Genomic DNA, 72089 nt, shown 5'->3' on the forward strand with positions numbered 1-72089 from the left:
TTTTTTGGTCGCGGGTTTGGAGTGTTGTTTACAAGCGGGTGTTTTTTTGTATTTGCCTTCCCCTTTCTGGTTTTCCCCATTCCCCCTTTTTCTATATCAAACTTATTGTGAACTTCCTCTTTTTTTATAGTCTTTTTTAGTAGGTTTATTTTTGTGTATTGCGTGGTCATTTTTCATGCTTTTTCTGGTCACCTGTTGTTAATTTCTCTTGTCACGTGTTATTATTTTTTAAAAATTCCGTTAGTTAGTCTTAACTTGTACCTTAGCTTTGAAGGCCTATCGGCCAAAGAACAGCGTATCTTTTTGACTTAATAAATAAATATTTTTAAGGTTCCCCAAACGTTGTTGGTCTTTTAAACCTCTTCAACCGTTTTCATTGTATACCTTTAGACCATCGGTGGTTCTCGTTTTCTTGCAAGAGGTAGTATAGGTGGTTGGGGTGAGGGAGACTGGGAGGATTTGCTCTTTATCTCCGCCAGGTAGCGTAGATTCTAATTTTGATTTATCCCGTGCCTGTCTTGTGCTGAATACGTGCGCCCTTATGCCCAATTCCAACTTAAGGCGGACTTGATAATCTTCCGCCGCAACCAACCAGCCCACAGTCTACAATCGGAAAATCCAATTCTTAAGACAAAATCAACAAAAAATGATTTTTGATTTGATATAAACAACTGGTAGAAAAGATGAATTTGATCACTGAACAAAATTTTTAAATGACAGATTCTGAAGAATCAGCCTCAGATGTAAATGCCTAAAAAAATCAGTACGTAGTTGCTACCGGATACGGGATAAACCTTTTTTTTCTTAAAATTCATTTTTCCGGTTATGACATTTTAAGAAGCGACTGATATGAAATTTAGTATCTTTTCATAGCAAATTTGGAAAACATTGCTTAAATGGAAAATATTTCAAAAAATTAAGAGCTGAAGGCCAAAATTACAATGTTTTGCAAAATTCATGACCAGACTTCTTATATCGAGAAAATAAAGAAAATAATAAGTAAAATGAAAAATATGAAAACAGAAATGATCAACTACCGTTATCATTATAAATAGATTCAATTCGTTCCTGGATACAGGGTCTTTATTTTGGAAAACCTTTTTTTTTTAAAGTCCCACGATATGGTGTCGGCTAGAGTCTGAGACACCAACACCACAAAAATACGTAACAGACAGAAGCGGCACCAACGTTTAAAGTGCTGAAGGGATCGCCAAAATCCCGACAGAAGGCGGAAGTATCCCGGGCGGGAGCTACCTTCCGGAAAAGCGGAGAATGAAAATAGAGAGGTCAGGGTGTTTCCAAAGGAAGGGGGTAAGCCAACCCCCAGAAAAGCGTTCCGAAATTCTAGGCGGGAAACCGCTGAACCGGGGCAGAATATATCAAAATTAGCCAAATCTCCCTCTATCCAGCAGAGCGGACAAAGGGAAGAGGAGCGTACACCGAAACTACACAATACCGCGGGAACCTGGAAACGATCAACACGAGCCAACGACAGAAGGCGTTCCTGAGGCCTGCCCAGATGACAGTTCCAGACCAAAGAACGGGCCGGAAAGTCCTGCAAGGATAAGAAAAACGAGCATCAGCCCAAACGCTCCGCCACATCCGGAGCAGCGCTATTTTGGAAAACTAAAAAGCCGGCCATAGATATACTAAGCATAATAGATTCAGAAACAAAAACAAAGATTTATAATGAATTCGTTACAGATTCCCTCCCCCGCTTCAAACTTTTTAAGATCTTTTTATCAAAACGGTTGAGGTCGGCTTCGTGATATTTGTCGAAAATCTTAACGATTTTTTCGTCCGATTACTATAAATGGAAAACCTTATTCAAGTGGAAGGATTTCTTCCCTTCGACCAATTAGTAATTTTCTTACCTACCGTTTCCGAAATGGGAATGGTATTTCTTTTCCTTAACTAACCCTCTTTGTCCCCTTCTTTCAAATTGAAGTCATTGAACTCTTGATTTCTATGGTATCTCTCTTGATGTACAAAAGATAAAATTATAAATTTTTCTTAAAAAAAAGTTTTTCTATTAAAATTAAATGTTTTCCCTTGGATTAAGGGAATAATTATTTTGCATCAAATGTTAAGTGTAAGTTTGAATGAAAATGGATTATTTGGGAATCTGCACAACACTTCTGTTGTATTTGACATCTTTACCATTTACTTATTCGCAATTGAACCTCGAAACTAATGTCCTCACTCTTAACTTTACGATTAAAAGTTTGTTTTTTAGATAAATGTCTTGTTAAGCTGAAGCTCGGAAATTACTTTCAAAATACGTTTAATTGAAAGATAAAATTTCGTTACTGGAAATATTTCTTATCTCATACTTCATGCTTTCCAAACCTTCATGGGAGTTGATTAGATTTTATTTCTTAAAAATCTGAATATGATGCATTAGGGTTTTTCCAATTAAGAGTTGCCGGAAGGTTTTTTAAAATGAAACAAAAAAAAATTATTTTTAGAATATTTTCTTATTTATTACAATTAGCACAATTTGTCTCGTGCTGTGAAACTCGATGGTTGTTGCTTTTAGTAAATTTATCATTTCAAAAAACTACATTAAGGATAAATTGTAAAAGGCTTTTACTTAAATCAATTTAAAAAAAGAAATCTTCATAACTGTCCGGAAGTGCTAATTATAGTAGGAATCACCGGTATGGCACTGAACTGCAATGAATTTCAGTCAAAATTCAGTTAAAAAACTGCAATTTAACTGCATTTAATTTCTAGGCTGCAATAAAAAAGTTTAAATGTAATAAGAGCTTGCTAAGCTACATATGCAGTTTACTGAATGTAACAACATAAAATCGGTTATATTACGTAAATGTGCCTGGAAAAAACATCTCTTCGAAGCAGATTGTCTAAAATAGTATCCTTATTATTAGTTGTAATATGACTAAAGGTTTGATGTACTTGCAGTCCGTATATAAATTATTCTCAGAAGGTTAAAAACATTCTTAAAAATCTTCAATCGCAGACTATTGACTACCTTTAATTTTTTCTGTAATTTAGGTGAAAATTGAATACATTTGCAGTCATTTCACTGCAAGTGGTTTTATACGTCTTAAAATATTTTCGATACATTTCAAAATTTAAATAATGTTAATTCAAATTTAATACTTTCAATTAGCTGCTTTTCGGACTACTTTGCTATCATGCTTTTATAAGAAACATAATAAACATAAGCAAAATTAGAAATGATTGTTACTTATGTAAACATTCATTTCTAATTAGCTATTATTGTCCAATGGTTGTCTTCGTAACCTACGAAAAAAGATTTGATTTTAAATATAAAATAATTTATTTATTTAAGAATCATATCATGGTTTTATTGGATGTGGAGCAAAATCAATAAATGCGGATTTTGTTTGTGGAAACCCAATCTGTACGTTAACTTGTAAGAAACCTGGTGAAATATTTATTGGGAAAATTCCTACACGCGCTTTTCACTTCTACGGCGAAAAATTGGACTTCAATTGCGTATGTAAGTTTTTTTGCCTTTGTGATGAAAAACGATTGCAAAGTCAGCTCACTTATTTGAATTGAAGGTTTGTATAACTGATATCGTTGGTAACGAACTGTATTACTTTCATTTGCGATAAAGTTAAATTTCTTTGAATTCCAGAGAACGGACATCACACAAAATGAAGTTGTAAGTGACAACTATAAAGAGTATCTAATCTTTATAAATTTGAACAAGAAAAACGAGTGAACCGTTTTAGAGCCAGATATAATCCTAAAATGGGCCTTGATTAAACTGATTCGAGCTACTACTGAGTCGAGTGCGGGGTAAATGATCAACCGACCCGAACTTTAAGGGGATCAGATTTAAACAAGCTGATTCCGAAAAGAGTCCTAATTGATTTAATCGCATTTCGAGGCTAAATAAAAAGTCCCGTAACTTAAGTAAAAATTTTCGCCAAAATTCGGAAAAATTGCTTGCAGGTGGAATTTTTGCATGCATTTTCATTAAGTCATTATTATTAAAGTGTCAAAAGTCCCCATCATTATTTAAAAGCGCAATTTCTTATCGCGGGAAATAAGCACACAAAAATGGGTTTTGGCTAATATCTCCGTTTTTATGGTATTTATTAAAATAATAATATTAATTATCTGCTAGGCTTATACTCAAGGCACCACCTTTGTGACTTTTAATGCCTTTAATTAGGTGGCAGGGTTACAATGCGTAGGAGGATTTTGGTAAGTCCTTCTTACTTGTACCGTTAGCCTCTAAAAGTTTTAATGGCTAGGAGAAACCAAAGAGTCACGGCCAAATATTAACTTTCCATAATAGAAATCAGGGTAAAAAGAAGGTTTTTGAACCTTGAAACGATGAAACTTGGCTTATTAAGACTGTACAGCAGTCCTGCTTGAAGATGATAGAGTAAGCATGAGTCTATCTTAGAAAAACCTTGTGCCGGGATGTTTTTATTTATTTTCGCGATCCAAAATGAATTCAACAGGCACTGCATCTCCAAGACATGGTTTATTTCGCATCCTCCGCTGTAGCCAATTAGAAACGCCCCGTTGGAAGATTTTTGTATCAAAATACAAATATAAATAAAATCTTATAAGGGAACAATTACCTAAAGTTATAGTTTGATTAAAAAACAAAACCCGTATAATTGTATTCTAAACGCGAATATCAACCTTTTATAGCAAAAGTCAAAATTTTAGCCCGTGATTCCAACAGTAGACCTTTTGGGGCTCATCAGTACTGTGTAGGAACTCTGGCTATACTCGGAAATCAGCCGATATCAGTAAAACTAATAAACATTCAGATTACAATATATATGAGCAGTCCATTGCAATTTATAGTGAAATTCTTCACCAATTATTGCATGGCGGTCGCTATTCAGCAGACATCTTTTACGCTCGGGCAACCGTTGAATTCCAACGTTAAGATAATTGTAAAAAAAGTAAAAATTTTAGCCAGAAATATGTTTATTAGATAAATATTCAATCTTATTGGCTAAATATCTGATTTAAATATATGACAGCTTTTTAAAACGAGAACGTAACAATGGTCAGATATTTAATTCGTACAATTAATTTATAAGCATGTAAAATGGTCCGATTCAAGTGCTTAATAATTACTTTCTTTAATAAATTTGCTTGTCTGTTTGTGTCGCACTCGCTATAGGCCTCCGCATCCTTTGCCTTAGAGCGTACACACTAGGGGCAATCGGTCTCCAAAACCTTTGCCTTAGAGCGTTCACACTTTGGGCAATTGGTCTCAAAGTTGAAACAATCAAAACGAAGTATTTATGAAAGAAGCTATACTAGTAGAACAAGGAACTAAAAATAACTATGTATTTTAATTTCATTGAATTAAATTGGTTTGTTAAAAAGGTTATCTATCACTTTATTATAAGGTTATGAAAAAAAGTTTATACAAACTAAAATAACTTTTGACGAAAACTTGTTCATGTCATTTATCCGTTGAATCTATGTAGTATTTCCTTCCATGCTTCAGATACAATTAAATATTTCCCTCATTTTCATGGATGACCAGGAGGAAAGCGTGTAAAGAGGGGAAATTATTAGTATATTTTTTGTTAATGATTTCTTACTTAAAATGACTGAAATATCATTTCAAGAAAATATTAAGATCCCTCTCCAGAAAAGGATTATTCAAAAATTATTAAATTAAATGTTTAGTTTAAATATTTTTTTTAAAACATTAATCATATTTAATAGATAATAATATCCAACAAGCATTTTGAGCTAAAATATTTTGAGCTCTCTTTAAATGCACTCATAATCTTAATCATTTATAGCTAAATATAGAGGAAGCTCTGTTCTTCTTCTTTCAAGCGATAGGAATTTTTCGCTCATGCTGCCTTTAAACGCTCCGACCCGTTCAAAAGTGAGCGGAATGCGCTTTTCTTTAAATTGAGCTGCCATTTTCAAAAAAATTGTCTTTACAAAGCCTTTATTTTAGTAGATTGCTGCACCAAAAAGCACCTAAAGTAATGACTGTTAGAGCCACATTATCTTTCATTGGAGCCTCAGTTTAATTTTAGGTTTGAATACGGTTGCCTAAACGAGTAAATCCAGCAAAACTGAAAAATACCGAATGAAAATTATACATACATGTATTTTTCAGTTCTGGTAAAATTGACCTGTTTTTGGAAAACTGAATATGTTTACAATTTTTCTAATTAGCAATATAAAATTATTTCAATGGAAAATTCCTGTTTGCAGCTTCAGAATGTTCATTGCTATCAAAATTAAATTGCAAAAAAAAACTATTACAGTTTTCTACCTGTAAGGTTAAAGTAAAAAGGGCTTGTGTTCTTAGAGGTGGGGAAAATCCTAAACGCCATTGCTTTTGTGCACCACAAAGTAAGTAAACATTTTTCACAGCTCAATCACTAATCGTTTCCAAATGAGGTTATTATGAAAGGTATTTATAGAAATTTGAGTTAGTTTTAAAATAAATTTACCAAAATACGTGTTTTTAGTATCTTAAGATGGAAATATCAAGACTGACTTGGGGCTCCATTTTATATTCGAAAGCTCAGGGTGAAGGCCTTAACACTGTCCTTAATCGATTAAATAATTTATAACGATAACCTCCCTGCACTCCTTGTGGTTTAGGGTTTTAAGATATGTCCCTGTAAAATCGTTTGGCCATTTGCGTAACTGGTCCGCATTGTTTTATCTTTCGTACTCGTTGGGGTCCGTCTGTAAAATCGTTTGGCCATTTGCGTAACTGGTCCGCATTGTTTTATCGTTCGTACTCGTTGGGGTCCGTCTGTAATCACCGCAATTGTTTCGTTATGGTTGGTATCAGCTCTTTATTACGGAATTATTTAAGCAATTGCCGTAACCGCTGCAATCGTGTTTTAATTGAACTTATTGTTCCACCACCACTAGAATCTATCCGTTACCGTGGTGGTCGTAACTTTATCGTTCTAGCTAGAAATTACCGTAATCCCAGTAGTCTCCGTAATCACAGTACTAGTTTTCGTATTCATTTTTCTTTACCGTTATCGTTTACATACTTAATCAGTGTACATAAAAGTAGGTTCCCTTTAAATAAAACGTTTTTACGGAATTGAATATGTACTTGGTAGACTAAACTAAAAAATACATTTAGAGTATTCCAAAACGTTTAAAATATCATAAACCAAATAAAACCTTGTTTTATAGTCAAACAAAAACCCTTTCAACAGTGAATCAATACAAGTGATTTTACAGTGGATGTAGTTAGACTGAAATATTATTTTTTATACACTCACCTTAATCCGCCTAATAACTTGATACAGGTCAAGCGGACCACACGAGAAGCTCATAAACTGATCGATTTCTGTATTCTTAACCAACGATTTGCTGATATGAAACGCAAAGTGTCTGCTAAGCAAACGTAAATTCTTCAGTTTAAGAGCTTAACACGTTTGCCGCTACTAGGTCTAAGTAAAATGAAGGTCAAATGATAGTTTCACTTTCCCAAAAGGATACTCTCCATTTACGCAATATTTTATACTTTCTGGCTTAAGAATTGTGTGAGCCTCCTGAGTTGGATAACGGAAAAGTGGAGTGTGAACCACATGATGAATTAGAATACATTAAGGAGTGCAATTTTACTTGCGATCCCCATTTCGTATTAAAAGGAGTGCCAACTATGTATTGTACCGAAAGAGGTGATTGGAATGAAGATATGCCCAAATGCGTGCATGGTAAGTAGAAACAATTGAGCAAGAAACGTTCATTACTATTAGGGTAATTTTTCGATCCTATTATTTTACTTTGGCTCGCTTGTCTATTGCGGTTACTTCTAAAAACAAAACAAAAAAACTGACAAAAAATTATTTTTTGAAACAGTAGATTGCCCTAGAGAAGAAATGGAACATTGCTCCATTAAAATAAAATGTAAGAGTTTGGAAGAGACAATCTGCAAAGTATCTGGCTGTAAATTCATGTGTAGATGTCGCGAACCTTGTAAGTAATGTGAATCGATTTATCTAAATTATTTCGTTTATTCATCTGATAAACTATTCAAGTTCTGGTTTTATACGAACGTTCTGATATTGAGACCCTAACCGTACATCCAGGAAGTGAAAAAAATTAAATTGTAACGTTCTGATATGCGATAGTAATGGTCTGTTATTAAAACCAACATTTGTATTGTACTGAGTTAACGGCCGAATACTTATGTTTCGGTATTAGGCTATAACTGTTGGGAACAGTTTATTTGGTTTCAAAACTCAGTGTTATTCAAGATTATTCCCCGCCACTCTAATAATTTATTTTGAGGAATCAATTAGGACTCGTACTTAATAGGTGGAAGGAGTTTATCGATTTTAAGTAATATTTTATTTCAACTTGAAATTGTAAAATATTAACAATTTAATATTATGCCTAGAACTGAAACAATTATTTTATGATATTTTACCTAGGGACTAGTGTTCTAACAGTTAAATTTAAATCAGCATTCTCTGATATTAGATGTGAAAACCTTTATGCATGTTCATGTTATCTCAAGAAGCCCGAAAGCAAATGTTAACACAATAAAGTAAAGAATTCAGATCATAAAATATTATGTTCGTGTAATAGTAAAATAAGAAAAGCAGCCGAAAAGAATAACCGCCCGTCTGACAGCCCACTTCGCGGATGCCTAATTTGCACTTCCGGCTAATGACTCCAGAAGTTGCGCACAATGGGGACACGACAGACAGCGACCGTAACAGCGTGCGATGAGCTTTATTAGAGATAGAGAAACACATTCTTTGGCCCCAGCACCCAATGTTTGGGGGGTAACGAAAATCGTGGCCGTTATTAACGGGGAAAGTGAAGAAGAAATTTAACGATAGGCGGTCGCTTTACGATGAAAACGAGGTTAAAAGTGTACTTCAACGGTTTTCGGTAAATTCAGCTGGAAATCAGAGGCCCTACCTCATAAATCAAAATTCTAATTTTTGCATTGTGGTTTCGTTTCATTGTAGTCAAAAATACCAGAATCAAATGCGGATTACCATCAATAGAAAATGGAAATATTGAATGTGTTGGCCGGGGTTGCGTCGCCACTTGCAAAGATAATTACTATTTGGAAGGACAACGAATAATTAAATGTAAAAAAAAATATGGCATGGTAGCTTCGGGAAATGTAAAGGTAAGTCTAAATATATAAGTGACTGGTGCATACACGTGATCAGGAGACAACGAGATAACTCTTTAAAAACAAGTAACTTATTTAATTATTATATCACGACAAACTTTTGATTTCTTATCCTTTAAGTCGACTTTGACCTTAATCGAACTTTTCAGGTGTAATTTTGTCCAATTTTGCTGATATTGTTCAGGCTTTTTATTGCTTAAATCAAAATTACAAATAAAATGGTAACATGTTCTTCATTCTTAGTAAATTAAGTATCTAAACCCATTCCGTTTCCTTGATTTCGTGGACTTAAAAAAATGTTTCTGCAACGCTTACTGCAACAATATTAAGGTGATTTATCTTCGAATATTTTAAGTAGGGGTTCGAACCTCATAGAATTAGATCTATTTTGTTGGTTCAAATATTTTCAATAATTATTATTGTAAATTTCATTTTCGTTGGTCAAATGTAATTTTTGCATAGCCATTTTCAAGGACTTTTGCTACGACAATATATATTTATTCAGTTGAAACATTTCTCGAAGTGTGTTTTATTTTTTAAGAAATAACCCAATTTTAGCTATAGTTTATTTTTCCTGATAAGGGGACGTTAATTCGCTAAATTTTAACGAACTCTTCCTAAACTGGTTTTCATTTTAACATTATTTTAACGTTCTCCTCAAGTATTTAATAATTCCTTTAAATGCGGTTTTAGAAGGATCATTTTCAATTTATGACATTCCTTCCTAGCGATTTTTTTGGCTAAATAGAAACATTAACCAAATTAATCATTTGGTTTAAAATCATTTAAAAATATCCCATTTATTTTTACCCTTTTAAATCTGTGTTATCCAATAAAATAATTGAGGGATTTAATACTACGGGATACCTAGATATGATTCGATGGGCTCCAATTGTGAGTTATGAAATATGGTACTCAAATTTGTAGAACGTCTTTCTGAAGTATTGGTGATTTTAAATTAAGATTGAATTTTACGACGTAACTTTAATAAAGATGTCTATGCAGTTTAGAAGATAAATTTCATCTAAACCATCGAGGCAATTATTATATAATTTTATAAAAATGAAAGAATTTATGATGGCTTGGCTGCCTTGGCGCGGAAGCAGGTGACTTTGGTGGCGTACCATTATTTCCGCGTGAACATTTTCAGTGCGACGATTAACGCATTATTAGATTCGTAAAAGGCAAGGCTTTTAAAGTTTTCTTTGATTTAAATGTTTTAGCCTACTACCGTTTTGTAGTTACATTAACATGTTGTTAAAATATATTTAAATTTAACTTTGAGTGTCCTACAGAATCTGTTCGATGATACGGGGCTGAATTGTTTTGAATTTTTAATTAAAGCTAAAACCTATAATTGCACACCACCGCCAAATCAAAAAGGAAGATATATGAGGTGTGTCCGACGTACCATGAACAAGAAATGGCTTTGCCACTTTAGATGCGAGTACCCATATTTCGAAGTTGATGGACGACGTAACACAACTTGTCTTGAAAATGGAGAATGGTCAGATAATCTCGGATTGGATTGTAGACGTAAGTAGAGAGTCTTTCAACTTTAACTTCCTATATTGCCTATGATTGTTAAAATTCTTTAAAATTAAGACGGACCAAAATTTATCTAATACAAGTTGGCAACCATGCCAAAATAAACCTCTCCTTGGTAGAGTTTGCCCTTGGGCGTATTAACTACTGGACACGGTGGTCAACGATATTTCGCCACATACAAAGAATCCTATAAAAAAACGTAATCCCTGTGCTATCCCAACCAGTAGAATATATTTAATAATAATAATAAATATAACAAAAAACCAAATTTAGACCCTAAACGTTATTAAATTAACAAAGCAACAAAATGATAAATATAAAATACAAAATTTAAATTTATTAGATTGTCACGAAACGTAAAATTTACATGCGATACACTATTTTAAAGTCAAAAACCCACCCATTGTATTATAGGTCTTAAACAATCGAATTTATATGAAAAAAAGTTAAAGCAAAAGCCAAAACTTTAAGTGAAAGCACTAATAACAAGTTGGCAAGCCAAAATATACCTCTCCTCGGAAGAATTGTCCTAAGTGGTATTATTTCTCGAGATAACCCTTAAATATATATCTCCGCAATTCAGAGTTATTTGTTAAAAATGTTATCCCACTTCTATCCCGCCCGGTATAAAATTTTAATTTTAATTAAAATAATTGAGACGAAACGACCAATTTTAATTTATTCAGAATATCATGAGTTAAGTAGTTACAACAGCGAGTTAGACGTACTATAACAATGCACAATTGAATGAAACCCTTTTTACAGTACAAGTTTATCAGTTGAATATAATACGAAGCTATTTTAATGAGATAAATATCTACAGAGGGTATTATAACGACCGTTCGCTTTTTGGTTTATAATTTTAACGGAATAGGGTCGATTTTAATTAAACGATAATTTATAGAAATTATGTAAAAAGAATATTCCCTAAGGCCGCGCGATAAATTAACGATAATAAATTCCCGTCGCCGTTATATCGAAAATGTATTTGATTCGGGATTGCCAGAATTGTAATGTTGTGGGCGAGTGACTAGAAAATAAAATGGCAACCAGAATTATGCAAAATTATAAATGTTTATTTTTATTCAGAAAAGTCTATGGAACGTTTTAGATTTAACTTTCATCAATTACCCAACAATATATATCCCTTCTACGTAATTGTACAGAACTGGTACTCAAGTGTCAAAGACTAGATTTGTCTTAGTTCATTGTGATTGAAAAATAAACCAAAACACACTTACACTTAAGAAAATATCATAAATTATACTGAATAATTTTAACTAAATTCAAACTACCTAACTATAAACTCTGTCTTAATTAACAGCTGAGAGCTTTTCGCTACTTATGACTTCAAATCTACTTAATTAGCCTCACAGGATGAGTTGATAATTTCAAGGGTATAATTATGTTATTCCAATTCAAAAAATAATAACAATCAATTTTATCTTACAGTTTTTCTTGGCAGCTGACTTGAGTTAGTTCACAATTACTTTAACACTTTCAGTCTTTAACACGCACTGTTCATACACTTAAGTCCATTCACTCACGTTCCAAACGCGAAACACAATTTAACTCTTTTCTTGACCGAAGACCGAACATACTAATTAAAACCGCAAAGTTACCTCATAACTTTTGACCGACACCAGGACCCTGTCCTGTAGTAGTTCGTCTGACAGCCAAGAACCAAGAAAGACTATATCTTCTATATTTACGGCAACGGCATTATATACTTTTAGTTTGTGTTTTTTTTTGACCTGTCGAGATTTGACTAAAGTTAGAAAAATTGAAGATATTATATTTTTTACCCGGTTTGATTGATAGTTCTCTACACGGTGGCGCTATATTATTACTTTGATATAGTTTCCGCGGGAGTTTTGAATAATTATCCTTTTTCTAAGCGTTATTAAAAGGTAACAATGAACTACTTTTTGTGTTTTAACGAAATTTTGTTAAGAATTTAGCAAAAATTTAAAACAAAACAAAAAACCGTACCAAAGAATAAACAAACAAACTTCAATAAACAATATATACAGATATTGTATTTATCCGTTTAGTAAAAAAACCCGCCTTATCATAATGCTTCCATTACTTTAATATTTTCCCTAAGGAAGTCAATGGCTCGGCGGTGAACTATCCGAATTGTTACAATGCGACCCGAGTTCAATTCCTGATCACGATCAAATTTTACATTAAAATACTAAACTATTTAATTAAATATAAGATTAATATAATATATAAATATTTAATTAAATAAAAGATTAATATAATTTATAAATATTTAATTAATTATTAGATTAATTAATATTATTTATAAATATTTCATTAAATACAAGATTAATATAATTTTTAAATATTTAATTAAATATAAGATTAATAAAATTAAAAACTTTAGCGTGAAGAACTTCATGCTTATGGTAAGAAATTTAAGGAAAAAATAACACTTTCATTGTTAGCATGAATAAATGTTTAATTAAAAATATAAAATCTAGTTTCAACGGAAACGTAGTAGGATTGCATTTCTTAGCGAAGCTTAGTTGACTTTACAGTGTGTTTTGGGAGACTATGTCATAAATTATAGGGCGTATTCATTGGGTCCTACTGAACTGAAAATGTCCAATGAACATGCGTCCTGAACCGTTTCGTTTCAATGTTATCAGCCCTCGAAAATAAGCCGCCAAAACACAAAACATCCTTTAAGGGAACTAGATTTTATATTTTTAATTAAACCTTTATTCATGCTAACAATGAAAGTGTTATTTTATCCTTAAATTTCTTAAAATTAATATAATTTATAAATATTTTATTAAATATAAGATTAATATAATTTATAAATATTTTATTAAATATAAGATTAATATAATTTATAAATATTTTATTAAATATAAGATTAATATAATTTATAAATATTTTATTAAATATAAGATTAATATAATTTATAAATATTTTATTAAATATAAGATTTATATAATTTATAAATATTTTATTAAATATAAGATTTATATAATTTATAAATATTTTATTAAATATAAGATTTATATAATTTATAAATATTTTATTAAATATAAGATTAATATAATTTATAAATATTTTATTAAATATAAGATTAATATAATTTATAAATATTTTATTAAATATAAGATTAATATAATTTATAAATATTTTATTAAATATAAGATTAATATAATTTATAAATGTTTTATTAAATATAAGATTAATATAATTTATAAATATTTTATTAAATATAAGATTAATATAATTTATAAATATTTTATTAAATATAAGATTAATATAATTTATAAATATTTTATTAAATATAAGATTAATATAATTTATAAATATTTTATTAAATATAAGATTAATATAATTTATAAATATTTTATTAAATATAAGATTAATATAATTTATAAATGTTTTATTAAATATAAGATTAATAAAATTTATAAATATTTTATTAAATATAAGATTAATAAAATTTATAAATATTTTATTAAATATAAGATTAATATAATTTATAAATATTTTATTAAATATAAGATTAATATAATTTATAAATATTTTATTAAATATAAGATTAATATAATTTATAAATATTTTATTAAATATAAGATTAATATAATTTATAAATATTATATTAAATATAAGATTAATATAATTTATAAATATTTTATTAAATATAAGATTAATATAAATTATAGATATTTTATTAAATATAAGATTAAAATAATTTATAAATATTTTATTAAATATAAGATTAATATAATTTATAAATATTTTATTAAATATAAGATTAATATAATTTATAAATATTTTATTAAATATAAGATTAATATAATTTATAAATATTTTATTAAATATAAGATTAATATAAATTATAGATATTTTATTAAATATAAGATTAATATAATTTATAAATATTTTCTTCAATATAAGATTAATATAATTTATAAATATTTTCTTCAATATAAGATTAATATAATTTATAAATATTTTATTCAATATAAGATTAATATAATTTATAAATATTTAAAATGATGTAGAATAAATTATAGTACCTAAGGTTATAAATTTTTAAAGGACATTCGCCAAACCTGTTTTTTAGAAAAACACCGTAAATTAACAAGCGTTGGTGGCTGAGTGGTTAGAGTACATCTCTTACACGAGGCAGACCCAGGTTCGGTTCCCGGCGGCGCAAATAAATCGCATATTGATATTTAGAAGAATGCCGTGTACAGTTGGTGGAAACAATGCCATTGGACGCTGAGAGGTTTCATAACACTTAGCACTCGGTCCGTCCCAAAGTCATTAATTAATTCATAGCAGAACAAACTCCACATCCACAACATTCACAACACGAAGTCAACATTGACAGTAAACTCCACACCCACAACATTCACAACAGGAAATGAACATTCACAACCTACACATAAACATTACAATAACGAAAAAATCCAAAAAAACTGAATTAAAACTGTCGCGACGGTGAAAGTTGACGAAAAAAATACAATCCAAACCAAACCCAACCGCTAATCAATCCGTTAACGCTCACCGTCACACTGTGGTTTTGCCAACCCTTCGAGAAACTGCGAACGCAGTGAGCCAAGGAACTTCGTACCTTTGCAACGAAAATTCGAATGCGTTCGCAGGCCTGAACGACAGACAGACACGGTGATTGCATGAACCCTCCTACGGGACTTTTTCCCCTCGGAGAGGTAAAAACAGCGTGGGCTCATGACGCCAAATCCATTGAAGCCAATAAAAATCATTGCAAATAAAAAATCGTTGACATGAATTATCCCCCACATTATCAACACTTTAGATAGACAAAATATCCAAGAAAAATAACCAATAGGAAAATATATAATAATATCTTAACCAAGTAACAAATTAATTAAAATACTTAGGAATCAAGATAAAGGCAATCTAAATACCCACAGTCGTAAACATTGTAAAAGCATAAATATGCAATAAAAATATATAATAATAATAATCCAATTAAACAACAAGGTAATTCAAATACTAGAAACCCAGAAAATGTCAATCCATTTACCCACGGTTTTGAAAATTGTAATAGAAAAAACCAAAAACACCTCAACGTTTACAATTCCCGGCTTATAACGCACCCAAAAAAATCTTAACTGAATAGTGAAGGCTAAACAACAGCGCATATCTCAAAATAAATAAAACCTGTTGCATAATGACGTTTGTCTATATTTTAGACTAGTGTATTTTTAGATTGTAAATATTGTTTTTTAACCGCATATAAATACGGCCGGTAGAATATGAATCGGCAGTCATTTACTCTCTGTCATTTCAACCTGTAACTTCAATAGATCTAATAAAACCTCCTCAAAAGTTATTACGTATGAAATTCTTTAGTTAACGGTAGCTAACTAAACATGGTGTCAGAATCAACCCACTAGTTCCTGTCAGGTGTGCCTTCTCCTTCTCGACGCCGTCTCTTCCTCATTGGGCTCCTCGTCCCTTCGACGATCAGTATTACCATGCAAGCTCCAGCCACTCCGGTGTCAGCAACGTTCCAGATCCACCCACCAGAGCCGTTGACGTGCCCTGGAGATAGGACGCAGTGGAGTCGTCGCTTTGAGAGATTCCGCTTGGCATCCGGACTTAGTAAGGGTTCCGGACCCGAACAAGTCAATGCCCTGGTGTATTTCATGGGACCTCAGGCGGAAACCATCTTTGAGTCTTTTAAACTGACCGGGGAAGAAGAAGGCGACTTCAATGTGGTCATGCTCCGCTTTGAAAGTCATTACGTAGTAAAGAAAAATCGAACATACGAACGTGCCAAATTCAACTCGAATACTCAACAAGAGGGTTAATGCATGGAGTATTTCATTACTGCCCTTCACACGCTGTCGAAACATTGCGAGTACGGAAACCTCCACGAAGAAATGATCTGTGATCGGATAGTCGTGGGAATTCGGGACAAACGTCTGTCCGAAAAAACTACAGTTGGAAAAGAACCTTACGCTGGAGAAAGCCATCACAATGACCAAACAGAATGAGCAAGTCAAAAAACAGCAAAGGGAAATCCATCCAGAAACCGAAAGGGTCACAGTTGATCGCCTCCAGACACGAAAGCCCAAACGAGCATCTGGGACGCGATCCTACGCAGGGAAGAGAAAACCTGGGCGAAAAACCTCAAACCAGTGGCCAAACGAACCAGCAGGCCAAGGCGGATGCCAAAGATGCGGATCGTCCACAATTCATCCTCGGGATAAATGCCCAGCAGCAGAAGCGGTCTGTTACAACTGCCAAAAGAAAGGCCACTATAGCAAGAAGTGCCGAAATACTGCCGTAGATGAGATCACGGAGGCGCAAATCAAACCAGAGGCATTCTTGGGCACAATTCACAGCGGCAGCATGAAAAAATGGATCGCTAGGATTCGGGTCGACGGTCAACTTGTGAACTTCAAGATCGACACCGGAGCCGAAGTCAGCGCTATATCAAACCAAACGATTCAGTCCCGACTGATACAAGAATCAAACAAACGATTATTTGGACCAGGTCGAAAAGAGATAAAATGTCTGGGAATGATCAAAGCACGACTAGAGTACCAAGGCTGCAAGAGGAACGAAACTCTCTACGTCATACCGGACCTAGAAACTCCACTCTTGAGCCTAGAAGCAAGCCAAGCGCTACAAATCATAACGAGAATTGACGCCGTTGTAGAAGACTCGGGGAACTCAGCCGTTGCCAACGACACAGGGCAACCGAAAGAAATCCTTAGAGACTTTCCAACTCTCTTTACTGGTCTGGGCAAAACCGAGAAGCCGTACACCATACGTCTTCAGGAAAATCCCAAACCGTATGCCCTACCATCAGCACGGAGAGTTGCTTTACCACTGATGCAGCAGGTGAAAGACGAGATCGACCGTATGCTGGAGAACAAGGTAATTACAGCGATCGAAGAACCGACAGATTGGTGCGCCCCGATGGTCGTCATAAGAAAATCATCCACACAAGTTCGGATATGCGTCGATCTCACAGAGTTGAATAAATATGTCAAGAGAGAACGTTTCCAGTTACCAGCGGTAGATCACATCCTTGGACAACTAACCAGTGCCAAAGTATTTTCGAAACTGGATGCCGTCAGTGGATACTGGCAAATACCCCTGGATACAGAATCAGCACGCCTCACCACCTTCATAACGCAGTTCGGAAGGTTCTTCTTCAACCCCCTCCCGTTCGGATTAAGCTCCGCTTCGGAACATTTTCAACGACGAATAAGAGATTGCCTCGATGGAATAACGGGCGTAACAAATCTACAGGATGACATTTTGATCTGGGGGAAGAACCAAAGCTAGCACGACCATCGGTTACGTGAAGTTCTCGAACGACTGACGGAAGCCGGGATCACACTACATGAATACAAATGTCAGTTTTCAGTCACCAACGTCAAATTCTAGGGCCACATCATAGACGCAGAAGGAATTAAACCAGATCTCGAGAAAGTAGCAGCGATCAAGAAGTTCCCGAAACCCGAAACACCCAAAGACCTAAAACGGCTATTGGGTATGATCAACTACCTCGGAAAATTCATTCCTTACATGTCCGCCATGATGCAACCCTTGAATTCACTGTGTAGCACGAAGAACGAATGGTGTTGGGGACCTGTTCAAGATGATGCCTTCGAGAAAGTCCAAAAGATTCTTAGCAAGGCACCAATACTCGCCGTTTATGACCCGTCACTACCAACCATCATCGCAGCAGACGCATCATCATTTGGTATCGGAGCGGAGCTAAAGCAAAGACAGCTAGATGGTCAAGTCCGCCCAGTGGCTTTTGGCTCAAAGACACTCTCAGAAGCCGAAAAACGATATGCCCAAATTGAGAAAGAGGCGCTGGCATTGGCTTGGGCGTCTAAACGTTTTCGAGACTATGTGACCGGAATACAGATCGAACTAGAAACGGACCATAAGCCACTGGTCGCAATCCTTCAGACTAAACACTTGGACGATATGTCACCAAGATTGCAAAGACTCCGTATACGGATGATGCGTTTGGACTATACAGTCAAGTACATTCCTGGCAAAGACCTCATTGTGGCGGATACACTTTCACGTAGTCCACTTCCGGACATTGGAAGTCCCGAGCTGAAACAAGAAATATCAGCCCACGTCCACTTGGTCACGACGAGTTTTCTATCCTCTGACGTAAGACTTGCAGAAATTTGGAAAGTTCAGTCCGAAGACAACACCTGTAAAAAATTGAACCACTACATTTCAGAAGGCTGGCCAGCGAAGAATCGCGTAGATGAGTCCTGTGGTCAATTCTATCCCCATCGAAACGAACTTACTGTTCAAGACGGACTCATAATGTATGAATCCAGGATCTACATACCGAAGGTTCTCCACGAGGAAATCCTGTCCAAAATCCATGAAGGACACCAAGGGATTACCAAATGTCGAGAACGAGCCAAATCAACCGTATGGTGGCCCGGTCTGTCAAAAGCCATCGAAGAGAAAGTCAAATGCTGCTTTGCATGTATCAAAGAGTCATCCAATCCACACGAACCACTGCAACCCTCCGAATTCCCGGATCGACCATGGCAAATAGTCGCAATGAACCTCTTCTACCTGGAAAAGCAGTGGTATATTTTGGTCACTGATTACTACTCACGTTTCTTTGAGGTACGACCATTGACAGATCTCAAGTCGAGTGCCGTCATCAAATCGATCTTTGCAACTCATGGCATTCCCGAAACAGTCCGCAGCGACAACGGTCCGCAATTCCAGCGGATACGGTCATCAGAATTCCGCGCTTTCGCAAAAGATTATGGATTTAAAATCACGACATCCAGCCCACGTTACCCACAAAGCAACGGATTCGTTGAGGCTGCGGTCAAAGTCGGAAAGAAACAAATGAAGAAATCCGAAGACCCGTACCCCGCATTACTCTCGTATCGAACGACGCCGCTCACAAACGGATATAGTCCATCTGAACTCTTGATGGGCAGAAAACTTCGATCCACTGTTCCAATCACACCTACGCAACTAGAACCCTCTGCTCCACCTAGAGAAATCGTCGCTGATCAAGAGAAAAATCGCGGACGGAGAATAAAGGAAAACTACGACCGACGACACAAGGTGAAAACGCTACGACCATTGAACAAGGGACAAACAGTATGGATAATCGACCTGCGACGCCAAGGCATGATCGTAGAACCAGCTAAAGAGCCTCAATCATATCATATCCTAACACCAAACGGCACTGTTCGTCGCAACAGGTTTCACCTAGTTCCTATCCCAGAAGGTTCAACCGGAGAAGCGAACGACGTCGAATCAAGCCAACGAAGTTCGCCAGTCAAAACATATAATACCTCGTACACGGCAAATCGAGCAGTTGTCGTCACCAGAGTACGAACTCTCCAAGGGAGATCCAATCAAAGACCAGACGACAACCCCTCCAGATCAGTTCCTCCAGATGATTCGAATCGTAACGAATTTCCGGCAGAAGACGCTGATCGACCTACAGTTCCCACGCCACCCGAAACCACTACTAGTTCGTCAACCGCATCCTCGACATCGAGCGTAAGGAACGATTCGTCTCCGAAGAAATTTCACTCGAGATCCGGACGCGAAATCAGGAAACCAATCCGATATAGTTCTAGTATTGTGTAACGGAACTAAGGGAAGGATGTTGCATAATGACGTTTGTCTATATTTTAGACTAGTGTATTTTTAGATTGTAAATATTGTTTTTTAACCGCATATAAATACGGCCGGTAGAATATGAATCGGCAGTCATTTACTCTCGGTCGTTTCAACCTGTAACTTCAATAGAGCTAATAAAACCTACTCAAAAGTTATTACGTATGAAATTCTTTTGTTAACGGTAGCTAACTAAACAAAACCAACTTAACCACATAAATGAAAATGATTCACACATTTAAAGCCGATAAGAAAACACGTAAAGTAAATTACGAAGCTACGAGTAAAGTAAGCAAAACGAAAAAAGCGCGTTGTATACCACTTGAAATTGTATTCATAAATGACCCTTAAGGGTTCGAAAGTACCGATGGACAAAAAACTAACTTAGTGGACCACCTACGGGTTCTACCCTTTAACCCACTTATCTCTGCTGATTGCGCTTATACAAGATTTGACCTTTAGAATTTCATACGTAAAAAATGTTAGACTTTAAAAACTATTAATATACTCTTCCGCTTAAGCTGAGCTTATAAAAATTCCTACTACGATGTCAAAATGTTCGTTTTAGATTTAAATTCTACGAAGAAAATCGGTACAGCCTAAGGCATTAAAGTTGATAGTCGGACTGGTAAAAAAAATACTTTTCACTCTTCTCACCGTATTTTTCAAGCACAAGATTCATTATTAGGAAAACTAACAACCTTTATTACTATTGTCGATTTCAACGGAAACGTAATAGGATTGAATTTCTTAGCGTAGCTTAGTTGACTATACAGTGTGTTTTAGGAGACTATGTCATAAATTATAGGGCGTATTCATTGGGTCCTACTGAACTGAAAATGTCCAATGAACATGGGTCCTGAACCGTTTCGTTTCAAAGTTATCAGCCCCTGAAAATAAGCCGCCAATACACAAAAACATCCTTTAAAAAGAAGTCTTTAATCTGCCTTGGTCCCAAATGTTTTCAGTTATTACCCATTTCTTTTTATGGGATTAGATAAATTAGTTTCGATAATCATTTTTTCGTTAGAAGAAGGCTACGACCCTCCTACGCATTGTAACAAGGCCTATAAATTAATGCCTTGGGTATTAGCCTAGCTGATTATTATTATTATTACTAGATAATTTAATAAAAGTTAAGGTCTTTGAAAATGTCAACGCAGTTACAAATAAAGATGTTAATTAAAATTGGACCTTTTTAATAATTTGATATTCAAGGTACAATTATAAAAAGTAATTAAATTAAATCAACTGTTCAAAATGACCACCGTGGGCTATGACACAGTTATGAGCCCATCGTCCCAAAGATTTTTGAACCCGTTCGAAGATGCCGAGTGTGTGACGAATAGTGCCATATGCGTCATTTATTTTTTGTCGTAGGTCGTCAATGTCGCGGACTTCAGTTTTGTACACGAGTTCCTTGAGTTGTCTCCAAAGAAAAAAATCGCGGAATAATTTAAATCCGGGCAGCATGAGGCTTTATTAGACTCCACTGGTGATTGATTATTTTGTCACGGGATAAATTTGCCTCGTCAGCTGATAAGACAAATTTCGGATACACGGGATCTTCAGCAACTCTATGCACAAGCCATTGTCAAAAGGCAGTTCACCTTGGTTAGTCCCCGTCGTTAAGTGTTTGAACCTTTGGAATATGGTAAGGGCGTAAAGGATTTGCCACACCATAGAGTGGTGATCTCCCAATCGCCTCCCAACGTCCCGGGTACTCGTTCTGGGATCGTCGTCGAAAATAGTAAGTACCTATAAACAATACACATTTGTCAGGTATTCCATGGCGTACAATCAATTGTTACATTGAAAAAGTTGCAAAAAGCTAATTTTAAAAATCTAGCTGACAACTTACTCTATTATTTTAGAAGTTGTCAAAAATGATATTAGTTATTTCCGGGTAAGATTTATATTTGTCACAACAACCGATGGTTGCATCTAAAAGAGCATCGAAAAATATTTAGAATGATTTTGGTTCCATATTTTTATCTTTAATCCATTTCGAAAAAAATATAAATGAAGCGCAAAAATGTCTTGATCCTTTTTTTTGGAAAAGAGTTAATTTAAAAAATATCAATAAATGTGAACTCTTCATTGAAAAATGTTTGATAAACTTAAATGAATTACAAATTGATAAACCAAAGTAGTACCTCTCCTCGTACCAATGCCAGTCAATCAATAGACAAATTATATCGGGCTCTAGTTAAGAACATGAGTCGCCTACTTGATTTGGTTTTATTTAAGCTTTTTCGAAAACATCTGAAATAGAACCGGGCTCGATATCCGTCTGGCATTAGTGTAACCAAGATTAGCTATATTTTCCGCTTATATTAAATTTGGTCTTATGCCTAAAAATGTCGTAGTTACATGATAGGTGGCAAAGGCTTGGTTGTAAAACACAAGCCTATCAATCCATGACCGAATTCAATTCTCGTTCGATCCATCGCGATCTTATTCAGGAATTTTAAATTACTTCTTCGATTATATTAAAGTCATTCGTATATCTATAAATATCTTAGCACCGTACGAGGTGGCGGTAGCTTTGCTTTAAAACATAAGAATATCAACCTGAGGAATCGTGTTCTCAGACGATCGATCGCGATCTTTTCTGTAAGATTTATTTTCCGATTAAATTACATGCGCTGCTAATTCCTGAAAGAATTAAAAACTGGTGGAGTGGCGTTTACTCAGTTGTAAACCAATTTCCTACCTTGTGATAGAACAGGGTTCAATTCACCCCAGCAGGAATGTATTTCACCCAACATTAAATCGGCTCGTATTTCTAAATTTATCTATAGAGTTATAAGCGTCAGTTTTTACCTCCCCGGGGGGGCAAAGTCCCCTAGGAGGGGTTATACAACCAGCGTGTCCGTCTGTGGGTGTGTGTGTGTGTGTGGCCTGCGAACGCGTTCGCATTTTCGGGGCAAAGGGTAATCACTGCGTACGCAGTTTCTTGGCTCACTGCGTACGCAATTTCTCGAAGGGTTGGAAAAACCACAGTGTGACGGTGAGCGTTAACGGATTCATTTGCGGTTGGGTTTGGTTTGGTTGGTCTTTTTTCGTCACGCTCACCGTCGCGACAGTTTCAATTGGATATTTCGTTATTATAATGTTGAGTTCGTGTTTGTAAATGTTGAGTTCGTGTTGTGATGGTAGTGGGTGTTGAGTTTGTTGTGAATGTTGAGTTCGTGTTGTGAATGTTGTCGGTGTGGAGTTTGTTCTGTTATGAAGGTTGTGCATGTTGGGTCTGTTGTGTTTGTATGGGCGTTTTCTCTCCAACTTCTTCTTAATGACTTTGGGACGGAGTGCTGAGTGTTATGCAACCTCTCAACGTCCAATAGCAGGGTTTCCACCAGTTGTACACGGTATTCGTCTTAGTATCAATTTGCGATTTTTTGGCGCCGGCCGGGAATCTAACCCGGGTCTGCCTCGTGCAGAAGATGTACTCTAACCACTCAGCCACCAACGCTTGTTAATTTACGGTGTTTTTCTAAAAAACAGCTTTGGCGAATGTACTTTACAAAGTTATAATGTTAGGTACTATAATTTATTCTACATCATTTTAAATATTTATAAATTAAATTAATCTTATATTTAATTAAATATTTATCAATTATATTAATCTTTATAAACAATCAGAGTGCCCTAATTGTTTATTGTTTATTAGTTTTATTGATATCGGCAGATTTCCAAGGATAGCCAGAGTTCCTACACAGTATTGATGAGCCCCAAAAGGGCGAAACCGGTCTACTGTTGGAATCTCTGGCTGAAATTTTGACTTTTGATATATTAATCTTATATTTAATTAAATATTTATCAATTATATTAATCTTATATTTAATTAAATATTTATAGATTATATTAATCTTATATTTAATTAAATATTTATAGATTATATTAATCTTATATTTAATTAAATATTTATAGATTATATTAATCTTATATTTAATTGAATATTTTAGTATTTTAATGTAAAATTTGATCGTGATCAGGAATTGAACTCGGGTCGCATTGTAACAATGCGGATAGTTCACCGCCGAGCCATTGACTTCCTTAGGGAACATGTTAAAATAAAGGAACAATTATGATAAGGCTGTTTTTTTTACTAAACGGATTAATACAATATCTGTATATGTTGTTTATTGAACTTTGTTTGTTTATTCTTTGGTACGGTTTTTTGTTTTGTTTTAAATTTTTGTTAAATTATTTACAAAATTTCGTTAAAACAAAAAAAGTAGTTCATTGTTACCTTTTAATATCGCTTAGAATAAGGATAATTATTCAAGACTCCCGCGAAAACTATATGAAAGTAATCATAAAGCGCCACCGTGTGGAGAACTATCTATCAAACCGGGTAAAAAAATATAATTTCTTCAATTTTTTGAACTTTAGTCAAATCTCGACTGGTAAAAAAAAACAAAAAATAACAGTATATAAGGCCGTTGCCGTCAATATAGAAGATTTAGTCTTTCTTAGTTCTTGGCTGTCAGACGAACTACTGCAGGACGGGGTCCTGGTGTCGGTTAAAAGTTATGAGGTAACTTTGCGGTTTTAGTTAGTATGTTTGGTCTTCGGTCAAGAAAAGAGATAAATTGTGTTTCGCGTTTGGAACGTGAGTGAATGGACTTCAGTGTATGAACAGTGCGTGTTTAAGACTGAAAAAAAATTGATTGTTATTATTTTTTGAATTGGAATAACCTAATTATACCCTTGAAATTATCAATTCAACCTGTGAGGCTAATAAAGTAGATTGGAAGTAATTAGTAGCTCTCAGCTCTCAGCTGTTAATTAAGACAGTTTATAGTTAATTAGTTTGAATTTAGTTAAAATTACTCAGTTTAATTTATGATATTTACTTAAGTGTAAGTGTGTTTTGGTTTATTTTTCAATCACGATGAACTAAGACAAATCTAGTCTTAGACACTTGAGTACAATTACGTAGAAGGGTTGGGTTATTGATGAAAGTTAAATCTAGAACGTTCCATATACTGTTCTGAATAAAAAATAAACATTTATAATTTTGCATAATTCTGTTTGCCATTTTATTTTCTAGTCACTCGCCCACAACATTACAGTTCTGGCAATCCCGAATCAAATAAATTTTCGATATAACGGCGACGGCAAATTATTCTCGTGCGGCCTTAGGGAATATTCTTTTAACAAAATTTCGATAAACTGTCGTTTAATTAAAATTGGCCCCATTCCGTGAAAATTATAAACCAAAAAGCGAACGGTCGTTATAATACCCTCTGTAGATATTTCTTTCATTAAAATTTGCTTCGTATTATATTTAACCGATAAACTTGTTCTGTAAAAAGGGTTTAATTCAATTGTGCATTGTCTAACTCACTGTTGTAACTACTTAACTTGTGATATTCTGAATAAATTAAAATTGGTCGTTTCGTCTCAATTATTTTAATTATAATTAAAATTTTGGCGTGATAGAACTGGGATAACATTTTTAACAAACAACTCTAAATTGCGGAGATATATCTATAAGGTTTATCTCGAGAAATTAATACCACTAGGGACAATTCTTCCGAGGAGAGGTATATTTTGGCTTGCCAACTTGTTCAATGTTTGAAAACGCACCTGTCAGGCAAGTGACTCACGTTCAAATCCCAACCGATGCCGTTAACAATTGGTGAAATCCATGCCATTAAAATGTTGAGACTTATTTCGTAACCCTTAGCACTCGGTTCGTCTTTAACATTGAAACACTGTACCCATCCACAACAAAAACACCCTCAACACATTGCAATCCACATTATCTACCTCCCAGACGCCTTTGATTACAGGTCTACGAAAATAGTCCCAGCTCTTGAGTTTATCCAGAAAAACGTCTGAAAGTCCACAAAAGGGTAACGACAGTTATGACAGATGGTTCACCGTTACGTCACCGACTGTCAATCAGGGGAAAATATTAACTTACCATAATAGAAATCTACGTACAATTAAGGATTTTTAACCCTGTTATGATGAAGTTTGGTTTGAGAAGACTGTAAAACAACCCTGCTTGTATTGAAAGAGCAAGCATGGGCTTAAAATGAGGTGTTCTTTTACTTAGACACAGTCCAGTACCACGATGTTTTTATTCCTGTTCTCGATCCAAAATGGATTCAGGAGGCGCAGCTTCTCCAAGACAGCGCTTATTTTGTATCATCCACTGTAGCCAATTAGAAACGCACCGTAGGAAGTATCTTGTATCAAAATTCAATTTAAAAACAAGTCCATTTAATGAGTAATTAACTTAATTAATAATTTTATTAAATAAAAAACAGCATTAAATATACTTAAATGCAAATATCCAGCTTTTATTGCTTCAAATACAAGGCACCACCTTAGGACCAGGTCATCCACCGACTTAACATGCCTTTAATTTTGGTGGTCGGGTTACACTGCGTAGCATGGTAAGGCCAAGCCCTTCATTTCACGCGAGCCAACCGCTCCCTTCACTTACAATTACCGTTAACCTCCCCACGGCTTTATGGGAAGGGGTAACTTAAATACTCAAACTCAACGCAGTAGGTGTGGTTCCGAGTTTCCACCTGTTGTCACAAGCTGGAATCGAACCCGGCTTTTTTTGCTAGGTGGCGAAAAACCTAATTACTCTGCCACTCCTGAAAATCGTGCATGCGTCTTGTTATCAAAAGCGTCTTCTTATATGCTATACGTATCTAGTTTTCGACAACAGAGGGCGTATAGATAGTTACTGATTTTACAAACACGCTAGCTACAATCTAAGTTAGAATAGTTTCTCCAAAATTTATACTTTGGACGTACACACGTCCTGCTTTACCATATAATATTTTGTCAATTTCCTACTACGGTTTCAAGTTTTAAATTAAAGCCAAGGGTTTTAAAATATATAAAAATCTTATAAATATGTACATCATTTAACGAAAATGTGACGAAAATGGACTACAATTATATTATAAGTGTTTATGTTTTTCTTAGTTTGGTTAGAAAGCAGTTTAAAACGCCGAATTATTTTCTTAACAAAATAACACCGATTTTGTTCTTTAAAAAAACCAGATTTTACAACTTTGTAATATCTTAATCTATAATCTGTCCACAAAGAACCTTTCTACTATCAGACACTTACATAAGGAATATCCTTTAAGGTACTCAACAAAACTTAGGTTGTCGTTTAAAATTTGATTTTATAATGAACATGATTGGGTCACCCATTAATTAGGTTATAGTAAATTTTATAAGGTTAAGTGGTTTTTATTAGTAAAGAACCCTATAAAGTGTTGTGCCACTATTAATCCTGGAGCGGTGTTAAAATATCCAGCTTTGCTCTCACCGTTCAAATATTTGATTTTTGGCATTCATTCTAAAACTTTGTCACTCGCCAGTTTACTTAAAATGCAAACAAAAGCGCGCTAAAACCACCAGAAAATTCCCATCTTGTAACTAGAGCCTGAACGGATTGTGGTTTTCAAAAGGTCAATATGTCCATGAATTCAATCCGTCCGTGAACTGTTTTACAGTAGGAATACGAATAATTGGACGGAATGGTCGATTACGGATTTTCTTCTCTTAAAAATGTACCGATTGGATTTGGATTGGATGAATCCGATACTGAACAGATTCGTATTCTCCAATTCCTATCCGTCAGTGGTTAGTTCACTTCAGATCCAGTCTGTCCGTAGTTTGTACACTTCGGATTCAATCCGTTCGTGATTCGGCCTCTTCGTATCCAATCCGAACCGTCCAATCCGTAATTTAAAATAATCCAATCTGTGAAAAATATAATCCATAGGATTACGGATAAAAATATCCGAATAATTGAACGGTTTGGTCAATAACGGATTACAGTTTTACGGTTTGGATTTGGTTGAATGAAACCATGACTGTCACTGAAGGGATTTGGGTTTTTAAAAATTTAATTCATCCGTGAACATTGGCTACGAATTGGAGGGTTTCGCATTTTACTTATCCTTCCACTTATTAAATTTTCTTGAACGGATTGAAGTGCTACAAATTAAGTGGCTACGGATTCGAGGTGTTACAGACGATGAGATAAACGTTTAAATCTAATGTATTACATTAAATACAACTTATGATTCTACGATTTTCACTTAAGTTTAACACACATTTCGCACTACCAATACCCCCATTATGCACCCATGGGGCTCGGAAGGACTTAACAACTTTAAAGGGGGTAACTTTACCCTAGCCACCCTACTTTGTACTTTTCACATTAACATGTTAACCAATCAAAGGCACAAATTACGCACACTTATGTCTTAATATTACACATCACAATAGTTAATGGTATCATTTAATTGTAAAAATTTTGCTTTTCCTTTTGCATTCATAGAAGGTCAGGATTAGCTCAGTTTTATGCTAGCTTATTGAAATACTTGGGTTTTGATTTTCCCACTTTGGGGCTGTCCACAAATAACGTAATGGAAAAAAATACACTTTTTGAACTCGCCCTTCCTCTCGTAACTAAGAGTAATTGTTATTTTAATTACAATAGCTATTAGTGTCAAAAAATAATAATTATTGAAGTTAATATTTAATCTGTGAAGTTAAAGCGGCTAAAGATGCATTAAGCTTTAAAATAACGTTATTCAAAATTGAACGTAAAATTCCCGGAAGTTGCTTGAGATTATTAGTCCAAGTAGCACTATTTCGGAATTTATAATTTAATATTCTTACCTTCGAGAAACGTCAGAACCTCTAGCAACGACTGAGGATTGTCCGGGTTTTATGTTTGGAGAGATCTTGACCACCACCACCACCTCCATCCTTTCCGACAAGCCTTCCATCAAGCTTTAAATGATAGGGTTATTGGAGGAATGTTTGAATTTTGAAACTGGCTCTGAATGTACTTTCTTAAGAAATGGTCCTTTTAACTACCAGAACCAACACATGTTTAGTGATTTTAATCCTCACTGGGGATTTCCTCATCACCATCAAGAACAATTGAGTTTAAACTTCTGGGCAGGTCTGATCGAAAATCATCTTATAACAATTGTTTTTCCACCTCGTCTTAATGGACAGAACTACTTGGCCTTCTTACAAAACCAAATTGTGAACGAGTTCGAAGAACTTCCATTAGTTCTCGCACAGCAACAGTTGCGAAACTTCCCCTAGTGATGTATATGCCGAAAAGGTCCCATTCCTTGACCTACAAGGTCGCCTGACTTAAGCACACTCGACTTTTTCCTGTGGGTTTTCATCTCGGAGCACGTCTAACGAACACCTGTAACAACTGTAGACGACTTGCACCAAAGAATCATCGACGCTTGCCGTCTCGTAACTTCTAATATGGTTCAGATATCATTTCGCAATATACTTACTCAGGCCTAGATCTACAGCGCAGCAGAAAGATGAATTATTTGTACCATACCCGTAATTATTATTAAGTACGTTTTAACTCTGTTGAACTTTATTTCCTAAATATATATTTTTAAATTGCAATAAAACACAATATCACTATGCTTTGATCACGGACCAATAGCATGCCCTAATATTTTTAGTAGATCTTAAATGTCTAATTGTTTGATTGAATATAAAACGTATTCCATTGTACACTGAATAGTGTTAAATTATAAATGGCTCCACAAAAGCTATTTTATGTAAAACCACCATGTTTTGGTTTATGATGTAATATCGCTGATAAAATTTACCTTTACCGATAAACAAATTTTATTTGTGGGTTCAAGAATAATCTATACAACTTTGTCATTAAAACGTTTTGACTGACGCCTATCGGTTAAAAAACTTCCGATTTTTTTAATAGTAATTTAAGTTTCCCTGCCAATAAATAAACCCGAAAAAAATCAGAATTCTAGGTCAGATTGTTTTAGATAACAATGCCTCGGGCAATCGCCCTGAGACAACGTTTAGAGTAAGTTTGTCGCTCAGGAACAATATTATTACGGCTAACTAAAAAGATTCAATAATTATATTTTTCAATTATTTTCAGTTCATCCTATCCAAAAATGCACGTATTGGGATCAGACGAAGGAACTTTTTGCATTTGGAATATTAAAGCATCCTTAGCTATGGCGAAGTAAATTTAGCGAAAGTGAATTTTTTATAAATAGAACGAAAACTTTGAATGAATATTGGAATGCTGTTCGTGTTGAAAGTTCCCGTAGAAATATATTTAAGCTTCAATGCGAAAAAGGTTATACTTTAAAAGGCGGCAAAACTGCTGAATGTAACTTAGAGACTGGGAATTGGATGCTCAATAATTCGAAATGTGAGATTGAAGGTAAGATTTAATGCCTAAGTATCTGCCAAATTAAAGTGTTTTGCGCAAGGCCAATGAGAACTATAAAATCAACTTCTGATGACATTCCAAGACCCGCTGGAGCGTCTAAACTATTTTCTAAAGGCGCTTGAAAACTATTTTGAACAATTATTTCGAGAGACACGTTATCGTTTTTGACCATTTCATTGTCTCGAACATTATGATCTGTTTATGATTCTACAAAATTTTAACATAAAAAACGAGCCTAATAAAAGAAAATTTTAAATGAGAGGACGTTTTTCTAAACCGTTAATCAAATGCTTGCGGAAATACAAATGGCGTATTTTGTATCCTGGTTTAAAAAAAATGTTCTAGTTATCCCTCCAATTAAAAGCACGTTTAATCAGTTTTAAATTATTTTATTTCACGAGTCAGAAGATACTCCAGACTCTTTATCTGTTAATATTATAAAAAGAACCTGTGGCTCCTCCCCAAACCCTAAGGTTATTATTTATTTTCATTATTATTATTATTATTATATTATTTATTTTCATGTTCACGAAAATAGACAATATTCAATCATTTTTAAAACTTTAAATTGGTAACTACGTGTATGGAGATCTATCTTGGTAGGCGTTCAGAGGATACAAGAAAATTTTAGATCTTAAAATCAAGATACTCAAGTTTCGTTATTTTCTTTGCGTGTGCCAATATACAGGGTGTAATAAAAAGGTACCGCAAATAACAGGATTTTTTTATGAGTCCCAACGAGTAGTACACGTCAAATGAATGTGAATCCAAAATAGCCTCCTTTCAGAGATACGAGCCCACGAAAAATAATTGAACATTAAAACTGGTGGATTCTATCGCATAAGAAAATAGTTAGCCAAAAAAATGGTGCTTTATGGGGCGTGAGTACTTTTTAAACCTCAATATCTTCCACCCAGACTAAACGCTCATGTGTACCTATATTGTTTTTTGGAAAGTTTACCAACGCTAGTTGCCATTTTTTCCCCTTCCCTTTTTGAGTATTGTGAGTAAAGCTACCCCACCTTGATACCACACCATTCCATAAACGTATGTAAAAAACCACTATCCCGAGACGAAATCTTCATATTTTTAAAAAATAAAATAATAATCTTGAGAGTAGTCTACCTTAAAAATTTATAATTTCATGAGCCTGAATTGAAATCCAGAAATATTTTGAGAGTTCAAGATTTGTTCCGCAAGTTTTCCGAGACTGAGTCTAGGTTAAGTTTCCAAATTGTTTTATCCTTCCGCGGGGCTAGTAAGTTATGTTTCTTACTGAGCCGAGCCTAATCTTCGTCTCTTTGCTGAAGTTTTTTATGTGTAAGGCACTTAATTTTCTGATACTTAATCTAAGTTAATTATAGCTCAGTTTAAAGCCCACACATAACAGTGGTAAAATTTATCATTTATTTCTAAATAATATTTAATCTCAAAATTGTAATACGTTATTAAAATTATAGAAATATTACTCTTTCTACAAACAAACGCCTGTCACTAACGAAGAAGATCTATGGCAGATAATCATCGCAGCGTTCCAGCTCGTAACTCCCGATATGGTCCATGCTTTTTTTTATTCAAAGAAGAAAGGGCTGATTTGAGTCTGAGAAGACCGCGAGCCCGGCGAAGACACCATCTGATTAATCAGGGCGAGATATGTGTAACAACCACGCCAACGGGGGATACGTGGGGACAGGGGTGGGGACACCCGTGGCGGAAGTATTCCGACCACCCGTTGGGGGATTGGTGGTCATCCTCACACGGCCATCCACAAACTCTGCCTCCCGGACGCCGGGGATTACAGGAGTGAGCCACTACTCCCGGCAGATGGTCCATGCTTCGTTTCAAAATATGCTTCATCGCGCACGGATTTGTATTGCAGTGGGCGGTGGAATTATTGAACCTCATTTAAATAAGACGCGTTAATTCTGGAACTCTACTATGTAAATTGTATTTTCTCTAAAAAATTAATTAAAATGATTTGGCTTAAAAAACAGTCCTTTTTTATTTGTACAAACATACGATCATTTCAAATTAGATAGGTTTATCTTTCTTTTTCATGAGACGTAAACCTTTTTGGGTAGTGCCAAATTCTTTTTTACACGACGTATTATTTCAATGAAAAATTGTCCGATTTTGACCAAACCAATTTCATTACAGGGTTTCGAGTACGCTCTACAACTTGTTGTTTGAAAATTTTCGTCTTCCACCTATCGTTCAAGAAATAAAAATTTCAAAACGGTGAAAAATTTCAGGATTTTTCTGAAAATTCCAAAAGAAAAGGGTCCTCCCCGAGAAAATATATCCTGATAATTTCACATTTCTAGCAACTAAAGTTTTTGAGAAAAAGGCCTGGGCCGATCAAATTAAGACACCCTGGATATACTTACGTTAGAACACATTCCATAAATTGAACTATGTATTTTGAGAAGCGAAGTTAATGTAAAAATTTGCACGTCCTGCAAAAAAATTGTACTACATTATAACTCGCTGAATATCAAGGCAGTTTGGGAACTTTTCTATATTTGAGATTTCCCATGTTTGAGGAACTTAGTGAATTTTCCAACATAGGAAATTTTCGGATATTTTAAAAGGTGCTTCGGACACTTTTTAGGTAGTTTAGACGTCCTATACAAATAGTAGCCTAGTGTGGCGTCGATGATAAAAATGTAATAAAGTTTCTTGGTTACAGCTGTTCGTTTACTCGGTTTTGATGTACACTACAAAAATCATCATGACAAGCTCTAATGCCATGCGGTTTGAAAGAGATATTTGATCAGCATTTCCCGTCTGCCCCAACAGTTGGTTTAAGAGATGAAGGAGTAATTTCCAAGATGGGCTTTCTCCCGAGTCCCAATTTACCCAGATTTAGAAAGTCTTTAGTTTTTCAGTCTTAAGTTTTGTATTATACACGGAGTGGCTTCTTAGACTTGACTCCAGCTTTGCCTCCTTTGAAATTTAAGAGACAAAATTTTGTTTCGGATCACTTTTTTGGTCCACATAGTCACCACAAAATCATATTGTTGACTGTTATAGGTAATATATATTTATGTTTTATTTAGGATTTTTCGATTGTCATTCGTTAGGGTTTTCGGAAACTTTAACTTCAAGCTGCAAATCAGATGATAATTATCAGTCTAGGTATTGTTGTATTATGGAATGCAACAATGGATATAAAAACTATGATGGATATTATCAAAAAGAAGTGTGTTGCCAAGAAAACGGCAATTGGAACAAGGAATTGCTTACTTGTTACGGTAAGAAACAATTTCCAACATCATCCCCTCTCTAGTTATTTCGGAAAATAGCCGTTATTTCCGTGCCAATCGTTGTTAACGCTTATGAATACATAGCTCGATTAAAAATTTAAATTAAGTGAGGCGAACTTTGATCACTAGAATGCGTCGAATAGCTCTCTAAAAAAATGGAAATTTCTTCTTTTTGACACTAAAGGATAATTTAATGAAAAATTCATTCTATCGGTATTAAACCATACATTTCTTACATTTCACGACAATTTTAAATTCTGTACTAAAAAGAACAAGTCCACTTTCTGGATAATACAGTTTTTAAGATGAAATAAATCGACTAGTTTCACCAGGGAATCGACAGGAAACTAGTCGTTTTATTTCAGCTTAAATAAATGTAAAATTCACAAAGTGGACTTGTTATTTTCAGTATATTATTATGTATAATTGCCGCTACCGCTATCAACATTAAATTGTTCGTGTATTAATACAAACTATTAAATACCTAAATGGGTAAAGAGATGCTAATCAAATTGGGCAAATGATTTACCTGAAACCAATTGTGCATATGATTTATCTGCAACCATTTGGGCATACGATTTTCGTGTAACAATTTGGGCAAAATATGTAAATACAAAATGAATCTATATTGAAAGAAATCAGATCAGAAAAATAGGGCCCCATAAACAAGTAATTTTTCTGAAACTATAAATGCGGATTAAAGAACTTGTGTTTCATTGCTTTGAGATTTTATAGAAGGCCAAGGCTAATAAGTGCGTATTATCCGTTATTTCGTTCTCCTATATTATTCAAATTCGGTATAATTTGATAGAAACCGATGTTTCTAGATTACGAAATGTCTAATGCCAGGGCAACCGAGGTTTGTGGAAATTAGTTGGTGGAGTGAGCGTTAGTTGAGTTTATCCGATGAGACAGGGTTGCGCGAGAGACTACTCTTAAAGCCTGCACGGGCCATTTTGTTTGTTCTTAAACTCTCTTGAAAGCTAAACCCGCGTTCACAAAGACGTTAAAAATGGTAAATAGTTGAAGTTGAAAGCGTAAGACGAAGTTAGAAATTGGTGGTTCACAAACCCGCCGAAAGTCGAAAGGGGAGAGAAAACTTCTCAAGACGAGAGGGAAATCGGCGGTCAACTCGTATCTATTCCAGTTTGAGATTTCGACCTTCGGCTGAAAATCACGTGCCTGTTTTGGCCATTAGAGAAGCGGTTGTGACGTCGTATCGGTCATGTGATACACAAACACCAGTTTTCTCAAGAGCGAGTGGAGTCCGAGGCCCGAGAGAACGAAAGACTTTGTGTACCTCGGGGTTTAAGAAACAAACGAGGTTTATTTAAATTGATAAAAAGTTCTTAGTTACCTTCAACCTCAGTTTTAACGGTTTTCTGAAAACGTTTTGAACAGAATGGAATATGGAATTAATGCCGGGAGTAGTGGCGTACTCCAGTAATCCCAAGCGTCTGGTAGGCAAAGTTTGTGGAAGGCCATGTGAGGACGACCACCAATCCCCCAACGGGTGTTCGGAATACTTCCGCCACGGGTGTCCCACCCCTTTCCCCACGTATCCCCCCCGTTGGCGTGGCCATTACACAAATCTCACCCTGATTAATCAGCTATTGTGTGCTGGTGTCTAAGGCCTAGGGTCGACACCGCTGTGTGTGTATCTCGAAAATAAAATATGGAACTGATCGAGATTGTGCAACTTTATTGAAATTATACTTAATCAAATATTTGATGAAATCGTTAAAAAATATTTTAAAGGGGGAGATATTTTAAGAAAGTCCTTCAGCCTAAAAGTCACGCGCCGCCCTAAAAGATGGTTAATAGGGACTTAAAACATACTACCAAGATTTTTTTATATATAATGAAGAGAACTAGCGTATTCGTACCAGGGATGCGCAGATCTATTTTGGACCAATTATATCTATTCAGGTCTTTCCGACCAGCTACAAGTGAAGCTTTTCAAACGTTTCATTGCAGATTTAATTTTTCTTAGGGTATTGTTTTATAAACAATCTAAAAACCTAACCCAAACCGATAATGAGAAGCTTTTTTTTCAAAATATACCTTTTAAGGTTACGAATATTAATTTAAAACACAAGATACTCGCAACCAAGAGCCTAAGACTTTTAAACTTTTCCCTTAAAAAAAACCAATGCCGTCACTTTTGTCAAACAAAGCTTCCCATTTAAAAAAAACGTGTCGATAATAAGAAAGCACATCGATCAAAAGGACCCATTGTCGATCATTTGTAAATCGATCAAATGTAGCCATGCCCTACGAAATGTGGAATTCTTTTCCAATATTTAATAAGCCACTTCCTTCAAAAACAGTTAAAGTTCTTTAAAGGCGAAGTCGAGCGATTTTATTTGATACGAAATTAATGACATATGTTTTCAGAAACGTGTCGATATTCTTTCTATCCATTAAATGTGGAAATCCTCCGGAACTGTTTCAACGGTTAAAAATACGAATTGTTTTAAAATATTGGTATTAGATAATAAAGTTATAAAATTTATGTTGGTGTATTGAATACGTTGTTGTCTTGCGTTCCTTATTTCAATAAATAAAGTAAGTTTCTTGCCTATCATGAAAAATAATGTCATTCCTAATGCTCCAATATAAAAATTTAAATCCCATTGGAATCAAATATTTTTGATAAGATTTTCATGAGAATTGAAAGGGTACATCCGCCGATTGACCTTCTAGACGAAAGCGCAAAGATAACTCTCAATGTGTGTGTCCGCCTGAAGTACCGCATTAATTCTATCGAAGTTTAATTTATAAAATTTCGATCTTCCTAACTTTTGATATTATTTTGACATCAAATTGATTCCAATTTTTTCGTAAGGCCAATTTTTTTCAAAAAACTAAATACTTTATGTGTTGAAGTAGCTCCTTCGTCACTACCTTTCATAAGCACATCACGTTATCCATTGTCAGAATTCCCAACGAACAATAATCGGAAATATTTAACAATAAAACCAAGGGATGCGATTAACTTGATTTCATTTAATAAACGCACTAAAGTAATGACGTTGTTTAAAATTTTTTGCCTGGTCGAAAATCAGAGTTTGGATAACTGCATCAGTAGGCAAATTTGCCTCTCAGGAGAGAGGTTTCGCCATCCGTCATGGTTATCTCTGGCCTCCATTAAATCATCTGTCCTAAGCCCTCTTTGGCACCTTCCATCCATCGCCTTCCGTTTCACCTTCTTTCCATCATTCTTAACTGCACTTTCCCACGTTTAACATTCGTTGCGACTCGGGCGGGTTGTTAAATTTTTGGGTCGGGGTTTTTTTTAGTCGGGTTTTCCAAATAAAAAACCATTTAATAAACGCCCGAGCGAGTGCTTAGCTACAGCCTACAACCAAAACGGAGAAGGAAGGGGCAAGCCAGCAGCCTATTCGCTCAGCGACTTCCCTCGTTCGAATTTACAAAGGTCACGTCACACTCGCCAGGCTCGCCTATCGTTCACCTTGGTTTGTTTTGGTTTTAGCACAAGTCTATAATATTGTTCTATAATTTTGTCACTTTGGGGAACATTTTACTGAGAGCTAGTAACGAAGTGACTTCATCACAAGAAGAAAATCTCCTCCTAGAGAGGCACTGTCAAAGGCTACGTGTGACGCGGGAGCAAGCGGACGCAAAACGTAATGCAGTCTGTCTTGTGAATAGCTCTCTTTAAAGTTTTACATGTGACGAATAGAAAGAATCACACTTATGGAACAATATTATACACTTATGGTTTTACTTTTACTTTTAAATAGTCGGCCGTTGAAGCGACTACTCTCGTCACTTTTGTAAATTTTAGAAAACGATTAATAATAAAAATTCCCAAAAACCCCGACCCTGTTTTTCGGGGTTTTTTCTCTTTCCAAACCCAACCCTAACCCCGACTGAAATGCCACCCCGTACGATCACTATTAGAGCGTGCTCATATCGTACGTGTACCATCAACCCATAAGCCTATCATAAAGTCCCCATAAGCAAAGATCGAGGTTACTTTTTTTTACGATAACATATCCGTTTTTAAGAGGAAGGTATTCAAAATCCGACTCCCCTAGTGGTTATGTTCGCAACTAGGCATTTTCCCAAATGAATTTCGCACGTCACATGATGAATGCGCAGAAGTAGTGTGCAAACGTTTTTAAACTTAGAACCAGGCGGGAGAAATCTCCGCCTCCAGCTCTTAGAACCGTAGCCAAGGCTTATTGACAATTTTATTACTTTCAAACATAATATTGACACTTTTCGTTGCCAAATGATTCATCAGAACCTTTAACTGCCTTTTAGAAATAAGATAAATTTGAAAAATAAATAACTTCAGAAACAAGTTGAGATTTAGACACGTTTTGTGGCTGAACAACCAGGTAAGATAATATTTTAGATGTATAAATTTTGAAAACGATGATGTCGCTACTGCCCTATCGTCGTACGTTAATTTTCTTATCTCCATTAACATGGGCCCCTATGGTAGATCTTTGCTTATGGGGACCTTATGATAGGCTTGTGATCAAACTTATATCAGAATCTCGCGCCTAAACCCAAACATGTACGAACAAACACTGTAACCTTTATTTGAGTAATATTTTCTATGGTCCTTCTAAGGGAAAAATACAAACACAACTATTTAATTTAAGTACCACCGTCAAGCGTAAAGATTTATATGTGTCAGAAAATCATGGTTATCAGGAGTAACGGAAAACGCGTTGAAATTTATTGAATAATATTTTTTACAAGTAATCCAAGAGATTTTTGTGTATAGGATTCACGTACAGTGTAGCCGAAGCCGCTGATGCCGTACACGAAAAAATGTTAAAGACTATAGCTCTGTGGGAGAGCTATTTCGGCTAATGAATGTCTACCGACTGAAAAATAAACATTCCTGAAATTCGTACGACGTACTATAACCAAGTCCGGACTAAACTAATAACTTAAAAATCACGACTCGAGAATACTAATATAAAATAATTTAATATTTAAACTAACAAATATTCATGGTGATACATTACGAGAAAAAGAAAAACTGATTTACAAAATCAAGGTACAAATAATAACATTTCGTTTAAAAGCAATTCCATATAGGAATTGTTACCACTCCCTTCGGAGGTCGAAAACAGAACTTGTCAAAAAGGGTCCGAGATAAATTGGCCTCCGTTTCGCTGAAGTTTGCTGATGCCAGGGGGGGGGGGATAACGAAGAATGCCCAGGAAAACACTGCTCATTGATAGTGAAAGTTTTCACTAAGCTCTCCGGTAAAACTCAGTCCCCCGTACCAGCAGAATTGCTTTTCTCGGAATTGGCCATTGTGGCGAAATACTCGGGAAACCCACGAAAATACAAAACATTTCTTGCTTCGTCTTAGAGCCCATTTTTGTAAAATATATTCTTAAATATCCGGAATATTAAACCAAAGATTAATTATTACTCATTAGCTCAAAAGAAAAACAAACAAACAAATATTTATCAAAAATATTGCTCAACACAAACTCCCCGCCTTGAACAATCAGTTCAACAATCAAGGCTAGGATCGTTTATTTCCAAATGATATAAATATTTGATGGGTCGTTTTAGCTTGGTGCCAGCGCTGAATTTCAGAACGCAAGTCCTGACTTGCTCATCTCGTCTCATTTGAGCTTCTTTTACTCTGGCCAACTTCTAGAGAAGTCTTGGCGTGCGAGGCTCCTCTAGGATGACTACGTCACCGACCTGTAAAGTCTTAGATTGTCCTTGGTTTATTCGATGATGCGCTGATCTCAGGTCCAACAAGTAGTCCTTCTTCCAACGGCTCTAGAATCTGTCTAATAAGGTCTGACGATATCGTAGTCGTTTGGTCAGCTCCTTCCTGTTAGGAGGCTCGATTACCCTGGCAGGAAAAGACTGCGAGGGAAGGGAAGTTAGTCTGTTCCCGACTAAAAAGTGTGCTGGTGTCAGCGGTGATGGTTCGCCCGCTTCATTGTAGATAAATGATATTGGGCGGGAATTCACCACCGCTTCCGCTTCTATTAAGACTGTCTCGATTTCCTCGTATTTAAGACGTGATAAACCCAAAACCTTGCGTAGGGCGATCTTCGTTGTCTTAACCATACGCTCCCAGAAGCCGCCTACTCAGGGCGCGGTCCGTGATGAATGTCCATTTTATGTGATGCTCAGCTGTGAAATTTTGAACTTCCGGGCTTCTTACAGCTTTTTTTTGGATGTCCAAATCTTTATTTGCTCTCTTGAACGTCTGCGCGTTATCGGAAAAAACGTGGTGTGTGTTACCGCGCCGTGCAATAAAACGAATGAAGGCTAACAAAAACTTTTCTGTTGTCAAGTCCGAAACGAGTTCAAGATGTACCGCCCTCGTGACGGCGCACGTGAACAATGCTATGTAGCATTTTTCACCTGACTTCGTGTCGAGCGGACCGGCGTAATCGATACCGCAAGTTTCAAAAGGTGGCGAACATGTTACTCTGCTTTTTGGAAGGGATGCCATTGGAGCTGAAGATGGTCTAGCGTGAAACCTCTTGCATTTTCCGCATTAGTTAACGACCTTTTTTACTAGTTGACGCACCTTTTGAAACCAAAAACGTTCGCGAACTTCTACTAGCGTATCATTTATTCCTGCGTGCATGATTCTTTGATGCGTTTTACTGACGATTAATTCCGCGAGCCTATGTTTTGATGAAAGCAGCCATGGATGTTTCTCTTCGTATGAAAATTCCGTCTGATCAAGTCTTCCGCCGATGCGAATCAGTCCCTTGGGATCTTGAAAAAGATTTAACGTATAGACCTTTGAGGACGTCTTTATTTTTTCACCCCTTTCCATTGCGAGGTGCTCTTCCGGGAAACTGTCTCTTTGGGCCTCTTTAACGATAAATTCCTCGGCGCTAGATGTCTCTTCTGTCGTCAAAATGTCCTCCCTCTTGTTTCTGGGGTTTCTACAGTTATGAATGAATCGGTGTATCCAGGCCGTAGTTCGAATTAGTCTAGAAAGATTGCTGAACCGCTCGAAGTCTAATAATTTTTCTCGTTCTTGTCCACTCGCCAAAAGAACTTCAATAGCGGAAACTGCCTTCTTTTCTTCATTTAGAACCTCGGATGAGAAATCTGTACTTTTCAATGGTTCATACTGCGCTTGATAATCTTCGCATAACCAGTCGGGTCCGTGCCACCAGAGATTGCTCTTCACCAATTCACTCATCTTGATGCCTCTTGATGGAATGTCGGCTGGATTGGAAGTGCCCTTGCAGTGCTGCCACATCTGCGGATCTGATAACCTTTGTATTTCTCTGACTCTGTTGGCGACGAATGGTTTCCATCTGGAAGCTGATCCTCGTATCCAGTGTAACGTCACCGTGGAATCCGTTAATAAATGAACGCTGGAGGGCTTGATAGATAAGATATTAGTGACATGTGTGACCAAACGAGCTCCCAATACTGCTCACATCAATTCTAGCCTGGGAAGAGTTAACTTTTGAAGCAGCGCGACCCTTGACTTTGAGGCGATTAGGCAGGTACTTATTCTTCCGCTTGAATCTTGGTATCGCAGATAGATAGACGTGGCGTACGCCTTCTCGCTCGCGTCTACGAAACAATGGACCTGACGCGATTTGATCTCTTCCCGCTGCGGTTCTCTGTAATAAAATCTTGGAATGTTAATGTCTTGAAGATGTGCTAATTCTTCGCACCAAACGTCAAATTGGGCTTCTAGATTTGGTGGTAGCTTTTCATCCCAAGCCAATCCTCTTTCCCATAGCCTTTGAAACATAATTTTTCCTCTGACCGTATAGGGAGAGAGTAATCCGAGGGGGTCGTATATTGAGGCTGTTGTTTTGATCAATCCTCGTTTGGTGGAAACTCGCTGATTAAAAAGCTGTAGGAGCGAATCAAGATCGTAATCGAGAAAGTCATTTCCGGTATCTCATACGAGTCCCAATATTTTCTGTGGCATGTCGTTTTCCTCCGGTTCAATTCCACTTGTTTTCCATAGATGGCGTAACTGCATTCCACCTTCGCGCAGAATGTCAGACGCGTTCTTCGAAAATGAAAAAGCTTCTTCTACCGTTTTCTCGCCTCCGGCCAGGTCGTCCACGTACAACTGTTCTTGGACTACTTGATTCACTCGTGGATGTTATTTCTTGCGCTGACAAACGTGATGACGTACCATGGCGGCCAGAAGGAATGGGCTTGCTGTGACCCCAAAGGGTACTCTGGCCATGCGGTAGGTACAAAACTTGGTTGACGCTTCTTGATGGCTGGTATTGATCCATAAAAAACGGACGCTGTCGCGATCTTCTTCCGCGAGGGAAATTTGCAAAAAAGCCTTTTGAATATCTGCGGTGAAGGTGATAGAATTTTCTCTGAATCGGAGTAGAACGTCGATTATCTCCGGATTTAAATTAGGGCCTGCTTCTAGGCAATCGTTAAGAGAAGAGAAGCCAGTTTCTATGGACGAGGCGTCGTATACTATTCTTATCGGCGTCGTTGAGCTGGTAGTCCGGATAACTGAACGGTGTGGAAGGTAATAGTACGGCCTCCCGTCTTTTCTTAGGTTGGCATCCGGGACTTTTTCGATGATTCCTTCTTCTAATTGATCTTTGATTATCTGATTGTATTTGCTTAGCAAAATGGGATCCTTTTCCAACTTGTTCAACAGATTGTTGGTTCTTTTCACCGCGACGGCATAATTATCTCCCAATTCGCTTTTATTATTCCTCCAAGGGAAACCAACTACGTACCGACCATCTTTAAACTTTAATTGGGATTTAAATTGTTCTAAAACCTCGTTATTAATTTTTTACTTTGGGCTGCTCATCTTTTATTCCCAACGATTCAAGCTCCCAAAAATCTCGCAGTTGTTCGGAAAGTGAGTCTCTTTGAACCGAAAGGTTCATAACTACGATATTGTTAACTCCAATCGCGTTTGGGCGCCGGTTAATTCTACCGTGTATTACCCAGCCTAACTTAGTTTCCATAGTGGCCAACGCTTTTCCCAGCATCTCTGTTCTCCCCGTGACTATTTCCCAAAAATAATCCGCGCCTATAAGTATGTCTATAGTGGAACCAGACCTACTTCTTGAGTCTACTCGCGGGCCATCCGCCATTAATAAATTTCTTCTACTCATTTCTCTGACAATATCGGGACTAGGGGCTGCAAAAACGGCGGCGTTTACCTCGGGCGTTTCTAACGCGATAATGCTAATTCTGATTTCTGGATTGTGTGTACTTATCAACTCTAAATGCACCCTCTTTCTGGTTGAGTATATTGGGGTTTGACTTTCAAAGGGGAAAACTTCCAACGTTTCCTCGCCTAAAACTTGCAATTTCAATCTTCTAGAAATTTCTGAATTGATAAAGGTTCGATGGCTTGCCCCATCGAACACGCATCGATATTTTTCCACCCACTAGAACTTGAGCTGTTTTCAAATAAATTCGTCCATCCACAATTTCGCGGGATACCGTCGACAAAGTGGCGACTGAATCGTTAGGGGTCTCTTTTTCTCCTACCGGGGGCTCTCATTTTCCTTACGCGTTCTGTCATCTCCCTTATTAAATCCCCCTCCCTCTTGACCCTTGAAACAAATAGTAAAATGGTGTGGCCCATTGCATTTCCTACAATTCTTAAATCTAGACCTACAGAATCTAGCCTGATGGTGTTCTCTTAAACAAATAAAACACCTCTTTTTCTTTTGAACTATCTCTCGCCTTTCCGGGATTGAAAACTTTTTACATTCTACGGTTCCATGGGAGCTCACGTCGCAAAAAATACAAAATCTATCAGACGCGGCCGTGTTTAATGCAGCTGCCGTTTGAGGAGGTTTATGACTAAATTCCATGTTTTTCTCTGAGCTCGAGCGGGGTTTTTTTTTCTATTTCTACAGTGGCGAATGCTCTTTCCCTACTCGCTATTTCTCCGCTTTAAAATTTTAAAAGATCACCCACTTTCCATTGAGCGTTGGGGTCAATCCCTCTAGTAAATAGGATAGCAATTTCTTCGGGCAATAGTTTAATTAGAATGGGACACAATAGCGCGCCAAACGTGTCGCACGCTATTCCTATAGTTTCTAAACTTCGGATCTCTATTTCGCAGGAGTCATGTAATTTTCTCAATGCGCTTACGCCATTAGCCTTTCTAACTGGGGTTAAACTAATCAAATTGTTCATATGGATATTTACAATTATGTCCTGATGACCGAAACGCTCGGTTAAAGTGTTGATGGCGGTATCATAGTTGGCATGGGAAATACTGAACTTATCTGTTTTATCCAAACTGACGTTGTTATGGATCGTGGATTCGTAGATACTCCAAAAACTTTGCCATTCTGCGATATTGCCGTTAAATCTTTTAATTTCCAGTTTGGGTAACGGGATTGTAGATATCATTCTTTCTTGGCGGTGCGCAAACCTTCCTCTGTCGTTGGAATAATGTTGTCCCTGACTGACGTTCGCCTCCATCTCCATCGTTCGGGTCGTCGTTTCTTTCCGTACTTATACTTCTGGTATTGTCTTGAGCCTGTCTCCATACCTCTAGCTTTGCCCTAGCTTCGACTAATGCTTCTCTATATTCTTGCGCTTCTTCAATTTCTCCTTCGTAATCATCTTCTTCTTCTTGCAATACTAGCGGATCGATTTGGTTGTCTAATTCTGCTAATTCTTTTTCTTTCGCGGCGAGCTTCTGTAAGGCAATCTGGAATTTTTCGTCGTCCAACTTTTTATCTTCAATATTCTGATTAATGGAGTTGATTAGACGCGTTGCTGTTCCTCGAAAAACACCGCGTTTCTTCTTTAATCCCGCTAATACTCCCGCCATGACTTCTGATTAATTCTCCAACTGATATAGTTATATCCAAACTTGATCACAACACGTCCCGGGTTTCGGCACCAAAAAATGTACACGAAAAATCGTTAAAGACTATAGCTTTGTGGGAGAGCTATTTCGGCTAATGAATGTCTACCGACTGAAAAATAATAATAATAATAATAATAATAATCAGCTAGGCTAATACATTCCTGAAATTCGTACGACGTACTATAACCAAGTCCGGACTAAACTAATAACTTAAAAATCACGACTCGATAATACTAATATAAAATAATTTAATATTTAAACTAACAAATATTCATGGTGAGCCATTACGAGAAAAAGAAAAACTGATTTACAAAATTAAGGTACAAATAATAACATTTCGTTTAAAAGCAATTCCATATAGGAATTGTTACCACTCCCTTCGGAGGTCGAAAACAGAACTGGTCAAAAAGGGTCCGAGATAAATTGACCTCCGTTTCGCTGAAGATTGCTGATGCCAGGGGGGGGGGGGATAACGAAGAATGCCCAGGAAAACACTGCTCATTGATAGTGAAAGTTTTCACTAAGCTCTCCGGTAAAACTCAGTCCCCCGTACCAGCAGAATTGCTTTTCTCGGAATTGGCCATTGTGGCGAAATACTCGGGAAACCCACGAAAATACAAAACATTTCTTGCTTCGTCTTAGAGCCCATTTTTGTAAAATATATTCTTAAATATCCGGAATATTAAACCAAAGATTAATTATTACTCATTAGCCCAAAAGAAAAACAAACAAACAAATATTTATCAATAATATTCCTCAACACATGCCACCGTATCATACGTACATATCTCTATAACAGTCAGGGTTATTAATTTCAACGATATCTGGTTCGACGCAACAGTTACTGGCCTCGTCATCCCAATATTTTTTTTAAATCTGAGCCCAATAAGTTAATAATTTTTCCGTTTAGTGGATTTTGCTGATTTTCGAATTTAAATTTACATACCTTTTTAAATTAAGCTCGACTTGAAAATTATGTTTCAGTTAATACTGATTATACGTTTTCGGTTTCATATCGAGATTTTAATTTTATTGATATTTCTAGCCAATTCGCGGTACCTTATTTCCCGCGTTCGTGCTATTGTTAATAGGAATTTCGTACGAATTGAAACAGGCGCCATCTATCTTCGAAAAATATGCCTACGTTATCTCGAAAATCAGGTAACTCGAAAAAATTGGTTTGCCGAAAAATTAATTTAAATTAAAGAATTCGCAATTCACTACCTTATTTCTAAAACCTGGTAACTGTTAAAATATTGTTTCTATTGAAAAAAAAGAATGAATGATTTCGGGTTTCGCTTCCTTATTTCTAAAATCAGGTCACTCCAAAAATTCGTTTTTCCTAAAAATTAATTTAAATGAACGTTTTTGCGTTTCGCTACCTTTTTTCCAAAGTCAATTAACTCGAAATATTCAAGACGTCTAAAAATTTATTTTAAATAGCATTTTCGAGTTTCGCTACCTAGTTTTCATTTTTTTTGACTATTGAAAATGTTCAAATTTAGACAAATTCCAAAGAATATTAGTATTACCGATGGATTATCTTTTATTTAGAATAAAAAGTGTAGCGTTATCGGAAAAACATTCGCGTAATAAATAAACTGTAAAAAAAGTAATCTTTAGACCTGCAATAGATAAGATAAAAAATGATGCTAAATATAAATATACCAAGGTTACTTCCTTCCTTAATACTGAAATATTGACCAGAGTGTTTTGCGCAGTCGAAGAATACACATTATCTAGCTCTACTCAGTGTCTAGTCATTATGTCGAATTAAGCTAAGTTAACTGGTTAAGCTAAAAACAATACAAAAAGGATTATTGTTTCTATCTTCTGTTCTATTGTATATATCAGAGTCATTTGTAAAGCAGCTATTGGAAACTAGTTCTTCACTCTAAGTAACAATAGCATGGTTATTGCTGCCAAATTCACTTGCTAAACCAGTAGAAGCATGGTTCAATAACATATCCTCCTGCATTAGACAAATATTTTTAGCAGCATCTAAAAATAACCACGAATTTAATTGGAATACATTTAGGAGCTTAAACTTCACCAAATGTCATAATTAGAAATATAGCAATATTGCAATTATTATTTGCTCTAGCAATCTTATTTTTATAAATAATTTCTGAACTGAACTGTTTTGGATCATTGCCTTCAGTTTGGGAAGGCAATACGAAGTTTTTCACATTTGTATCATTCACTTAAACTATGTAAATAATATTTAAATTTTGACTTTATCTGATGGATATGTGAATAAATAAAAAATAAGGTTTTGATGCTTTTTCACTGGGCAACAGCAGCATCCACAGTTATTAATGCTCTAATCAGCATTTCTTTCATATTCGTTGCATTCATCATCACCACATTATTTGCAAGCGCCCCTTGAAATAATCCGGCTGTCTCTCATTGCAGCTTCAAAATTCAGTTAGTTACACTTAGATTATAAATATAGCCTCAATTTAAATTTTAATAATCTCTACATCTCTCATATAATTTAACTGCACAGGGGTGTGCAGCAGAGCATCTACAGAAACCTTTATTCCAACTTTGAAGAATATTTTCTGAAAAAGGTCGTGCTTACAATTGTATTCAAAATTTCAAGTTAAAATTTCTTCCATTTGACCAAATCTTAAGTTTTCACACTATACTCAAGTAAAAATATAATAACAATTGTCTATATCTCGGTAAAAATAGGCTCACATTTATCTAAGAATAAATCTTAACTACAAAGAATAGATTTTAACCACAACGGTAGGAAATTTTACATAAATTAAAAAAAAACAATGGCTCTTTGCAACTCACCATGATAAAAATTAAAATTCGATTCTTAATATCGATGATACATGTATTTACCATCATTTTCATTTTCTGACGAAATCTATTAATTTATTTATATTATTTATGGGTCGAACATGATTTCCTATTTGAATCGACGGTTCATTGGGAGGCAGGAAAAAATTTAACTTTTTGTTCACTTTTAGAAAAAAGACAATTATTTTGAAGGTTTTTTATGCCCAAGATTTAGCATTAGGGAGGTAAGCGGCATTATTCTAACTGTCAACAATGATCACGTAACACATTAAATTTGCAATACTATACAAGATTTACTCGACAGTAAATAAGAGGATACTAATGGCTTTCCTTCATAGACACATTTGGGAAATGTCTGCTTTCATTGACTGGGAAGTTCGTTAGCTGGCAGCCGTGTTACAAAAATCAAAAATAATATTTCGTAAAGCATCGCCTCAAACTAGTTTTAAATCTTTTTAGTGTAAATAAATGCATTTTTTATAAATAAATTTGGTTGAGATGCATTTATTTATGCGTAAATAATTATTTAAAAAATTAAATAACCATTATCTGGTTTAAATTAATTGTAATCATCATTTAAAAACTTAAGCCTTTGCAGAAAACGGACAGCTATGAAATAAAAAATGCTTTAATCAAAGCAGTTGGAAGGTTGAGTTAAGGGGGAGTAAATGAGATCTATGAAGGCGCAGATATTAAAAATGTTTTAGGTTTAAAGAGTTTTGTTTTAGGAATTTTCAAAAGCAAAATATATTTCTAAAACAATTTCCATCGATTTTCCTCACCTTTTCTATATTTTAAAACCATTCCCTTAAATTTGAGCCTTGAAACTGTAACATTAAACTGAGAAAATTTTAAATTGTAAAGGATTACGTGAAAATTGACAGTATTTAACTTTTCCCAATGGCTGGCATTTTGTGAGGGATTTTTTCTTTATGGGAAAAAGCATGGGTGACGTCGTATCACGTGACACTGAAATCACTGTATATCTACTTAAATAACTGATATGGATGTCGCATAAGGTGACGTTCCAATATGAATTATTTGAACCAATTCAATAAATTTTGTTATATTTTCCTTCGAATCCCCTTCAATTCACCAATAATAAATGGTAATACTTCTATGTGAAACTGGCTAAGTCTTGTACATATAAATAAGTTTGAAAATAAAATCAACTATTGCACAGTTTAAAATATTTAATCAGCGCGCTACGCACGAGTCTTCGTCAGGCACTAAAAATAATATTTATTTCTTAGCAACAAACGATATAGAGGTTTTCCGCGACAATGGAACGACAAAAAAACCAATGACAATTATAAAATAAAGCAATACAATATATACGCATAATGCGAGGGCGAATATAACAGGGATTTGTATATACGATCGTGTAGCGGACCATCTTCACGGTTAATTTGTTTATTAACTTTTTTCAATTTTATAATATCAATGGATTCACGCGTGTTTAGCATAAACCTGTTTTTGCACTTTTGACGAGTGTGACGTTCCTAGTATTGAACGTATGACCTTGCTGGTTCGCATGGTCAGCTACCGCTGATTACTCAAATCTTTTCAGCCTTATATCGGCTTCGTGTTCTTTAATACATGTCTTGTGATTGCGGCGGGTTTAACCAATGTACGCCATACCACAAATGCATTCCAATTTGTACACCCCCGCGGTTTCTCCAGCATATCCACTTTATGTTTTCGTGAAGGTAAAATTTGTTAATTTCCCTAAAGGCTGGAATATAGGTACAAATCCATTATTACTGAAAATGTGGCTATTTTTTTAGCTAGTATCTGTGTATGGAAAAACTATAATTTTTTTATCTTTCAAAAAAGAGGATTTTAGTTTGGTGCCATTTAGTGTTTCTAATTTATTTTTTACTTTGAATAGAATTTTGTTAATAGAGGATAAATCATATCCCCTATCTAAAGTTACTTTTTTAATGAAATTAATTTCATCGGAAAGAGCTGGGTTATTATTACAAATTTTAAAAGCACGCTCGAAAAACCCATTGGAAGCGGTTTTTTGTGTGAAACGTCGTGCGCGGATTTGCTGTGAGGGGGCGCTACAATTGCGAATGGTTTGTTATACACCGAAGTATGTCTAGGATAGGCATTTTGTTGTCGATTTCAGTTTCAAACGTCCATTGAATTTTGTTATTAATGGCATTAAGGTACAACATAAAATCATCTTAATCCGCAAAACTATGTTCCCATTTTGAAAGAACGTCATCAACCGAGCGTTGCCAAAAATTAATTTTAAAGGGGTATTATCTTAAGCTTTGATTTCAAAATCATTCATAAAAAGGTCACATAAAAACGGAGACAAGCTTGAGCCCATCGCGAGACCATCATTTAGGACGAAAAATTCCCCATTTTCCACAAAAAAGGAATGAGACGCGGCAATACGCGTAAGATTGATAACGTCGATAATCTCGAGAACATTTAGGTTTTCCGATCGTAGCCTTGATTCAAAAATTGCAATGGCTTCGTTCACTGGAACCGATGTAAAAACGATAACAACCGCATTATCGTCCGATTGTTGCATTTTTATTAACAGTTCACAAGAATTTTGGACTGTATGCTGATGTTGCGCGGTCAAATACCCAAAGTGTTTAACAATATACTAAAATTCACAAAAAAGCCGCTTTCTATGGTTTTTTCGAACGTGCTTATATGAAACGATTTTAAAGACATAAACGGGATAAAATATAATAAATAAATTTCGTTTGGCCGTGAATTATTTCCACGTAAAGTGGAATAACAACCTCGATAACAACAGACGTAAATTTAGGGTGGTCACGCGTTGTACACTTTCGCGGAAACTATTCTTAATATTTTGTTTAATTAAGCAGGTCATATACCCCAGGACCAAATCAGACATCAGCGCCGGAAATTTAAAGTACCACATTGAAAAACAAAACATCCCCAATATCTTAAAGACTCAAATTTAAAACCGGTAAATTTCAATTTAGTGACGCGAAACAAATATTCTTTATTTTATTGGTTGTGATGGAAATTAGGTAAAACGTTTAAGACGGTGTTAAAGTAAATTATTTCTCGCTTTACACGAAATCAGTGATTAGTACTGTGCAAATGGAAAGGGACACCCACTACATAAGTCATGGTCTTGAGATAAACTTGAATAAATATATAAAAAAAGGATTCAGAGTCTCGGACAGCTGAGTGACTTAAGGTATCCATGTCTCATGACTACACTGTTAAAAACAAAGGTTTGATGGAAGACTAAATTGGGTTTTAAAATTTTTGTCCAAAATCGAAACCCTAATACGTTTTAAATCAGACCTTTGTCGGTAATGAAACGTTTAAATGTAAAACATTTGTAGAAATGGACTAATTAAAGCCTCTTATAATGTTTAAAAATAAACCATAAATATAGCCACGAAAGACCATTAATGGCTCACTTCAAAATATAGAGGTTTCACTTAAAACCATTTTCCAGTCATTAAATGCAAAGATGGTTTATTACTAGACCAACGAAGTGTTGTTTTCAAACTAATTTATGAACATATTTTATTTAAACCATATCTATACACTTTTTGGTTTAGTTCAAGAGCCTTAAACAACTTGAATAAGACCATTGATGGTATAATAAAGGTTTCTCTTAATAAAGGTAAAAGCCTGCGCATGCGTAAGGGTGGGCCAGTGCCCGACCCGAAATTGACTGAGGGGCCAAATTTTTAGGAAAGTAGGGCTTCAAAAATGAAAAAGATGAGAGAAATCGCTTAATGAGAATTAAAAACCGTTCTGGCAGACTGGTTATGTTGCTCGTTTTATATTTACTCTAGGCATCTCGATTACTTCGGCTGGATGAAAATGCCGTTTATTGTTTTTTCACATTCCTAAAACGTTAACGTATAGTATAGTAGTACGGGTAAATAAATGTTAAATAATTGTTTACATAAATAATATTGCAAGGAACTCATACTTCAAATCTATAATTAATAAAACTAGTTACGTTAAATATAGAATAGTATTTACTTTTAAAGGTAAATCATGATAACCCCATTTTAAGAAAAGGCAAATTGTTGTATTATAGGGGGTGCCAGGATAAGGGGCTTAAAATCATATGGTTCTTCGTCCTGACTGAAAAGGCTGCGCCCGCCCCTTTTCCCTAAACGTTGTTAATGCAACTCCATCTAGTGAAGAGTTCAGTAGAAGAATGCCAAAATCACTAATATGGCCGCTAATAAAGTTCACACAATTTAATATTAGGCTATCAAGAAGTAGTTATTATCTATAGTTTGGGGTATCATTTCCCCTTCTAACCGTAACGGTTGGAGAGTTATGCCACATTTTAGTAAAATTTGTCTTAGAATGTTTTATTGCGCTTATCAAGTTAATGTACCGTCAAGGATGATGTTTCACTTCAAAAAGCCCTGAACATAAGGGTAAATTCGACGAGGCACCCTGTTTTTAAGTATAGGATGAACTGTACTTCTACGTATTTCGTGACGAATGAGCTACGTAAAAACAAGTTCAGCAAGCGTACATGTAGCAGAGGTGTGGGAAAATTTGATCGCTCGCGACGTCCGTACTCTCCGTCAAGAGGGAGATTGGAAAATAAAACAACGGTTTTTTTCGTCCGCTCTTCCTGTCGCGAATGAAGGCTCAACACGAAGAGGAAATGTTGCCCTCTTTCGACCCTCTTCGGGAATTCCCTCTCTCAAAAGAGGAACATTGGCGAAACTCCGGAGGGACGTTCCCTCTTTTTCAAAGCCCTCCCTCGAAAGAGGTAATTTTGCCCTCGTTCGACGCTCTTCGGGAATTCCCTCTCTCAAAAGAGGAACTTTGGCGAAACTCCGGAGGGACGGTCCCTCTTTCCCTCGCCCTCTTTTTCAAAGCCCTCCCTCGAAAGAGGTAATTTTGCCCTCTTTCGACGCTCTTCGGGAATTCCCTCTCTCAAAAGAGGAACTTTGGCGAAACTCCGGAGGGACGGTCCCGCTTTCCCTCGCCCTCTTTTTCAAAGCCCTCCCTCGAAAGAGGAAAAGTTGCCCTCTTTCGACGCTCTTCGGGAATTCCCTCTCTCAAAAGAGGAACTTGGCGAAACTCCGGAGGGACGGTCCCTCTTTCCCTCGCCCTCTTTTTCAAAACCCTCCCTCGAAAGAGGAAAAGTTGCCCTCTTTCGACGCTCTTCGGGAATTCCCTCTCTCAAAAGAGGAACTTGGCGAAACTCCGGAGGGACGGTCCCTCTTTCCCTCGCCCTCTTTTTCACAGCCGCTCTAGCAGAAAAGGAACCTTATAGAAACTCTCCTGCACAGTGTTCCAAAAGCCCGATATTTTGGCTAAAATTCCCGAGAATGCAAATAAGAAATATTTTTACATATTAAGTGTATGTAGCATACTTGGATTTGTTAAATCTAAAAAATGTTTCATACGACCCCTAGCGGCCAAGTAAGCTTCCTGTGGCGTTTTGGACAATTTTGACTTAAGCAATGGATAGATTAAGCTGTTCATATTTTTTGGATTGTGATGTCTCACGCGCAAATAAAGATACGAAACGAAAACCATCTCAAAATGCACAAAATCAGCCATCTTTTAACTCCAAACGAGGCAAGCCAATTTCATAGATCTTTTCACTATAGGTAGACAAGGAGTCATATAATGTAATAACCATGAAAAATCGTTGCGATCTCTGTTAGGTCGACAACCATTGACGATTATCGATAATAAAACAATTTCTTTAATACAGCCCAAATCTTGCCAAAATTTGGGAGGTTTTTGGGATGGAAAAAGTAAAAGTTAAAAACAATTTCGAAACTTAAATTTGCTCAAAAATAGTTTTTTTTCCTTTTGAAGAATAGCAACCTATGTAAGACACAACCTTCAACTTTTTACGCAAACGTTAAAAGCGTCTTCATTTTTGAATAACATGAATTTTTAGACTATATGATAGAAGTTTAAAATTAAGTGCGAATTTTTTCCTTGCTTGGTTGTATACAATCCTTGAAGTCAACGTAGACCGCCAAAAGCATGCAAGACGATTGTTTTCAGTAACGAAAAAGTTGTAGTTGATGTTCAACTATGTCAATTCAGACAGGGAAACGTACGCCTGAATGCACAAATGAAAATGAACAGGTGCAGCTGGAATCGAGTATCTCCATTGAAAAGTTTGCTTAGTCACTAGTCACTATATTTATATCCGAAAAAAGATATAAACGTGTTCGCCCAGTAAACACTTTATTTGCTAGGAGACAACTTAAATGATGTCATTCTAATACTTAAACTATCTTTGCGAAAGGAAAAGTCTCGACGATTTTAATTTTGGCGAAAACTGTTGAACGATCTGAACTCAGCCTTATGTTATGATATTATAACAAGGAAACAAAAATAAATTTTTGTAATATGAATCGTGTACCCGTGTGTGTGTGCTCAGATTGTTTATTTTAGTAATTATCTTAGTTTAAAGAGTGTAATTTAATATTTTTTACAATATTTTTGGAAATACTACTATAAATAATTATAAGTGAAAAATACAGTAATTCCAAAAATCTTAGTAATTTTTTGTAAAGAGATGGCGTTGGGAGCCCAAAATGAATTAACATGACGAGATAATAAATTCGAGGAATTTAAGTAATATAAATTATTTCATATAAAATGTTCAAACTGAAAGTATAATTAAAATGAAAAAATCTATTGAAAGGTATACACGCCGAAGTGAGACTCGAACTCACGCCCGTTAGTTTTAAGGCGCGCGACCTTAACCATTATACCGACCTTCCCGCTGTGATCCGGTTCAAAAAGCAAAATACGTAGATTTACCAAAGCGTCCAAGTCTTCTTCTTCTTCTTAATTATATGCACCAAAGTCGCCAGAGGCTGCTTGTAGGCGCTCAGAGGGTGCGAAGGTTGTTGAGGTAGAGTGGCTTAGACTTGAGAGACACCGTTGACTGTGGGAGCTGATTCCAAAGTGGGACAGTGTGTATGCAAAAATGGTGCTTGCGGTTCTATGTGGTTACACGCGGCACAAAACGTTTTTTGTCGTGCCTCGAGTAAACGTTGGAGAAGAACGAGTGAAAAAATCACCTTCTTGTAAAATATTTGTGCCCGATAAAATTGAAAAAAACTCTCCCAAGCAGTGATGGGCACTCTTCTCTCACCTTCCAATGGAGAGAAGCGTGAGATGTGTTTCCAAGCTATGAATTTAAGTGAGAGGAGAGTGAGAGGAAATAATAATTTTCAAAGAATGTATTTGGAGTGTGAGCGACGTTAATTTAATTAGTGAAATGCGATGAGAGAAGATCAGCTAAAAAGTTAGTTTGCGGTGGTGAGAGGAGGTGAGTTTGAGTTTAGTTGTAAGAAAACCAGAACAAAGGAAATATATAAACATGACCTTCTTGGAAATAATTATGTATTTTTGGCCAACAACTAAAATCCCAAACGTACAATAACATAATATGCTGACGTTAAAAGGCTATAAAGAAGTTAAAGACCGTAAATCTAACGTGGCCACATGCCAGTGATGGTCGTTGTTCTACCCTTGTGATAACAGTGTAATAATCTGAGAGGAGGTGAGATGCGCGAAACTTCAAAAGGAGAGGAGCGTGAGAGGAGGTTCACAAAGTACGCATTTCAGAGAGAGGAGATTGAAAGGAGATATTTTATGACTTCCATAAACGGAAAAGAGCGTGAGATAAGATCAGAGTTATCAACCAAACTAGCGGGAGTGTGCGCGAGGTTAGATTTATTAGCGAAATTCGATGAAAGAAGATGAGATAGAAATTTAGTTTACGGTGGTTAGAGGAGATGAGTTTGAGTTTAAAATTTTAGAAACGGGAATGAGGTAGAGTGAGAGATACCACAATATTTTTGAAAATGCCCATCACTGCTCCCAAGTCAGAAGCCAAGTGACGTTCCTGAAGAGTTGGTATATGAAGATAATTTCGTCGGTACACAGCTGTTTCGTTCCGAAGGGCTTGCACTAATTTAGTGAGTTTGTTGACTGACTTGTTTATGAGGTCCAAGTCTCTTTTTAAGTGAGGGGACCAAATTGGTGAAGCAAAATCCAATAAAGGTAAGATAAAAGTTGTAAAAATGGTCTTGATGACTTTAGGGGTTTTAAAGTGAAAAGTGCGTCGGACAAGACCAGTGAACATGTTGATTTTCTTTGCAATGATCCAGCAATGATCGGAAAAGGATTTGACTGACGGTATCGCTTGTCCATGAAGGTAGTATGTTTTCTTTGGGTTATCTTTACCGAGGTGAAGAACATTGGATTTCGATGTGTTGAACTCGAGACCAGGCTCAGCAGCCCATGCCTCCACACGGAAGAGATCTTGTTGCAGTTCGGTAGAAGAGGTTAGAGATGCTAGAGCTTTAATTAGTTTAGTATCATCAGCAAACACGCTGGTAAATGAATTTAAGACGGTAGAAGGTAAATTGTTAATATAAATTGCGAATAACAAGGGAGCCAACACGGACCCTTGTAGCACACCGCTTCGGAGATTCTAGCTGCGAAAGGAAGAGTACTTAAAGAAATTTGGAATGATGAAATTTTTGTAGATCAACAAGTCACTGAAAAGCGCAACAGTCTTTCTGAAGATTTAAAAGCGCAAGAGAGCCACTGGAGTCTCGGCAGTGATAATGAAAGTCCACTTAGTCTTAGTCAAGATTCTCAAGAATCGTCATCCAGTTCACAGTTGTCACACATTCAGTTTCCGGGATCTCAAAAGAGTGACATGATACCAACTTCTCCTAAGGATTCGAAATGCCCAATACCCGAAAAGGTTATCGCCCTTCAAGAGTATGCCAATTTTAATTCCACTGAGCTCGGTAAAAAATTTCAAAATCATTTTGAATACCGTGGTCATGTTCTAGACAGTTACAACTCAATTAAGAAACTGATTCTGGTATGTGAATATCGATCCAGCGGAAAGAACACTATTAGCAATTTTAAACGACATATCGAGGTAATTTTACATCGGGCATAGGTCGCATAACAGCTTGAGTTATCCACACTTTTAATATTTTAAACAAATTTATATTGTTCAGCTTCAACACCCTGATGTTACCTGGGTAGATTTCAAAAAGAAATCCCAAGATGCTGGACTTGGGTCCATTAAAAATTATGTAGTGTCTAAGGTTCCAAAACTCAGTCAACATGATGTTCCCCAGAAAAGGTACAGAAAGGTCATCCTCGATTTAATAGCTTTTGATAATTTGCCGCTAAGTGTAACGGAAGGGGCCGGGTTCAAAAGACTAATTAATCTATTGAATCCATCGATCAATACGTTATCAAGAACTACTATCAGCCGGGGTTTGAAACAAAAGTTTGAACAGAAAATTTTTCCGTCTTTGAAAAATAGCTTCAAGGAAATTGAAGATGGTGGAATCCATCTTACGCTTGATATATGGAGTTCAAGAGCAAGAGAGAACATCTTAGGTGTAAGAGCCCATTATATGAGTTCTGGATGGTGTCTTGTTAAAAAGACAATTGGTTTTTCTACTTTTAATGAAAAACACACTGGAGAAAACATCAGAATGAATGTGGAAGCAATTTTAGATGCTGTTGGGCTTAAACAAAATAGAGTGAGTGCCATTATTATTCCCAGTTGTTTTTCTTTTATAATAATTATTTTCTATTTAAGATTGGGAAAATTGTTGCAGACAATGCCTCTAACATAACAAAAGCATTTAAACTTCAAGAACAGGATGATGACTTCCTAAGTGATTTGGACGAAATTGGATTTCTTGACGAGAGTGGTGATGAAGACAGTGATGACTGTGACAGTCATAATGATTGTAATTTTCCAGTTTTTTAATTATATTTGTTTTTTACTAAGTTTAATTGTTCTTTAGTTTTTTATGATTTTGGACCTGATTTCAAAAGTCTACCATGGGATCGAAATAGATGCACGGCTCATACCTTGCAATTGGCAATCAATTCAGCTATAAAAGCTGATAAACGGGCAGATGAGCTTGTGAAATATATCACACAAATTATTATTTTTTTTAGAAAATCTCCCAAATACACGGGTATCTTAACCAACTTATCTAACATTGAAATATTTGTCTAATATCTTTTTCTTAGCTAAGCTTGTGGAGAGAGCCAAATTGGACTTGAAATTACCTGTTAAGACAAATTGGAATTCAATCCTCTTTGCCTTGGAGAGATTTCAAAATGTAAGGAATTATAAAAAAGTTAAAAAAAAATATTTTTCTATTAAATGCTTTTTTAGGATGATGTTTTCTTTGCTGCGCAACAAATAGGTAAAATGAATGTACAACCACCAAAAATCATCAACAAGTTGGTTTCTTTTTTAGGAAAAAAATTTAATTTTTAAAAATTTTGTAAAAAAATTGATTTTCATTAGGGATCTTGTCACTGATCGGGTAAAAATTCTTAAGCCTCTTCAGTTGGCCACGGATCATCTCCAGGGATATTCTGTCACATCATCATTAGTCATTCCTGTTATTGTTTTCATTGAAAAAAAGATTTAAAGCTGAACTTGTTGACGAATCTTACACAATTGCCACCTTTCTGCACACTAGGCAGCGTGCTTCAATTTTTGATTGTAAGAAAAGGGTAAAAATTTACTTATTTTCTTCTAAAACACGTCTGTCTATATAGCTGACATGGCAAAGACTCTTGAACTAAAATCCAAAGCAGAAGCTATCGCTACTGTTAAAGATACTCTGGATTCCTTAGACTCTCTCCAAGATGCGCTTACTTCTACTTCTCAAACTTCCTGTACAATTCCAGCGAATACGAGCCAAGAATCTTGTAAGTAAAAAATATACTTAACTAATTTTTTTTTGACATTTGTCAATAAATTATTTCAGCTTTATTTAGTTTCATTGAAGAACTAATGCCCGAAGGAAATTCAGGTCATGTTATTCACGAAGTAGATCGGTACCTAGCAGAGAAGCCTTTCAAAGGAGAAAACCCATTAGCTTATTGGACAGAAAGGGCTAAGGAATACCCCAAGTATTTATTGAAAATTATAGCTGTAATGGAATCTGTTCAACTAAATCCAAATTTTATGTTTTTAGACTCGCAAGACTGGCAAAATTCTATTTATCCTTCCCAGCAAGCTCAGGGGATGTAGAAAGGCTATTTAGTATAGCCGGTTACCTGAAACGCGCTAGGAGAGCCAGATAGTCTCCTACAAAAATTCAACAAATAATTTTTATAGAGAACATAGAATTGCGAAATGGCAGGGGGAAAACGTAAACTTCGATTTTTTATGGTACCCAAAGTGGTATTTCTATATTTTTATCTAGTCCAACACCTTAAGCCCAGTTCACACTATAATTAATTGGACCACTGAATTGTATCGTACTATGTAAGCAAGAATATTGTACTGGGGTCATTCCATACGAAATCGACCAATGTTGTTGCTCGATAGTGGCGGATTTCTACCAAACTTTTTTTCGTGGTTTATCCACCTAAATTATAAAGATTAGTGGAGTTTGGCGGCATAATTTCAAAAATTTGAAAAGTTATAAATTTTTGAAATTTACCGCTTTTAGGCTTAATTTTGCGGACTTATTTTAATTTTGTTTTAATATCGCAACCGGAAATAACTGTTTACATATGAAAAATAGCAATCCTAGCTAAAAACGTCTGCTGGTTCCGAATTTGGTATCTATTTTGCTGTATCTGCTCAAGTTTTCAATGTAGACGCTCGATTGGGGGGTTGCACTCAACGTTATATTTACCAGGAGGTCCACCTTGAAATTTAATGAAACTTAAAACTTAACATCTCCTTATAGATAGAACAATTTCCATTAAATTTGGTTTTGGAGAAACATTTATTTCTATCAAAACTATTTTTTTGAAATGTTCGATTTTTCAACATTTGCATTGAACTCTTTTCCAGTAGCTCCTTAGAGGGTAGACCTTATCGTTCTATTTATAAAAAGCGTAAACCCGAAATGTAATAATATTTTAAGCTATGCATCGACTGGGAGATAGAAAAGCCTCCCTTAAATTTCATTTTAGAGAAATTATTATTTCTATCGTAACGGAATTTTTAAAATTTTATATTTTTTCACTTTTTCATAAGACTTAATATTAAGAGTTCATTATTGAAATGGAAATAAACATTTAATTTAGAAAAAGGGTTGGTTACAAAATATTTTTAGTTTGAATTGTAAAAAAATTTGGTAAAAATAATATTAAAACGTTAATGTATTTTATGTAATACGTTTAATCCTAATTTAGGAACAGTGATTTGACTTTGAACTTGAAATTCCGTGGGGATGAATGAAACTGATAAGCCATTCCCTACATTCTTCATCTGATTCCACAATAACACCAAAATATAGTGTATTATCCAAAGTGGCGGCGACATACTGCCCAGGCGTAAAATAGAATTGTATGCCCGATGCTAGGTTATCATCAGAGACCTTAACTATAAAAAAAGATTCGTCACCTGAGATCGAGATATTTTTAATTGGGTTTTGCAAATTGGAATAATAGAGTGATGACAGTTAAACAAATCCAAAGGTGTGAGAATCTGGTTATCGACAATTTTCTGTAGACTGGCACAATTTTACGCCTGGGCAGTATGTCGCCGCCACTTTGGACAATAAACTATATTTTGGTGTTATTGTGGAATGAGATGAAGAATGTAGGGAATGGCTTATCAGTTTCGTTCATCCCCACGGAATTTCAAGTTCTTATAACTGGCCAAATAGAAAAGATGAACATTGGATTCCGGAAAGTGAAAAACTCTGCGAGGGTACCCGTCCAACAACACATAGGGGAGGCATTATTACTTTTCTGACGAATGTATAAAAAGTCAAAGCACTGTTCCTAAATTAGGATTAAACGTATTACATAAAATACATTAACGTTTTTAAAATTTTTTGTCAAATTTTTTACAATTCAAACTAAAAATATTTTGTAACCAACCCTTTTTGTAAATTAAATTTTTATTTCCATTTCAATAATGAACTCTTAATATTAAGTCTTATGAAAAAGTGAAAAAATGGAAAATTTTAAAAATTCCGTTACGATAGAAATAATAATTTCTCTAACATGAAATTTAAGGGAGGCTTTTCTATCTCTCAGTCGATGCATAGCTTAAAATATGATTAAATTCCGAGTTTACACTTTTTTTAAATAGAACGATAACGTCTACCCCCTAAGGAGCTACTGGAAAAGAGTTCAATGCAAATGTTGAAAAATCGAAAATTTCAAAAAAATAGTTTTGATAGAAATAAATGTTTCTCCAAAACCAAATTTAATGCAAATTGTTCTATCTATAAGGAGATGTTAAGGTTTAAGTTTCATTAAATTTCAAGGTGGACCTCCTGGTAAATATAACGTTGAGTGCAACCCCCCAATCGAGCGTCTACATTGAAAACTTGAGCAGATACAGAAAAATAGATACCAAATTCGGAACCAGCAGACGTTTTTAGCTAGGATTGCTATTTTTCATATGTAAATAGTCATTTTCGGTTGCGATATTAAAACAAAATTAAAATAAGTCCGCAAAATTAAGCGTAAAAGCGGTAAATTTCAAAAATTCATAACTTTTCAAATTTTTGAAATTACGCCGCCAAACTCCAGTAATCTTTATAATTTAGGTAGATAAACCACGAAAAAAAGTTTGGTAGAAATCCGCCACTATCGAGCAACAACGTTGGTCGATTTCATATGGAATGACCCTATGGTGAGAACAGAAAAATTGGGAACAATTGTCACAATTTTTCTGTTATCACCATACAGTTTTCTTGCTTACATAGTAGGATAAATTAAGTAGCCCAATTGATGAACTGGGCTTATAATGTATATTTTTTAAAGCGTTTTGCAGAAACCAACTTTGATATTGCAATAACTAAAATTCAATTTGGTGATATTTCTTTTCACTTGGCTGTACTAATTGAATTATGTTACTTAGGATGACACTTTTATTATAAGAAATTATTAATGTAATAAATTAAATGAAATATTGAATACTAAATTTGAAAGAGTGCTAAAAGATTTTAATGTTTTGACATAAAATGACTTTCCCGCCATCTATGTTATTGAAAATTTGATTTTTTTAAGATGTCTAATTCAAGAGAATAATACTTAAATAATCAACAGGCTTTTTTACTGCAGAAAAAAATATTTGAAATATCTTAAGGTAAATCTGAAAACCCTTGATAGACCGTGAATGGAATTGCATCCCAAAAACTCGCAAAAAAAGATTGATAGTAATGAATTAACCCGCCATCTATGTTATGAATTCGAAATAATGAAAATATATTTGTAAAATTCTCAGAGATACAAGAACTTAAAAATAGAATCGCTACCGCCATCTATGTAAGATGAAAGAAAAAGAGCGATAGGAAACGTTTTGTGCATCAGATATATTTTTTGTTAAGCCTAGTGTAACAAAAATAAAGTGTATTCCAAAAAAAATAGAAGGCTCAGTAGTGATAACTTTAAATATAAATTTTCAACATCAGACCTAATTGAGTGATCATTTAGATATCAACATTTTAAAAATTAAGTCTATTAAATAAAGGAATCATAGAAAGTTAGAAGCCTCAGTGATAAATTTTTAAACGATCTTAGATTATTTTTTAACATCTTACCTGATTGCGTAAACTTTTATTCCAAATTAAATTAATAGGCCTACAAACACTGTCAAATAATTCAAAACATATTTACTATTTAACTACCTGGGCAAAGCCGTGGCGAGAAACCAACTGAAGAAATCGTAGGTTGCAAGATAAAGGTCGTGCAAAAAGCGCAATTTTGCAGAGATGGGCAAAATTGCGAGCGCTCAAATTTGAAAAAAACCTAGTAATGAACGAGCACTTAAAATTCGAAAGTCGTCTGATCTTGTTCAGAGAGAGAGAGATAAACTGAGCAAGCTCAGGGCGAACGCAGAATGGTTTTTTTCACTGGCTGATAAATCACGGAGCGGTGAGCGAGATCGGCCGATCAACGGACTAATTTTTTCACTTTTGAGCGATAATCCCTCTAGCGGCGCGGCAGTTTTTCAGTTGAAAGCGAATAGCGGGGCGTCGAGAAATATCTTCCCGATTGACGGAATTGGATGTTCAATTTTGAAAACTAGTAGAGGGCGAATCTTGATCACGCTGAGCAATGGCGTGGTTTTTTCCTCGAATATCGTTCACCGGGAGGCGAACCTTCATTGAAAATATTTGGTTTTCTCATCGATTTGTCTATTATTCTTTTAATAAGTGGCCGTTCGAATACTTGTTTACACAACGATTTGTCTATTCTAAAATTGGAAATATCAAGGCGGTAATAGAAACATTACTGTTGTACTTTAAATACTCCACACTTTATAATTGTTAAGCCTAGTTCACACTGTACAATTAATTAGGCCACTTAATTGTATCCAACTATTTGTAAGCCTGATAATTGTATAGTGTGAACGGAAAAAGTGGGAACAATTGTTACAATTGTCCTGTTCATTGTATACAATTGTCTTCCTTACAATTAGTTTGAAACAATTAAGTGGGCCAATTAATTGTATAGTGTGAACTGGGCTTAGAAGACAGTGGCTATATTGGTTCTTTTTGGGATTCTTGTCGTCCCCCCCCCATTCGTCCCGGAAATGTTACAATGGTTAACTTGTTCTTTATCATAGTTCAGAATGAATCGGAACCAAGCTTTAACAATACAAAATATACGATAAAACATTTCTGGAAACAAAAATGTAATGTACACAAAAAATAAATTAGTCCACGGGCCACGGACATCATTTTTAAAGTGCGTAAAAACACACTAACTGCCTAACAAAAAAAAAGGTTTGAAGAATTATAATACATTTGCGCAGGTCGCCTGCAAAGATGGAATTAAACTTATCCATATAAAATGTAATAATAAAGATTAAATGATATATAACATTAACAAATATATATTAGTTTAACAAAATATATTTTATTATAAATAATTTATATTTATATTTATTATTAATATTAAATAAATTAATTAATAATAATCAGCTTGACCAATATCCAAGTCGTCACTTCAAGAATAAATCATCGTACGTTGTGGGTTGGGCAACGGCTATCGCGAGTGCGACCTAAATAAAGGGTGGGCGGATGGTGTAGACACCAGGCCTGTAGCCAGAGGGAAGCCAATACGGGCGTGAGATGTTTTATGCGTGATCTAGCCATTCTTTGGACTCAACCCCCACGTGTCCAAAGTTGTGTATCCCTCAACCCCTGGTAGACTCATACCCCCTCATCAAAATGTTGCCACGTGTTAAATTTAACGAAAGCCTAATTAAAATTAATACGATTAACGTCGATTGGAAACGATTAATAATGAAATAGCAATATATATATGCAAATTAAATTCAAAATTTATTGTCATTTGGTAAATTTTGTTTTTGCGAAATTTAACGTAAACGTATATCAAACCTTTACACGGACGGACTCGCGTGGCTCTGTTTAATTTATGGAGCCTTATTAAGCTTTCCCACAATGCTCTAGAAAGCTAGTTTTATTATTTGAGGAAATATAGACTAAATTGTTTAGGCAGGGCCGTGCTAAAGGGGGGGGGGGGGGAGAGCCGGGCGGTCGCCCAGGGCCCCTAAAATTTTCCCATGGGGATGTATATACCGGAGGGTCACTACACTCAGTTTCGCCCATGCATTTCGCCCGGGGCCTCGAGACCTCTAACATGGACTAATTATAGTACTTCGTACATACTATAATTAGTTCATGCCTCTAAGCACGGCCCTGTGTTTAGGACTAATGATATAGAATCGGGAACCAAGTTCATATCAATTCTTTATTCAACGAAAAGAAAAAAATCAGACAATGGAAGAAATAGCATTTTGCAAGTAACTAAAATAAATTAAACAACGCCAGTCTACATCTCTTAGGGAAACCACTATTTGTCCTGAAAGTTCGTGTTGTCCTAATGTGACCATGGTACCGTCACTTACGGTTTTTGTTCTTTGCTATATAACTATATAATATAACTAAATACTACATAATAGTACCGAAGTACTTTTCTTCCGATTTTTTAGAGATGAGTGGGGTTGGCCACCCAAAATCCGTCAAAGCAGGCGGGCCGAATAAGGCCGACCCCTTAATTGCTTATGCAGGCTGATATTTCCAAAGCCCTTCGTTTTGAAACAAGACGTACGACACTCAGAATACACACAATCCTGTCGAAAACCCGATTAAAATCAGTGTCTCAAAATAACATTATGACGCGCGCTAGTGGAAACCAAGCTTCACGCTTATTTGTTAATTCTGGTCATACGTTGAAACCGAGGCATACGAATTAAGCTGGTTTCAAACTCGAAGGAGTGTCTACGATAAACGCCGCGCGGAATTTTGTTTCACATTCGATATACCGTTAACGCTCAACTTTACGTTGTTAATTTTCCGTCAAGTGCAGTGGCGTACCTAGGGGAGGGCGGAGGGGGCTGTCCGCCCCGTGCGGCATTTTTCATTCAAGTAAAGAAAATTGCCTGTTTTTAGTAATGGTTAAAGTTTATCCTTTTCTCGTAGTGAGACTAGCTTTTTCTTCATTTGGCAAGAATGAATGCGTACTCTTAGTGTTTTTGTACTTTTGCTGTAATATTTCAAATAATTTGTAGATAATAAAGCAAGGTTACTAGCCTTTAGAACACCATTATTCGTTAGGGTGTGCCTACAGTGCCTTGTATTGTAGTTTTTACTGTTTTTAACGATTAAACGATGGCACTTTTGGAAATTGGGAGGGCGGCAAATTCGTGGTGCGCCCCGAGCGTCAAAGAGTCTAGGTACGCAACTGGTCGAGCTTTAAAAATGCGAAAAGAAAACTCGCGTATAAACCTCTGTAAACACACGGAATGAAAATGTTGGAAGTTGCGGGGGTTTGTATATTGCTCCAAAAAAATTTGATTTATAATTAAGCAACGTAATTGCAAAACTAGGTTATATGGAAACCACAACTCTTCAAAAATATAACTTTTATGAAAATATAAAACCACGTAAATTACCCCGAAAACCATACTTAAAATTAACTGATATAACGGAAAATATAGGTTCGCTGAATCTAAACCTATTCATTTTTTTGGCCGTTTTCGGACCTAATTTTTACAAAATATCTACCACACAAAGCGAAACCACCAAACACAGTAAATTTGGCAATGTTCAATTTCTTGAAAAAAATTGTGAAGGCTATTGATGCAGTACATTCTTTGACTTTTCTAGCCCTAACAACGGTATTTTAGCATACAGTGCTACGTCCGTGGGTTACTTTAGGCGCGGGCTAGAACCGTACAAAGCTCCAGGGGTGGGTAATTAGCAGGCGCGTGCCAACGTTTTTACAAAAGCAGGGCAAAAACAAGATGTCTGGGACAATATGGTAAAAAACCTATTATTTACGGTAAAAACCTTCGAACCCTGAGTAAACAACAACTTTGCCCAATATCTGCCTGAAGAAAAGTAGCTAACTAGGGTGGTGCCCCGCTGTGAAATTGAACAGGGGCAAGTTCTGGCTGTGGATTTAAGTAATATCGAAGGTAAAACCGTGAACAACGTTTTTCTTTGTGACGTTTTGAACCAAATTGTAATCTTGAAGGAATTGTTTGAAAATATTTTTATTTAACAAGCATCTTACGGGGCATCGACCATTGTTATACGGGGTGTCCACTAAAAAACGATCCAGGGCGAATAATTGAAAATCGGTTTTAGCTATGATGTTGATTTTTTCATGTCACATAGCATGTCCTTGAACCATGTCTTCAAGGTCATTCAAAATCTCACTTCAGAACCACTTGGTTTAGAGATTTTGTGCTACCACATTCTAACTCTAATAAGCTTTGACCCGATGTAAATTGACCAATAATAAGATGAGAAAACGAAGAAAGAAAACTGGGTGGTCATCAAACTAAAAATAACAAACATTCCACGCTGGTTCGTTTATAAACTCAAGACTACTTTTGCTAAGGTAACAAAAGTTTCAAAACCCACTTAACAAGAGGGGACAAAGTAGAGTAGTGAAAGTTTTTCCTCGTCAAATTTTATGTCTAAATAAATTTGAACTGACTTAATTTCATCAATTGGGAGCTTAAAAATTGAACGCCGAAAACAGGTTGGTTGGAATCTTTGTTATTTTTAGCTTGATGACCACCCAGGTTTATTTCTTCGTTTTCTCGGCTTCTTATTGGTCAATTTACATCGGATCAAAGCGTATTAGACGTAGAATGTGGTAGCGCACACTTTTCTAATTGGAACAAAATCTCTAAACCCAATGGTTCTCGAGATAGAAGTGAAGAGAAGCACATTGTGAAAAACTACATGAAAAGAGACTTAAAACAGTTTTAAAATTCACAATTTATTTATTTGAAAAATCCTAAGTTTCGGAGGAACTGTTCCTCCTTCTTCAGGAATTTTTACAAGTCTCGAGATAGATTTTGAATGACCTTGAAATTTTCATCGTCCAATGCCCCCTACGCCTGCTATGTGACCTGAAGAATTCAAAATCCTAGCTAAAACCGATTTTGAGTTATTCGCTCTGGATCGTTTTTAGTGGACTCCCTGTATCACTGAAACTGCTCGCGTGTACGAAGCACTTTAACTTCTCTATGGTCACAATATAGAGCGATGTATACTTTTCTCATAAGAAATATATATTTCTGCTTTTGCTTATACTCCGCGCAGTAAAGGCTTTTGGCCACTTTGTATTTTGTACTTCCGTCTTCAGACGGTCCAAACGACACTTTATTATGTCTCCATATAAGTCACTTCGCAGTTTAGAGGTGTCTGCTACGCTTCCGTTTGAAAATCCGTTTATCCGGGAACTGAGTTTACAAGTCACCTGTGAATTCTACCAAACTATGTAGCCTACCTCGTAACGGATAATCGGATAAAAAAATTAGATTAACCGATGCAATGTTCATTTGCGAAAACCAAGTATATTATGAAAACGAATGAGATAAAGGTTATGTTTGTTTTTATCTGATAGAATGTCTACTTTATTTGGGTCAGTGTCAACTCGTCGCTGGGCATGTGGCCGCCGGTCATGTGGTCGCCGGACTAATGGTCGTCTAGGATAAGTGGTCGCCGGACTATTGGTCGTCGGACTACTGGTACCCTAAGAAAATTCGTAAGTCGGACTAGTCGTCGCGTATAATAAAATATTACTTTTATTGGTCAAAATAATGATAAAATGTTATAAGCTATAAGTAGTTGCTATTTTTTTCAGAAAACGAATAAGGTTTTCGCCGTCGTATTGTATTATTATTATTAATTATTGTTGCATTTCACCTGCAATACCTGTATTTGCACTTTTCTTTAAAAACCGTTCATAAATTGCTTCTTTTTTGTTTGGCAACAACGCAAAAATTAATGGCACTGCAGTACGGTTGTGGCAAACAGCGTGGATTGTTTAAAGTTGATAATATATACATATTTAGACTTTTTTGCGTCGTTTTATATATAAATGTATATTAATTGTTTACATAACCTTTTTTCTAAGCGACGTTTTCTTTTACGTATTTATCAATTTTTTGTTAGCGACGACTTTTGAATGAAAAACTATTTATAAGCGACGACTTGTCCATCTTATAAAATTTCTTAGGGTACCAGATGTCCGGCGACAACTTGTCCCAGACGACCACTAGGCCGGCGACGACAAGGCCGGCGACCACTCGACCGGCGACCAGTTGGCATGATCCCCTTTATTTACTGGATAATTTACCCAACGAACAATTGTTTTTTTTTTCAGATAGACCTACTAATTAGATAAACTTGATAATTGAATTCTGATCATACGCGACGGTTTATTTATATGGTTTGAACGTCATACAGATAAGAGGGGTCAAAGGTGAAACGTAAAAAATTTAATGTTCCGATTAAGCTTTCTTTTATCTGAATTGGTAGATAATACGAAGGTCTATTTTCATTCAAATAGATAAACCCATGGATGACATCGCCATTGATGACTTTTTATTGGATTATTTCTACCAGTAGCACTAAAACCAACCATTACATCTTGGTGCCCAACTTGCTAAAGAAATGGTACAAGCATTTTTTAAAACATATTACAGGTTATTAAACTCATAAATTACATAAGTTATGATTTTTAAACGCGGTAAATATATTTTAAAAACGAATTATAGTATCGATTGTAATTAATTATATTCCACTATTTCATAAAAAAATTGCCACACATCTTAGCCGACAGAAGTGTTTACAAAGCATAATGCTTGTCCACTTCATCGGTGTGTACCACGTTTTCGCAATATTGTATAATACGATACTAAAATGACGATTAGTTCCTGCCCCCACCCGTAGATATTGAGTAACCTGGAACTAAACCCTCGTAAAACTTTAAATGAAAATTGATTTTATATATAAAATGTATGATTTATTAGTTGGCAACGACACCCCTACACAATTTTACACGGCCACCAGTCTTGTAAATAAGGCATTAAAAGTCGCTAGCTGACTTGGGACTGTGGTGGCGCCTACGGTTTTAGCCTAGCTAATTATTATTAAATAACCTGGCCACTGGTAAAAAGCATTGCAAGCAGGGTAAGGGGTGGACTGGCGCCTTTTTTGTGAGGTGTGCACTGTTGACTCGCGGCCCCCAAATCGCTTTTCAAGCGGCCCTATGTCGAACTAAAAGGTAATTGTGGTCGCGGCCCCGTGGTATATCGCCCACCTGCCTACCGGGTCAGTCCGCTCCGGAAAAGGGTACAGTTTATCCAAACGCCGAATAATCGGCGAAATGAAAAAAAAAACGCTATAATTTAAGTAATGTTTGCATATTTGGAATAAAAATTAACAGTGATTAACCGATAAAAAATTTGTCAGCTGTGCGTTCTAGCGGCAAAATTAGCTTCCCTTTGGGAGTTCAAGGTTTCCTTAGGTGGCATTTGATAGCCCGTAATGGCGTTATTAAGCACTTTAAAAATCATGTTATTTTTTGTGTACATTAAATTTTTGTTCCCAGAACTTTTTTATCGTATATTTTGCGTTGTTAAAGCTTGGTTCCGATTCATTCCGAACAATGATAAAGAACAAGTTAACCATTGTAACGTTTCCGGGACGAATGGGGGGGGGGGGGAACGACAAGAATCACAAAAAAAAACAATAATGCCACTGTCTTCTAAGCCCAGTTCACACTATACAAATAATTGGCCCACTTAATTGTATCAAACTAATTGTAAGGAAGAAAATTGTATACACTGAACAGGACAATTCTAACAATTGTTCCCACTTTTTCCGTTCACACTATACAATTATCAGGCTTACAAATAGTTGGATACAATTAAGTGACCTAATTAATTGTACAGTGTGAACTACGCTTAACAATTATAAAGTGTGGAGTATTTAAAGTATAACAGTAATGTTTCTATTACCGCCTTGATATTTCCAATTTTAGAATAGACAAATCGTTGTGTAAACAATTATTCGAACGGCCACTTATTAAAAAAATAATAGACAAATCGATGAGAAAACCAAATATTTTCAATGAAGGTTCGCCTCCCGGTGAACGATATTCGAGGGAAAAACCACGCCATTGCTCAGCGTGATTAAGATTCGCCCTCTACTAGTTTTCAAAATTGAACATCCAATTCCGTCAATCGGGAAGATATTTCTCGACGCCCCGCTATTCGCTTTCAACTGAAAAACTGCCGCGCCGCTAGAGGGATTATCGCTCAAAAGTGAAAAGATTAGTCCATTGATCGGCCGATCTCGCTCACCGCTCCGTGATTTATCAGCCAGTGAAAAAAACCATTCTGCGTTCGCCCTGAGTTTGCTCAGTTGAAGATAGATAAAATAAGATCGCCTGTCGTAAACACTCGCTCACTTGAAAAATCAAGGTAAAAAATTATGAGCGTTCATGTTTGACAGCTGCTCACAATTTTTGCCCACCTCTGCAATTTTGGTATTTCCCAAGGTGCAAAGGAGAGACAGGACTCGAGAGCGCCTGTTTTATTTAACAATATTACGAGAACAGTGCGATGCTGCGGTGGCGCTGGTGTACCGACGCTAAACCCTATTCACGACTCCAGTTAATTAAAACTGGCCGATTTAAAGGGGTTGGCAACCTGTATTGCTACGCGAAGGTGAGGTTATTTGTGCGATAATTTTGCCGCCTCATTGAAGCGGGAAACATTATCGCAGAAATAGCAAAACTTATACATAAAACAGTTTTTTTACATGATAGTGTTAATATTAGTAGTAAAACCGGGTATCAGACACATATTAAAAAGTATATCACGAAACTAATCTAATACTACTTAAGAAAAACGACTTAAAACTCCCACATTGTCTAAGTTATGTTTTGAAATAATTTTGCGAAACGTAAATAGACTTACAGGTAGACCATTCTGTTAGATTTTTTTTGCAATTTAATTTTGATAGCATTGTACATTCTGAAGCTGCAAACGGGAATTTTCCATTAAAAAAGGTTTTATATTTTTAATTAGATAAATTTTTAACACATTCATGTATATATAATCTGTCGTATAGTATTTTTTCAGTTTTGCTAGATATACTCTTTAAGGCAATCATATCGAAACGGAAAATTAAACTTAGGCTCCAATGAAAATAATGACGGCAGGCACTCTTTAAGGAAAGATACATATTTCTTGAAAATGCCAGTTGAATTTTGTGATAAGCGCATTCCGCTCACTTGAGAACGGGTCGGAGCGCTAAGAGGTAGCATGAGTTGGAAATTCCAACGCTTGAAAGAAGGAGAACCGATCTTCCTTTATATTTAACTATTAGTTATTAAGATTATCGATAAGTCATATTTTATTTGAATACATGAGCAAATTAGTTGCGTGTCTGTAGGTGAACCTGTCTTAGAGATAAGCACTACTTCTAAAAATAGATTAAAAAAGGGAAAAGCAAGTAATAATTCGCCTTAAACCTGGATTTAAGATCTTCAAATGAAAATATTTCTTTGATTTTTCTGAATTTTACAGTATTTTGATAATTCAAAAATGATTTGGCTGCATAAATAGGTAATATGATTTTGGAAGTTAAAGTGAAATATAATATATTTTTACTGAGTCGTCAGGTACCTTAAAAGCCAATGAGAGCTCAAGCATTTTCCTTTAGAACGAAACAGAGGGAGCCTTTAGCAAACCGTGTGCATATGAGTGTCTTTGAAAGAGACTCACATTATCTGAGCTTTTCTTAAGAAGAGCCTGATAAACATATGTCAAGTTAACATAAGGGGCTAGTGAGCTGTTTATATTAAGTAAGTGTAAGAAATGGCTATTACTCGCAAAATTGCGCTAGCCACTCGCCACCGCTAACGCTCTCTAACGATTTGTAGCTCAAAAATCATATTATCTAAGAATATGATTAATTATTTAACCAATTTTAATTAAATAGTAAACATTATATTCTTTTTTTTTAACATTCCGTTTCATGTATTTAGTAACGTCACACTACGCAGTATCGTCACTTGACAGGGGAAGTTCAGAACCAGGGACAGAACCCAGAGGGACCCCAAAAATAAACTAATTTAATTTCGATTTTATTGAAGAAAAATCTTATAATTTGTTTGAAATTATGTTTAAGTCATTTTAATAAGAAATCTTTAACACTCGTAACACGCTTGGGTCCACCCCATTTTAGAAAATGATGGGAAAATTTAATTGTATCTGAA

The 72089-nt window shown here is 35.7% G+C and overlaps 2 protein-coding genes across 2 annotated transcripts; one reads left to right on the forward strand and one right to left on the reverse strand.

Annotated features, from left to right (window-relative positions):
* Positions 1 to 2108: 2108 nt before the first annotated feature.
* LOC149943743 (P-selectin-like) lies at positions 2109 to 30419 on the forward strand. The gene is made up of 8 exons (XM_090176175.1): positions 2109 to 2223; positions 3320 to 3490; positions 6214 to 6354; positions 7512 to 7691; positions 7837 to 7953; positions 8958 to 9124; positions 10475 to 10666; positions 30303 to 30419. Exons 1-7 carry the CDS (start codon positions 2109 to 2111, stop codon positions 10523 to 10525), a joined length of 942 nt encoding a protein of 313 aa, XP_090032301.1. The 3' UTR covers positions 10526 to 10666; positions 30303 to 30419.
* A 9528-nt stretch (positions 30420 to 39947) lies between these two features.
* Positions 39948 to 43689, reverse strand: LOC149943744 (uncharacterized). The gene is made up of 9 exons (XM_090176176.1): positions 43491 to 43689; positions 42927 to 43169; positions 42655 to 42869; positions 42018 to 42605; positions 41781 to 41951; positions 41547 to 41726; positions 41299 to 41487; positions 40425 to 41240; positions 39948 to 40376 (listed from the first exon to the last, which is right to left on the reverse strand). The coding sequence occupies exons 1-9, from the start codon at positions 43687 to 43689 to the stop codon at positions 39948 to 39950; spliced, it is 3030 nt and encodes a 1009-aa protein (XP_090032302.1).
* Positions 43690 to 72089: the final 28400 nt, after the last annotated feature.

The sequence above is a fragment of the Leiobunum rupestre genome, chromosome 5 (assembly GCF_980474605.1).
Source record: "Leiobunum rupestre chromosome 5, qqLeiRupe1.1.hap1, whole genome shotgun sequence".
Lineage (NCBI taxonomy): Eukaryota > Metazoa > Arthropoda > Arachnida > Opiliones > Sclerosomatidae > Leiobunum > Leiobunum rupestre.

Bases quoted from the DNA above. Each gene is read 5' to 3' on its own strand.
- LOC149943743 (XM_090176175.1), top strand. From the start codon at position 2,109: ATGGATTATTTGGGAATCTGCACAACACTTCTGTTGTATTTGACATCT. The intron at 3,491-6,213 runs GTAAGTTTTTTT...TCCTGTTTGCAG, and splicing joins ATTGGACTTCAATTGCGTAT to CTTCAGAATGTTCATTGCTA. The intron at 9,125-10,474 runs GTAAGTCTAAAT...TTTTAATTAAAG, and splicing joins TAGCTTCGGGAAATGTAAAG to CTAAAACCTATAATTGCACA.
- LOC149943744 (XM_090176176.1), bottom strand. From the start codon at position 43,689: ATGGAATTTAGTCATAAACCTCCTCAAACGGCAGCTGCATTAAACACG. The intron at 41,952-42,017 runs GTACGTCATCAC...GTCCAAGAACAG, and splicing joins CATTCCTTCTGGCCGCCATG to TTGTACGTGGACGACCTGGC. The intron at 40,377-40,424 runs GTGCGTCAACTA...GGAAAATGCAAG, and splicing joins AACGTTTTTGGTTTCAAAAG to AGGTTTCACGCTAGACCATC.